At 40.4% G+C, this 70842-nt stretch overlaps 6 protein-coding genes across 9 annotated transcripts; 3 read left to right on the top strand and 3 right to left on the bottom strand.

The window, feature by feature from the left end:
* Positions 1-14112: 14112 nt before the first annotated feature.
* On the top strand, positions 14113-19207 carry LOC145160147 (beta-galactosidase 3-like). The gene is made up of 17 exons (XM_079079256.1): positions 14113-14422; positions 14512-14607; positions 15259-15371; positions 15470-15536; positions 15622-15714; positions 15909-16052; positions 16128-16216; positions 16296-16401; positions 16490-16577; positions 16652-16770; positions 16865-17029; positions 17182-17360; positions 17462-17681; positions 17764-17991; positions 18073-18275; positions 18410-18746; positions 18847-19207. The coding sequence occupies exons 1-17, from the start codon at positions 14252-14254 to the stop codon at positions 18976-18978; spliced, it is 2550 nt and encodes an 849-aa protein (XP_078935382.1). The 5' UTR covers positions 14113-14251; the 3' UTR covers positions 18979-19207.
* A 10-nt stretch (positions 19208-19217) lies between these two features.
* Positions 19218-20827, bottom strand: LOC145160148 (protein RTE1-HOMOLOG-like). 2 transcript variants are annotated; one of them, XM_079079258.1, is made up of 3 exons: positions 20637-20827; positions 19861-20434; positions 19218-19765 (listed from the first exon to the last, which is right to left on the bottom strand). In XM_079079258.1, exons 2-3 carry the CDS (start codon positions 20143-20145, stop codon positions 19325-19327), a joined length of 726 nt encoding a protein of 241 aa, XP_078935384.1. In that variant the 5' UTR covers positions 20146-20434; positions 20637-20827; the 3' UTR covers positions 19218-19324. The 2 variants fall into 2 exon arrangements, with proteins under 2 accessions (XP_078935384.1, XP_078935383.1); XM_079079257.1 differs by having other exon boundaries at positions 19861-20153; positions 20637-20826.
* A 20375-nt stretch (positions 20828-41202) lies between these two features.
* Positions 41203-48469, bottom strand: LOC145158197 (uncharacterized). The gene is made up of 2 exons (XM_079077129.1): positions 47573-48469; positions 41203-41220 (listed from the first exon to the last, which is right to left on the bottom strand). The coding sequence occupies exons 1-2, from the start codon at positions 48467-48469 to the stop codon at positions 41203-41205; spliced, it is 915 nt and encodes a 304-aa protein (XP_078933255.1).
* Positions 48470-49970: 1501 nt separating this feature from the next.
* On the top strand, positions 49971-52677 carry LOC145158196 (purple acid phosphatase 5-like). The gene is made up of 8 exons (XM_079077128.1): positions 49971-50170; positions 50257-50466; positions 50580-50691; positions 50804-51030; positions 51557-51695; positions 51891-52111; positions 52251-52372; positions 52467-52677. Exons 1-8 carry the CDS (start codon positions 50021-50023, stop codon positions 52675-52677), a joined length of 1392 nt encoding a protein of 463 aa, XP_078933254.1. The 5' UTR covers positions 49971-50020.
* A 5318-nt stretch (positions 52678-57995) lies between these two features.
* Positions 57996-65402, top strand: LOC145160145 (FG-GAP repeat-containing protein). 3 transcript variants are annotated; one of them, XM_079079254.1, is made up of 13 exons: positions 57996-58218; positions 58363-58521; positions 58894-59145; positions 59227-59346; positions 59440-59520; positions 59601-59696; positions 59776-59871; positions 59962-60015; positions 60100-60429; positions 60509-60574; positions 60664-60963; positions 61049-61576; positions 64879-65402. In XM_079079254.1, the coding sequence occupies exons 1-12, from the start codon at positions 58156-58158 to the stop codon at positions 61544-61546; spliced, it is 2115 nt and encodes a 704-aa protein (XP_078935380.1). In that variant the 5' UTR covers positions 57996-58155; the 3' UTR covers positions 61547-61576; positions 64879-65402. The 3 variants fall into 3 exon arrangements, with proteins under 3 accessions (XP_078935380.1, XP_078935379.1, XP_078935378.1); XM_079079253.1 differs by lacking the exon at positions 64879-65402 and adding an exon at positions 61675-61819 and having other exon boundaries at positions 57997-58218; XM_079079252.1 differs by lacking the exon at positions 64879-65402 and having other exon boundaries at positions 57997-58218; positions 61049-61819.
* A 16-nt stretch (positions 65403-65418) lies between these two features.
* On the bottom strand, positions 65419-66698 carry LOC145160146 (Glutaredoxin family protein). The gene is made up of 4 exons (XM_079079255.1): positions 66356-66698; positions 66014-66087; positions 65801-65899; positions 65419-65709 (listed from the first exon to the last, which is right to left on the bottom strand). The coding sequence occupies exons 1-4, from the start codon at positions 66544-66546 to the stop codon at positions 65654-65656; spliced, it is 420 nt and encodes a 139-aa protein (XP_078935381.1). The 5' UTR covers positions 66547-66698; the 3' UTR covers positions 65419-65653.
* Positions 66699-70842: the final 4144 nt, after the last annotated feature.

The following is a 70842-nucleotide window of genomic DNA, read 5'->3' as shown; positions in this document are numbered from 1 at the left end:
CTTCTCTTAAGGCCCAACTGTTCAGTCCAGTCCAACATGTCTCATTCTAAGGGCCCAATATCATACAACCATCTAGGCCCAAACTATGGCCCATCTATGGCCCAATTTTCCAAATTGGGCCCACACCCTCTTATGGACCTTACCCTAAAGCCCATTAAATTATTATAGTCCATTTGCTTGTTCTTGGATGGCCCAACACAAAGCCCAAGTGAAATTAGGGTTTCACATAAAATGATAACTAAGGTTAAGTGTTTCTTACTTAACCCATTAAGGACTTAATCCATTAAGTCCATCTCTCTACTAGATAAATCATATGGTGTAGTTGGGCTTGATACACCATCCAATCCCCAAGGCCCAAAGTGGGTCCAAATAAGTCTAAGGCCCAATTACTCACAATTAGGGTTTTCTAAACCCTAATTAGGGTTTTTCACCCCAAACATGGCCCAATAGGCCCAAAACTAATCCTTAAGCCCATTAGGGTTTTGCTAGGTCGATTAGGGTTTGCTTGTGGGGCACCACCCACTACCACCTCGGGTAGTGGTGGTCAATGGCGGCTCACGGCGGCGGTCACCACCTTACGGTGGTGGTTTTGATTATTTTCATTATTAACTAACGCTAATTACAATTACAATGTTTAACCCAAACATAAACACACACACAGCCACACCATGGTGGTCGGCGGCGATGCTTGGCGGCAGCGGCTCATCGTCTTCAACAGCCCCCAACAGTGGGGGTGGCGGCTAGGGTTCGCGATCTTCGACTGGAGAACGACAACACTGCAACAGCGGGTCGTCCGAGTGGACTTGGGAGCCGGTGGAAGAAATGATGGAGCATTACCCCGAGCTGTTTCAGGACCGAGCAGCAGACTTCGAGGACGAAGTCTAAAATAAGTGGGGGAGATTTGTAGCACCTGGTTCCTGGTATGTAAATTTATCTAAGTATTTTGAATTTTTAGCCTTGGACTCGGCTAGGGTTCAGAGTGGACTTGGGAGCCGGTGGAAGAAATGATGGAGCATTACCCCGAGCTGTTTCAGGACCGAGCAGCAGACTTCGAGGACGAAGTCTAAAATAAGTGGGGGAGATTTGTAGCACCTGGTTCCTGGTATGTAAATTTATCTAAGTATTTTGCATTTTTAGCCTTGGACTCGGCGAGTTGTAGGCCCGACTCGCCGAGTAGAGCCGGGACATGGAACACGTTTAAGTTGGCGACTCGGCGAGTCCATATTCTGGACTCGGCGAGTCCCCGCTGTCTGGTGAAACCCTAATTCCAAGGGTTTGCACCCTATTTAAACCAACCTTATGCGCCCCAAGCTCGCCCCCATTCACCCTCAGAGCCCCCTATATCGTTCTAACATCGTTCCTTGTGAAATTGAAGTGCTTGGTGTGATTTCTTGAAGACTTTGAGAGAGAAAGGAGAGTAGATCAAGAGGAGAGGAAGGAGGCCAGGCATCTTGGTGTTATTTCAGAGATTTCCTTGAGGTATAACTCAGTTTCCCTCTGTTCTCATGCTTATAGTCCCTTAGAGCTCCATTAAAGTCCTTCTTGAGCCATTTCCAAGCTTGGGTATGAACTAGGGTCTGTGATAAGCCGATCAAACTTTAGATCTAGGCATGATTGAGCTCTAGGAGCTCGGATCCACTGCCTTTATGAAGCCATATTGCATGAAAGCCCTAGATCTACTCTTTTAATGCATTTTGAGCCCTAAAACCTTCATTGGTGTTTATTTACACGTAAAGTTGGAAACTTTACGTGTTAATCAAGCCCTAGGAACCTAGATCTACGTATGGAATGAGCTGGATCCAAGCAAAATCGAGTATATATTAGTGGCATGTGGCCGACTCGGCGAGTCGTTCATCGGACTCGGCGAGTCGAGTCGCGAGTCCTCGAGTTTTCCCCTTTTCGTGTTGCTGAGTGGAGTCGTGAGTCATGGGGGGAGGGGTGACTCAGTGAGTCGGAAGCCAGACTCACTCATGGAGGAACTCGGCGGGTCAATGCCCTGACTCGGCGAGCCTCAAGAACAGACTCGGCGAGTTGTTCATACAACTCGGCGAGTAGGATGAAGGACTAGTGGTCATCGGTTTAGAAGGGAACTCGTCGAGTCAATGCCTAACTCGACGAGTAGAGACGAGATTATGGTCAATCGAGTGGATAGGGACTCGGCGAGTTGGCAAGCCAACTCGGCGAGTCGGGTCAACTGGAAGTTGACTTTGATTTTGACTCTTGGTTTAGTTAGGGGTAAATGGTCATTTTACCCTGAGGGCGGTTAGCAGTATTTGACTGAGTGTTTTTGTGGGAATTATAGCCGGAGGATTTCCGGAGCAGCAGCAGCAGAAGTCAGTCAGTTCCCACACAGATTAGCAGCCACTTTGAGGTGAGTTACCTTCCAGTAGCGGTGGGTCTACGGCCACAATGCCGGCCCACCAGTAGGAGTTGCATGATAGATGATTGTCTCTGTGATATTTATCTAGGGTTGTTACTACCTGTGATATGTTTATGTGCTAAAATGGCATGATGCTATGTACTAGTGACTGTAGGGGGAGATAGTCCCCAGATTACCGGCCAATAGGGTCGAAGGGGCGGTCGTGCCCAGCCATGCTAGATAGATTATGTGATAAATGTGTTATGTGGTAGTAGTAAGGGGGTGAAATAGTCCCCAGTACCCGGTCGAGAGGACCGAAGGGGAGACCAGCACCCAGATATGCTAGTCAGTACCCGGTCGAGAGGACCGAAGGGGAGGCCAGCTCCCAGATATGTTAGACAGTACCCGGTCGAGAGGACCGAAGGGGAGACCAGCACCCAGATATGCTAGTCAGAACCCGGTCGAGAGGACCGAAGGGGGGGGGGGGCAGCTCCCAGATATGCTAGACAATATCCGGTCGGGAGGACCGAAGGGGTAGGTCGGGCACCCAGATATGCCGGACAATATATGTATGTTATGTAACTGTATGGTAGGTGGTATGATGGGGGAACTCACTAAGCTTTGTGCTTACAGTTTATAGTTTTGTTTTCAGGTACCTCTTCGTCGAAGGGAAAGAGTTGGCGCGGTAGCGGCACATCATACACACACATTGATTTCCGCATCATGAGTTATTCTGGGATTTGTACTCTGACATTATTATGTTTTTATAAAATGGTTTCCGGACACGCGACATTTTTATGAAATGATATGATCAGTGAATGTTTTATTTCTAATGTTTGCTAAGTATATGTTTCAAAAATGAAATTTTTTTTGGCTCGTATTTTGGGATGTTACAAGTTGGTATCAGAGCCCTGGTTTGAGGGATTCGAACACACCTTCAGGGGATGTCTGGACTCAAATCGAGGGATTAAAAGATTTTTATAAAGAAACGATTTTCTAAAGACTGGGTAAAAGAGTTTCGAGAAAGAACGAGGTGTGTGATGTGCGCGACCGGCCGAGCTCAAGTAAGTTTTCCCCAAAGTACCCATACAAGTTTATGTTATGATTATCAGTTTCAGTTTCAGTAGAACAGCATGCTAGAATAGGACTAAGGATCTAGGAATGATGCCTTATGTGCCTGCTTTATGTGTTCCGGCTTTATGAGAATTGCATGCTAGTACCGAGTAGACAGTAGTAGGATAGCCTGTTTAGGTTATGCCTGATAGTATGAGCTTAGCAGTGTATGCTAGTACAGATCAGTCGATATGATAGCCAGAGTAGTACATACTTGATTATGTGTACTCAATGTCCGAATGCTGCTTGCTATGTGCTTTTAGGAGTTCTAGTTGTCTTTCACTAACTAGTAAACGAATATGTTAATATACATATTGCAAGGACTAAATAATTTCAGAGGGTTGGGTCTAGCCCTATTTCGCAGCTCTTGTTTGAGTCCAACCGTTGTAGGGTAGGATCCCTCATTCGAAGAATTATCTAGTCTGAGTAATATGTAATAGTATTCGCAAGCTAGTTAGGGGAAGAAAGCAGGGACTTCTTATGCAGCTGAGGGCGGAGAGTGGGTTGGCGACTTCCTAGGGCGAGCCTAGGATGAGATTAGCATGAGATCAACAGTAGTAGTAGGGACTTGGTGGAGTCGAGGCAGTTCTTGAGGAAAGTACGGATAGATGTGGAAGGTAGTATGGGCCCGTACTACTGAAAGCAGAGGATCCGTACTTGAATTAAGGGAGGCTGAGGCGAGACCAGGAACCTTGCAGTAGACGTGATCCCTTTAGATGTATCAGTACCACTGACAGTTGTCGTTATGTATTGCAGAATGGTGGTACTACACTCGAGGCCAGCAGTTGGCAGTTCAGGAGAGGGATCGGGTTCGGGATCAGGTTCCGAGCCAATAGACGAGAGGCTACGCGAGTTCATCGCGTCAGAGATCACCAGAGGCATCCTTGATTCGACTCCCATTATCTTCGGGTCGATCAAGGAATGGATAGTGGAGTTGATGGAGGATCGCCTCAGGGCATTCAAGAGCGACATGGCATCTCGCCAGTCAGGATCTCGCACACTGTCCTTCAAGGACTTTCGGGCCAGTGGTGCGCCGGATTTTCACGGGGCGAAGGACCCCATAGCTGCCAGACGATGGATTGCAGACATTGAGTCTGCACAGTTGACTAGCTTCTGCCCCGAGGGGTCGAAGGTGAGATTTACAGCAGGATGTTTGAGAGATCGAGCTAGGGATTGGTGGGAATCCGTTGGTGACTCGTTGGGAGCCTCGGCTGTCGAGGCTATGACCTGGTCGGACTTCGTGACCAGGTTCAGGGCAGAGTTTGCGCCGGCTGTCGAGCTTCAGCAGCTGGCCAGGGAGTTCCTAGATATGAGACAGACGACGGAGACTGTGGCGGAGATCACCGCCAAGTTCCGGGAGAGAGCGTTACTGGTGCCCCAGTACGCGGGTGATAAGGATATGAGGAGGACCCGCTATCATGACATGCTACGAGCTGACATTCGGGAGCATGTCAGTTTTTCAGCTTGCCCTACCCTAGACTCTATGGTTGCTAGGGCAAGGGAGAGGGAGATAGACCTGGAGCACATTCGGAAGAGAAAGACGGAAGAGGGGCATGTTATGGGGGCTTCGGGGAAGAAGCCCAAGGGACCAGATGCGGGGCCGAAAGGCCAACAGGGACGGGGCCGCTGCAGGAAATGCGGCAAGACGCACGAGGGAGCGTGCAAGTTGGGATCGTCAGGCTGCTACAAGTGCGGCAAGTTAGGGCACTTCAGCAGGGATTGTACCGCCCCTGCACCTGTGTTACAGACGTCAGAGTTGCTGTGTTTCCACTGCAACCAGAGGGGCCACAAGAAGGCCAATTGCCCCCAGTTGATAGCAGCAGCGCCAGTAAAGGCGCCAGCTCCAGCGACCCTGCGGATTACCGATGGCCGGCAGGGCAAGGCAGAGGCTCCAGTGGTGAGGAGTCGGGCATTTCAGCTGACTACCGAGGAGGCACGCGCTGCACCCGATGTAGTGACGGGTATGATTCTTTCCCTCTGGTTTATTTTTATGACGTTTATGTTATTGATATGTGCTCTGTTTAGGATCGTTCCATGTGAACGGTATCCCAGTACAGGTACTATTTGATTCGGGCGCTACCCGATCATTCGTTTCTCTTGCGCTTAGCAAGAAGTTTTCTGAGTCGTCGGGTATGTTGGATTGCCCTCTAGAGGTCGAGATTGCGGACAACCGATCAGTGCGAGCATCTGAGGTCTTCCGAGATTGTGTGCTGAGGTTATTTGATGAGCGCTACTTGGTAGACTTGGTTCCCATTCCATTGCGTGGGAACAAGGTGATTATAGGCATGGATTGGCTCAGACCTAATGGGGCAGTGATCGACTGCGCGCAGCAGTTGGTGCGGATCAGGACCCCAAGTGGGGGAGAGCTGGTGATTCAGGGCGAGAGGCCACAGCGAGGACCGGCCTTATGTTCAGCAGCGAGAGCTAGGCGTTACCTTCAGCAGGGTTGCGCAGGTTATGTCGCGTATGTTATGGATACCCGGGAGGCGGGTAGGGCGACGGTGAGCGATGTGCCCGTAGTACGAGAATTCGCGGATGTATTCCCCGAGAAGTTGCCAGGGATACCTCCGGAGCGACAGGTGGAGTTCAGGATCGACCTAGTCCCTAGTGCGGCTCCGATAGCCAAGGCACCGTATCGGTTGGCTCCTCCTGAGATGCAGGAGTTGTCTACACAAATTCAGGAGTTGTTAGATAAGGGTTTCATTCGACCGAGCAGTTCACCCTGGGGAGCCCCGATTCTGTTTGTGAAGAAGAAGGATGGGTCGCATCGTATGTGTATAGACTATAGGGAGCTGAACAAGGTAACGGTGAAGAACCGTTACCCACTCCCGAGGATTGACGACCTCTTTAACCAGCTTCAGGGAGCATCTTGGTTCTCCAAGATAGATTTGCGTTCAGGGTATCATCAGATGAGGGTTAGGGAGGAGGATGTGCAGAAGACGGCGTTTCGGACGCGTTATGGCCACTATGAGTTTGTGGTGATGCCTTTCGGGCTCACCAATGCTCCTGACGCGTTCATGGACCTCATGAACCGCGTGTGCAGATTGATGTTAGACCGGTCTGTGATAGTGTTTATTGATGATATCTTGGTTTACTCCAAGACGCAGGAGGAGCATGAGGAGCATCTGCGAGAGGTTCTAGAGACCTTGAGGAGGGAGAACTTGTACGCCAAGTTCTCCAAGTGTGATTTCTGGTTGCGCGAGGTGCAGTTTCTTGGGCACCTTGTCAACCAGAACGGGATTTCGGTAGATCCGGCCAAGGTAGAGGCCGTGATGAGATGGGAGGTTCCGAAGTCTCCATCTGAGATTCGGAGTTTCCTGGGATTAGCTGGCTACTATCGGAGATTCATCCAGGATTTCTCCAAGATAGCATTACCCCTGACCAGGCTAACGAGGAAGGCTGTGGTCTTTCGTTGGGGCCCTGAGCAGCAGGCAGCGTTCGAGACACTGAGGCAGAGATTGTGCGAGGCACCAATCTTAGCCCTGCCAGAGGGCATGGAGGATTTTGTTGTGTACTGCGATGCGTCCATCTCAGGTTTGGGCGCAGTATTGATGCAGAGAGGGCACGTCATCGCCTACGCGTCGAGGCAGCTGAAGCCTCACGAGGCGAACTACCCGACGCATGATTTGGAGTTGGGGGCTGTTGTGTTCGCCCTCAAGATATGGCGACATTACCTCTATGGGGTTCGATGTACGATTTACACGGACCACAAGAGCTTGAGGTACCTCATGGATCAGCCGAATCTGAACATGAGGCAGCGTCGGTGGTTGGACGTGGTAAAGGATTACGACTGCGAGATCCTTTACCATCCGGGAAAGGCCAACGTGGTGGCCGATGCACTTAGCCGCAAGGCGGCACCGATCAGGGATATCTGTCTGAGGATGACAGTGGTGACTCCGCTTTTGGAGCGGATCCGGGAGGCTCAGCAGGAGGCTATGAAGGAGGAACATCGGAAGAGCGAGCGGATTGTGGGACAGGTTTCCTCCTTCGACTATGATAGTCGAGGGTTATTGACACTACACCGTAGGGTGTGGGTACCGTATCACGGGGGTGTGCGTCAGGTTCTGATGGAGGAGGCGCACAAATCCCGATTCTCCATTCATCCCGGGGCAACGAAGATGTATAGAGAACTTCGTCTAGACTATTGGTGGCCCTGCATGAAGCGGGATGTAGCATGGTATGTTGAGCGGTGCTTGACCTGTAGGAAGGTCAAGGCCGAGCACCAGAGGCCACACGGCAAGATGCAGCCGTTGGATATCCCGCTATGGAAATGGGAAGACATCACGATGGATTTTATCACCAAGCTTCCCAGGACCGCACGGGGAGTGGATTCTATATGGGTCATCATGGATCGGTTGACCAAGAGCGCTCACTTCATACAGATCCAGGAGAGTATCTCGGCAGAGAAGTTGGCCAAAATCTACATCCGAGAGGTGGTGGCGCGGCACGGAGTGCCAGTCTCCGTGATTTCAGACAGAGATGTACGGTTTACTTCCAGGTTTTGGAAGAAGTTCCATGACGAGCTGGGTACTCGTCTACATTTTAGCACCGCTTTTCACCCGCAGACCGATGGTCAGAGTGAGCGGACCATCCAGACTCTGGAGGATATGTTGTGGGCGTGCGTACTAGACTTCGGTGGTAGCTGGGATACCTATCTTCCTCTAGCTGAGTTTTCGTACAACAACAGCTACCACGTGAGTATCGACCGACCTCCCTTCGAGATGTTGTACGGGAGGAGGTGCAGGACCCCGATATGCTGGGGTGAGGTAGGCCAGAGGGTCATGGGGAGCACCGAAGTGGTGCTCAAGACGACCGAGAGGATCCAGCAGGTTCGGAGCAGGCTTCAGACTGCACAGAGTCGGCAGAAAAGTTATGCTGACAAGCGCCGATCAGACCAGGAGTTCCAGGTCGGGGATATGGTCCTCCTGAAGGTGTCACCATGGAAGGGTGTCATCCGATTCAGGAAACGGGGCAAATTGGGCCCCAGGTACATTGGACCCTTCAGGGTTCTGGCCCGGGTGGGCAAGGTGGCATATAGGTTGGATCTGCCAGCCGAGCTCAGTCAGATCCACAACACCTTCCATGTCTCCCAGCTGCGGAAGTGCCTAGTGGATGATTCAGCGGTGGTGCCGTTAGAGGATATCCAGGTTGACGACAGCCTGAATTACATTGAGCGCCCAGTCGCAATCCTCGACCGGAAGTCGAAGGATCTGAGGAACAAGAGGGTGGAATTAGTGAAGGTGCAATGGCAGCACCGAAAGGGTTCAGAGTGGACTTGGGAGCCGGTGGAAGAAATGATAGAGCATTACCCCGAGCTGTTTCAGGACCGAGCAGCAGACTTCGAGGACGAAGTCTAAAATAAGTGGGGGAGATTTGTAGCACCTGGTTCCTGGTATGTAAATTTATCTAAGTATTTTGCATTTTTAGCCTTGGACTCGGCGAGTTGTAGGCCCGACTCGCCGAGTAGAGCCGGGACATGGAACACGTTTAAGTTGGCGACTCGGCGAGTCCATATTCTGGACTCGGCGAGTCCCCGCTGTCTGGTGAAACCCTAATTCCAAGGGTTTGCACCCTATTTAAACCAACCTTATGCGCCCCAAGCTCGCCCCCATTCACCCTCAGAGCCCCCTATATCGTTCTAACATCGTTCCTTGTGAAATTGAAGTGCTTGGTGTGATTTCTTGAAGACTTTGAGAGAGAAAGGAGAGTAGATCAAGAGGAGAGGAAGGAGGCCAGGCATCTTGGTGTTATTTCAGAGATTTCCTTGAGGTATAACTCAGTTTCCCTCTGTTCTCATGCTTATAGTCCCTTAGAGCTCCATTAAAGTCCTTCTTGAGCCATTTCCAAGCTTGGGTATGAACTAGGGTCTGTGATAAGCCGATCAACCTTTAGATCTAGGCATGATTGAGCTCTAGGAGCTCGGATCCACTGCCTTTATGAAGCCATATTGCATGAAAGCCCTAGATCTACTCTTTTAGTGCATTTTGAGCCCTAAAACCTTCATTGGTGTTTATTTACACGTAAAGTTGGAAACTTTACGTGTTAATCAAGCCCTAGGAACCTAGATCTACGTATGGAATGAGCTGGATCCAAGCAAAATCGAGTATATATTAGTGGCATGTGGCCGACTCGGCGAGTCGTTCATCGGACTCGGCGAGTCGAGTCGCGAGTCCTCGAGTTTTCCCCTTTTCGTGTTGCTGAGTGGAGTCGTGAGTCATGGGGGGGGGTGACTCAGTGAGTCGGAAGCCAGACTCACTCATGGAGGAACTCGGCGAGTCAATGCCCTGACTCGGCGAGCCTCAAGAACAGACTCGGCGAGTTGTTCATACAACTCGACGAGTAGGATGAAGGACTAGTGGTCATCGGTTTAGAAGGGAACTCGTCGAGTCAATGCCTAACTCGACGAGTAGAGACGAGATTATGGTCAATCGAGTGGATAGGGACTCGGCGAGTTGGCAAGCCAACTCGGCGAGTCGGGTCAACTGGAAGTTGACTTTGATTTTGACTCTTGGTTTAGTTAGGGGTAAATGGTCATTTTACCCTGAGGGCGGTTAGCAGTATTTGACTGAGTGTTTTTGTGGGAATTATAGCCGGAGGATTTCCGGAGCAGCAGCAGCAGAAGTCAGTCAGTTCCCACGCAGATTAGCAGTCACTTTGAGGTGAGTTACCTTCCAGTAGCGGTGGGTCTACGGCCACAATGCCGGCCCACCAGTAGGAGTTGCATGATAGATGATTGTCTCTGTGATATTCATCTAGGGTTGTTACTACCTGTGATATGTTTATGTGCTAAAATGACATGATGCTATGTACTAGTGACTGTAGGGGGAGATAGTCCCCAGATTACCGGCCAATAGGGTGGAAGGGGCGGTCGTGCCCAGCCATGCTAGATAGATTATGTGATAAATGTGTTATGTGGTAGTAGTAAGGGGGTGAAATAGTCCCCAGTACCCGGTCGAGAGGACCGAAGGGGAGACCAGCACCCAGATATGCTAGTCAGTACCCGGTCGAGAGGACCGAAGGGGAGGCCAGCTCCCAGATATGTTAGACAGTACCCGGTCGAGAGGACCGAAGGGGAGACCAGCACCCAGATATGCTAGTCAGAACCCGGTCGAGAGGACCGAAGGGGGGGGCCAGCTCCCACATATGCTAGACAGTATCCGGTCGGGAGGACCGAAGGGGTAGGTCGGGCACCCAGATATGCCGGACAATATATGTATGTTATGTAACTGTATGGTAGGTGGTATGATGGGGGAACTCACTAAACTTTGTGCTTACAGTTTATAGTTTTGTTTTCAAGTACCTCTTCGTCGAAGGGGAAAGAGCTGGCGCGGTAGCGGCACATCATACACACACATTGATTTCCGCATCATGAGTTATTCTGGGATTTGTACTCTGACATTATTATGTTTTTATAAAATGGTTTCCGGACACACGACATTTTTATGAAATGATATGATCAGTGAATGTTTTATTTCTAATGTTTGCTAAGTATATGTTTCAAAAATGAAATTTTTTTTTGGCTCGTATTTTGGGATGTTACAATGGATGCGTTCTTGTGGTTGTTCGGCGCAGATTCAAGGTGAGATTATTTGTGTCGGAGTGAGGGTCTTATCGATATGGTCCACTACTAGTATTAGTGATTTTTAATAAAATGTCTTTGTTTATTATATTATTATTTCTTTAAGGAAAATATAAGAACATTTTACATTGTCTTATCTAAAATCTTAGCAAATTTTGTTAGAAAAATAAGGTACGAAATCAACAGAATACAAATATTTTGCTTAATTGTGTAAAGTTACTCTTCTTGATTAATATTTCGTCTATTTACTACCCCAATATCACAAAATTCAATTTAAGAAATGCAATCAAATTCATTATCATTTTTCGCATAAGTCGAAAGTCTAGATACTGAGAGGTATGAGAATTGTTTAATTTTACTGGAGTCCAAAATATGATATATGACTTCTACGTATACCCACAAAGTAGATAAGAACAACAAAAATCAGTTTTTGGAAGTTATTAATGGCTATATGGAAGTTATAACCATTTTTGGAAGTAGTCCGTCGTGTTTGGGAGTCTTATTTGAAGTGGTCATTGATTTATTGGAGTTTGTGACCTGTAATATGGAGGGAATTAGGGGTGAGCGTGGTGCGGTTCGGTACGATTATTGGAAAAAGCATCACCACTAACCGCAAATGCGGTTAATCCATTTTCAAAACCGCTTGGTGCAGTTATTTTTGCGGTGCGGTTAGGCTGTTATTTTTTGCGGTGCGGTTTTTTTTTTGTGCTTCGGTTATTAACCGCATAGATTTGGTACAATTATTTTGTGTGATTTTTAACCGCACTTTAGAGTTCAAACAGTTTTAAGAGTTTAAACATATTAATTGTAATAATAAAAAACCATTAGGTATAAGACAATTAACTTAAATTACCAACTAATATGTTAAAAACATTAAATCACTAGTAATTAACAATAAATATCTTAAAATTGTCAAATTTCACCATTTTCCAAAGTTAAACATAAGAAAAAACCAACACTTTTGTCTTCTAGAATTTTATCATTCTTTCATCTATGAAACTTGTCTTATTTTTAATATTCAATATATTAATAATTAATAAAAAATTTGTATATAATATATGCAGTGCGGTGCGATTTTTTTGCGGTTTTTGAAAACTAATAACCGCACCGCACCACAAATTTTAGGTTTTTGAAAAACAAAAAACCTCACCGTCGGTTTTTATTGCGGTTGCGGTTAATCGGTTGCGGTTTATGCGGTTAATTTTAGTTGCGGTGCGGTTTTTGCTCACCCCTAGTTTAAATGTTTGGAAATGAATATTTATAAGCTTGACTTAAATAAAGGGGTTTCAATAAGTTACTTTTTACTTACATATTGATATATTTAAGAATTTTTTTATAGATTATTTCATTATTATACATACAAGCATAATTTGCCAAACACTAAAAACAATTTATTAGCTTATTACATTTACGTACTGGATAATTTAATCAAAATATTTTTTTGAAACATCGATTTGACATCAAATAAGCTAATAAACAATTTATTAAAAAACATGAGTTGTTTTAAATAAGTAATCCTAAACATAGAAGCATCGGCTACGGATTGGTGAACATTCTATGACTCGACATCCTTGACAATAACCTTGGAAATTGGAAAGTGCGGACTGTTGAAGCAAGGAAAGAGCCTCGTTAGTAGCTTCAGCTGCAGATTCAGTCTCTCAGTAGCAACAATTTGCCTTAGCAGAACTACCACTAGGGGCTCTGTCACTTGGAGCCCGCAAGAGGTACTGCCCCTTAACCCCTATATTTTATCGTTTCAGGTTTAATCTCGCTTTATATATAAGTATGCATTTCACGCCTTCTAACTTGTAATACCTCATAGTATTAGTTTCTATTAACAATTTATTTCCGTTATACCAAATGATTCAAGACACTAAAATTACCAAGAAGATTAAACGTCAAGTTGTTTAATAATATTCAGTTACTCAAATAGTTTTTGGTTGTGAAGGAGAAAAAGAGAAAAGGAAAACGAGGAGCAGAGGAAATCACGTGGCATAAGGTTGACTGAAGTTAAAGACAGCTGCAAAACCTCTAACAGTACAACCAGTTATCACATGCTCTTTTCACAACTAAAAAATGTAACCAAGATTCGCATCATCAACAAGTTTTTAAAACCCTGTTCAATGTACAAGGTTTTATGCACATGTTGTAGCTTGCAAGCTTTAATGAGATGAGAAAAATGTTGTTGGTATGTTGTATTTCGTATCTACATTACATAATCACATGATTGGTTTAATTACACAGTTGTTTAACTTCTGCATCTTTACTCATTAATAGTTATCATTGAGAGTGATGGTGGTTGATTATTAATAAACTTCTAATGGTTTTTTTAACCATCTATGACCACTTAATATACTAATAACCAAATTAATTATAGAAGTTTGAGGTAAAGTGTAGTTTTAAAACTGTTTCAAGTAGGTTATTTAGTGACTTGTTTATAATAACAGTTAATTAACATGATTATAAACTAGTAAAGGCACAAATGAATATTTTTGAACATTTTCAGCTTTTTCTTTACTTAATAAATAGAAAACATTTAAGATTTCGTCATCAAAATAACTACAATAATATTATTTTCTTCAAAGGCCTTCAATTTAATTTTGTAGTTTGATCGATCCATCAGTAGCATTACATGATTCTAGTAATAAATTTTAGACTAAATTACACTTTTGGTCCATGATTTACAGTTTTGGTCCCAAATAGTTTCTTTTGCAGTTTTGGTGCCTATTTCGAGTGTTGTAACAATTTTGGTCCCTGTAGTCACAAAAACTGCAGTTTTTGAACAAACTCATGGACCATATTGTTACAACAACTGGAAACAGTCATCAAATTGCAAGATGAAACTATTTAGGATCAAAATTTCAATTTTGAACAAACTCAGAGACCAAAAATATAAATTTAGTCGATAGTTTGTTACTTTATCTACAACAAACAAAACTACAAATAATCCGATTATTATAAAATAAAAACACGTACACATTCACGCTTACTATGTGTGAGTGTGATTATATATATAGTATATATAAGTAAACGTCTCAGCAGCAAGAAGATTGCTCCCCATCCAATATTTATTTCCCCCCCTTTTCTGCTTCCATTCTCATCCCCACTCACTCTTGCACTCCCCCAACCACTCCACTCTCCATTTCATTTTCATATACACAATTCTGCTTTCAATTTCACTCTAAAATCAAAATCATAACATGGAAACCTCATCGATTTCGAGAAGTATTTTATTGTTTCTGATTGCTGTTCAATTAAGTTGCCAATGCATCCAGTGCGTCGTGACGTATGATGGAAAAGCCATTGTTATCAATGGTCGAAGAAGAATATTGATATCTGGTTCGATACATTATCCCAGAAGTACTCCTGAGGTGTTGTAATCTCAAATTAGTCCTAATTTTGATTCGATTTCGTTGTGAATTTTGATGAGATTGGATTTGTTTGTGTTTTTGAATCGCAGATGTGGGAAGATATTATAATGAAGGCTAAAGAAGGAGGATTGGATGTAATCGAAACTTACGTGTTTTGGAACGTTCATGAGCCTGCTCCTGGCGTTGTAATCATAATTTCTCTCTTCCTTTCCTTTCCTTTCCTTTCCCTCTTAAAAAAAATTATACCAAATTCAAATTATTTGTAGTCCAATAGCATTGATTTGAAATTTTAAATGCATGTATTTTAGGAATCAAAATCGGATACATTGTTTTTTTTTTAGATTTTTCCAATTAAAATAATTCTTTTAAAGCTAGAATCCAATAAAAATACAATTTGAGTTTCTTTTTTAGTTAATACAACTATTTTAATAATAGTTTAAAGATACCAAGTTTGAATAATTAAAAACGCATATTTCGTGTATGAATGAAAGGGACCCATCCCCATCTAACTTACCCCATGCATTTTGTCACACAACTACCATACTTTCCAACTGTGATTATATCATGTGATATATCTGATATAACTTGGTGCTTAATTAGTCTTTAAATCTTCTACTTATATGTTTACCATTCAATGCTAATAAAGTTTATGCATTATTATAATTATGTTTGTCGTTTAAAAAGTAATTTCTATTTCAATAAAATTTGTAGCGTTTATAGTGATAATCTTCGAATGTGATTTACTTATGTATTCTTAGAAGATGATTGGTGACTGATACTTATTTACCGTTTGTGATGTGATTTATATTTTATTTTGTGATGAAAAAAAAACTCAGTATGATTTCGAAGGAAGATACGATTTAGTGAGGTTCTTAAAGACAGTGCAAAATGCAGGCCTTTATGCTCATCTCAGAATTGGGCCTTACGTTTGTGCTGAATGGAATTTTGGGTATTTTTCGATTATTTTTCTTTAACAAAATGATATTCATAATTCACAATAATTTTCTTTTATTTTTTCTTAACCAAAACAAGTCATAATTTGTGCAGAGGACTCCCCGTTTGGCTCAAGTATATTCCTGGTATTAGTTTCAGAACAGATAACGAGCCATTTAAGGTAAAATGGTAAATGAATATTTCATATCTTTTTATTATGTTATGATATATAAATATAAATTTTAATTTTATTTGAATATTTGCAGTGGGCAATGAAGAGGTTCACTGAGAAAATTGTGAAGTTGATGAAAAGTGAAAACTTGTATGAATCTCAAGGAGGCCCAATTATACTCTCACAGGTAAATTCGTAATTTTAAATCATTTTTGTTTTTAGTTATTTCTCGACTCCAATATACACACGTTGTATTATTTTATGTAGTAAAAGTTGTAGATTTGAGGTTTTGTGTTGTGGTACACTTTTTGCAACACAATGTACAAGCAAGTAAAGGAAAGCATGACCATGGATTTCCATTGATTATTTATTACATTACAGATTGAGAATGAGTACGGGTCTCTAGACACGAGATATGGTGCATTTGGACATAACTACATAACTTGGGCTGCAGAAATGGCCGTTGGATTACGTACAGGTGTCCCTTGGACCATGTGTAAACAAGATGATGCTCCAGATTCTATTGTAAGCTCCATCCGACCCGACCCGTATACACTAATCTTTTTTAAAAAAACTTAGTAATTTTAACTATTTGGATAGATAAACACATGTAATGGTTTCTATTGCGACGCTTTTACCCCCAACAAGCCTTACAAACCCAAAATTTGGACAGAGGCATGGACCGGATGGTATGTGGTAACTTACCCAATCATTCAATTAATCCGATTTTTATCTTTTATAAAATAAAACGTAAACATTTTGTTACAGGTTTACAGAATTTGGTGGGCCAAGTTATAGGAGGCCTGTTCAAGATATCGCATTTGCTGTTGCACGATTCATACAAAAGGGAGGATCGTTTGTCAATTACTACATGGTTTGTCTTTTCTTATAATTTCAGAGTTTGAGTTTGACCATTCTTTAAATTTGAAATCTTTTGTCTAAAATAAAATACCTGAATACAGTACCATGGAGGTACCAACTTTGGTCGCACTGCTGGAGGTCCTTTTGTCACTACTAGTTACGATTACGATGCTCCCATTGATGAATATGGTATTATATCAATACTTTTTTTTTTTTTGACTCTTGTCATTTTTGACCTTAAAAGAATGAATCTTTGTTTATAGGATTGATTAGACAACCGAAATACGGGCATTTGGCGGAGCTTCACAAAGCAATCAAGCAATGTGAACCGGGTTTGGTTGCTTCCGATCCTATTATCGTCTCTTTAGGACCCCGTCAACAGGTAGGTTCTTATCTTATCTCGAGCTTAAATTTTAGACAAAAATACAAGGGAATCGAAAAATTTTGTACTAAATTAATGATTTACCAATTTTCAGGCACATGTATTCTATTCGAAATTAGGACACTGTTCGGCTTTTCTCTCAAACTATGACACAAATAATGGTTCACGAGTAATGTTCAATCAGAGGCATCATAACCTACCAGCATGGTCCATCAGCATTCTTCCTGATTGTCTCAATATGGTCTTCAATACCGCCAAAGTAAGTATGTTGCTCATTTACTGTTTCACTAATCTTGGCATGTTTTTAACATGAAACCTCTCCTATATTCTTATCACTAGGCCACTTATGCAGGAGGACATCTTCATCTTGGCATGTTTTGTTTTTAATGTAATGTGTATGGAATTTTGCAGATTGGAGTTCAATCAACACGATTAACGATGTTACGTGCGAATTCCCAAATGTTTTCATGGGAGACATTTAGTGAAGATTTAACGACTAGTGATGTGGACTCTGCTTTCACTTCGTTTAGTCTTTTGGACCAAGTAAATGTCACTAGAGATTCTAGTGATTATCTCTGGTATACAACCACGTAAGACTTCTGTCCTTGTATTTTTTTTTTTTTAAATATAAATATTTTGCAAAGAGACAGTAGAGTGTTGATGACTTAAACTTGTGATCTTACACTTACAGTATCGATGTTGCGCCTACTGAGTCATTCTTGTATAACGGGGAGCATCCGAGACTGTTGGTAGAGTCAAGCGGGCATGCTCTTCATGTTTTCATAAACGGAAAACTTTCTGGTTCGATTTTTGGAACACGTGAAGATAGGAGAATCAGTTACAGGGAGAAGATCAGACTCCTTTCTGGAAGGAACAAAATCGCGTTGCTTAGTGTAGCCATGGGACTATCGGTTTGTTTCTTCTTGTGTCTCTTTATCGTGATAATTCCAAACTCTAACCTAACATGAATATTTTGTTTTTGAAATTTGAAAGAATATCGGGGGACATTATGAAAGTTGGGAGACTGGAGTCCTAGGTCCGGTGGTTCTATACGGTCTTGACCACGGGAAACTGGACTTGACCCATACAAAATGGTCTTACCGGATTGGTTTGAAGGGTGAAGCCATGAATGTTGTCTCCACCAACCGTATGCCTTCTTCGGTTGAATGGGTGCAGGGTTCACTCATCACCCAAAACAATCAACCGCTGACGTGGCACAAGGTACGATGAAAATGAACCCGAACCAGTGAGATGTGGTGACAACCCTACCCTAACACAATTAACTGTATTGAATGTTTTCAGGCTTACTTCAATGAGCCAGATGGCGAAGAGCCATTGGCCCTGGATATGAGTAGCATGGGAAAAGGTCAAGTGTGGGTCAATGGTCAAAGCATTGGACGATATTGGACCGCTTATGCCACTGGTAATTGCCAACAGTGTCATTATACCGGATCTTATCGCCCTTCTAAGTGTCAAGTTGGCTGTGGTCGACCAACCCAACGATGGTACATACATACTGATACAGACTCATAGATCATCATCTAATTCGCTTAAGTTTATGCTTTGATATCAAACTTCAATAACATAAGTTTAAAGATATTAAAGTTGGTATTGTATTTGCACTTGTGTAATGATGCAGGTACCATGTGCCTAGGTCATGGTTAAAACCAACAGGCAATCTGTTGGTGCTTTTTGAAGAACTTGGGGGCGATCCCACAGGGATTTTACTGGCAAAAAGATCAATGACAAGTGTGTGTGCTGACGTGGTCGAATATCACACCAACATAAAAAATTGGCGTAATGAAACCTATGGGCAAACACAAGTATTTCATAGTCCAAAGATTCATCTTCAGTGTAGTCCTGGCTTGTTAATCTCTTCCATTAAATTTGCAAGCTTTGGAACTCCTGTTGGAGCGTGTGGCTCATTCCAACAAGGAACTTGCCATGCTCCTACATCGTATGATGTCATTAGCAAGGTACATACTACTAATCTATTTTGTTGGCTTGTACTACATGCATAGATGGTTGTACTTGTACAGGGACTAATGGAATTTATTTATGTTCTACACTCTACAGAGGTGCATAGGAGAAGATAGATGTGCAGTTGCAATATCAAACACCAACTTTGGTCAAGACCCGTGTCCAAACACATTGAAACGCTTGTCAGTTGAAGCTGTTTGTACTCCAACTTCAACGGGTCAAGGTTAACATGGTATAACCTAAACGCCCAAAACAAATGGGTAAAAACTAATTAACACTAATTGTTATTTAGGCAAGGAAGGCGATTTAGACTAGTTTCAGTTTCTTTACAGGGTTTTTACTTTTTATTCAAATTAAATCATAGATTAGAAATTCTGATTCCAATAAGTTAGTAAAGATCATGGGGTTTTAAAGTTGTAAACATTCATTTCAAGTTTCTGTGCAGTTGAGTTGATGGTGATATATAATTGAATGAAAATTGTGTGATCAAAGCCAATTGTTATATACAAGAATCATGGATACCAAAAATGTAACAAATACTAAGATGTGTAAAAAGATCCACATGAAAGAGTCACTAGAGCTGTATGAAGCTTTTGAAACAGTAACTACCACAAAGAAACCATCCAACAACAAGAAATGCAAAACAAGACAAAAATGTTAGAAAACTTACGCCTCCAAAGGTGATTCCAATGAAGAAAAAGAACACGAATGGAAGACAAGATCGAACCATAGATTTTGTATCCACCCATTGACCTTTCAACAGGATCAATACAGCCAAGTTTACCACATTCCACCTGCCACCCTGGAACTCCAACCGATTTAGATTATTGGCCACGAATGAGTGACAGTTGCAAGTAAAGATGTTGTAGGTTTTATGTTGGTATTCTTGTGTGCTTTTTCTCAAGGCATCATCCCATCCACATGTGTTGTATTGGTTTCTTCCTGATTCCACTAGTCTATACTCTTCTTCACTTCTGAACATGGTTGATGTTGAAGGATTGGGAGTGATGGAGCACTGTTAGTTACAAGGGGATGATTGTAAATTAGTAACTAAGATGAATGAAATCATGAATGACTTGGAAAGAATCAAAGCTGAAGAATATGGTTTACCTTTTCTTTGTTGATTTGGACATATCGAGACACAGCTCCAAATGCAAAGTTATCTACACAGATGAAATTTGGACCTGCAAAATCAAGGATGACTCCATCCTCTTTGCCTATCCCAACATGACCAACAAAAGGAAGGAGCCATGAAATAACAGGGAGTGGTGTCCATACTATGCAGTATGGAAAGCGAGCTTTTGATGGATCAATCTGCTTGCTATGTGGAAGTGGAACATCCTGCTCGATCATCATGCTACTGCCATTATGATTATGTTCTGTATCTGATTCCATTTCCAAATCTGTATATGGCAGAAATCATACATTTCGTATCTCCCAAATCACCATTAACAGACCATGAAATCCCCATTTTAGCATGAATTAATTAGTTTATCAATTGAAATACTTAACTCGATGATTTCAACAATATTAATGAATAGCGGTTGATTTGAAATTATGTATCATGGATTCACAATATTTCATGCGCGAATTTAGCGCCAATTTGTTATTGTGAATCAACAAATCATGGAATTAAGCTTTTATCCCATTAATCAAACGCCTGGACTCAACCGTTGCAACAACACTGGCAGTTACAGAATAAATGATATCAACAATTACGAACAGATCTAAAAGACTACAAATGCAATTCGTTTTCGATATAGTTATTATTTTTTATACGACGAAGAAACAAAACCCTAACTTATATTCCCCTTATCATATCCAAATCCATGGTTTTGAGCATGAAGAAACAAAATGAATCATTTAGATATAGAGGATGAGAGTACCTGCGTAACGATCTGCAAGCGCTCGATCAACGGGTTATCGATTATGAAGAAGATCCAGCGACTGAGAGCCAAAACCAAAAGGCGGGTTTTCTTTTCTATAATCCTTCCTTCTCTTTGTTTTGGTTAAAAAGTCAATGCCATGTTTTGACCAACAGTTGGACATGTGACGTGCAGTCGTTTACCCTACCTTGTCGAGTTTGAAAACACAAATGAATCTAAATTACAAAACCTTATAAATGGTCCTTTTCGATATCTGAGATATAATCTTTAGAAAAAATTGCAAAAATGGTCCCTGTTGTATTTTTTCTTTTTGGGTTTTAGTCCAAACTCTGACAATTTTAGATTAGTAGTCTTTTTGAGAGCTAGTTTCGTTGCGGATTTGGACCATCGGTAAACTGAAATGACGTTAATACCTTTGGGGTATTTATTTTCTATTTTTCTTTCATTTTTCTTATATCTAATAATTATTTATTTATTTAAACAATAAAAAAATAAGAGGGCCCACCTCTCTCTCTCTCTCTCTCTCTCTCTCTCTCCCTCTCTCTCTCTCTCTCTCTCCAATGGCCCATTTGCAAATAAACCGATAATCCCCATCCACCATCAATATCCGGCAAGAACAAAATGGTATAATATAGGATCTGCGACATTTGTTTAGAGACTCAGTTGACCACCACAACTCCCCATCTCTCTGTCTAAAAGCCCCTTCGGCACCCCCAAGCATCTTCCATCGATGGAGATTTAGATCCGTCGTTTCCTTTTGAAATCGTCAACAGATTCACCTGCATCTCGGTGTCATACATCTTCTGGCGGTGTTTTGATGTTCATCTCCTACAACCCCACCGTCGCCGGAGAAGACAGTAGAGAAGGTGATGTCGACAGAGTCCCGTAATGCACACCTTCGAAAAAGGAAAATAGCAAGTCGCTCGTGCCAGTAAGGTGGGTTTGAACCAGATTGTATGGAAACTCTGATGGAGGTGTTCGTTTTGCAAATGCATGACCGACAAGAAGGTGGGTGGTGGTCACTAATTGGGGGAGGGTATCGTCTACCTCATCGCTTCAGATTCAGATCCCAGTTCCTTAACACATCAATGTGTACTTAGGTTTAGCAAATTCATCTGCTTTACACGCCTGTTTCACAATCGAGTTTGATACTAATTTAAATATATTGCATCGATTAAGTTAATGTTGGAAGTGATCGATCTGAAAATTGGGAAAATGATTAGAGTTTGGATCAAGTGCAAATACTTATAAAAGATTATCTGGGTTTTGGGACGGGTACACTGATACTAAGCATGGATATTTGGTTCTTGCAATTTCGAATGATCTTTTGAACACATATACTGAAAAAAAATGGTTTTGTGATTTTTTTGAGTTTTTGTTTAGGTTTGTAGTGATTATTGTTCAAATTGGAATTGGATGCAGCAAGGAATAGACGAGAGCGAGAATAGAAGTGTAACACCCCGTTTATTTAATAAATAAATAAACAAATTAATGAATGTATAATAGCCCTAAAATCAATAATTATATGGCAAGGTGTTGATTTCGAGGAGTTAACTGGCATAATTTAGAAGTTGGGGTTAAAAGTGTAAGTTCCGGGATTTATTTTGTAAAGATTGTTGGAAGACAGGGGGTGTGTGGTATCATTGGACCTAATATGAAAGGATTTATGGAAGCAAGGGCTAAAGGGTAAATTCTGGACCTAAGTTGAAAAGGTTTTGTTGAGGGAGGGGCTGCATAGTAATTACTTGGACTGAATTTGAAGGGTTTTTGGATGGCTGGGGCTAAAAGGTAAATTTCGGACTTAATTTGTAAGGGTTTTCTAAAGGAGGGGTTAAAAGGGTAAATTATGGGATCTATTTCGAAACTATTTCTGAAGGGAAGGATTGTTTATGTCATTATGGGATTAATTTTTGTGGTACACGGGTATATATGGTTTCATTGTCTAACCCTAACCTTAATAGAAGCAATCAGCCGTCACCCTTCTTATGCCTCCCTCATCGGCCGCCACTCCCACTTCTTCACCTCCGATCGCCACCCCTCTTCTCTCTTTCTTGCTGCCGGCGACAACGAGAACCACCCGCTTCTGAGACCGTTCCACAGCAGCTAGCCACCACCACCACTTGTACAACCGACGAAGGAGGATGTTCCATAGTTTTTTTTCCTCCGACTGTCATGAGCCACCGCAAGGGTGGCTGTGATTGGGTGCGTTCCTTTGCTCAGTTCGCCGTCGCTCAGCCTTCTCCTTTCTCCATTTCTTTCCAATGGTTACATCATTTTTGCCACCTTGTTCCGCTGTACATCTCCGCCGCTGTTAGCCACCGCTATGGCAGCTAGGATTTGCTGCTGCCATCGTCACGCACCACCAAGTGGTGATTGCGTCCAGATTTCCAAGCAAGGGCTTACCGGTGTAGTTGCTGCTTGACTGGGAAGCAAAAGATACCACCGCCACCACCGTGAGGTGGTGGATGCCATCATAAAATCATTGTTGTCGCCCCCATGAGCCACCAGGTGGGTGGGTGGAGTGTATAGTGCAACCTGAAGTGTATGAATGTGTGTTTTGTGTGGCTGGAAGACCAAGAAAGCCACTGCCACCACCGTGAGGTGGTGACTGCTGCCATGCGCCACCGCCGCCCACCACAAGGTGGTTATGTGTGTGTGTGTGTGTGTGTGTTTAGCTTAGTTGTGTGTGTGTGTACTTTTGGTATTTTCATTGTAGATTGTAACAAAAAATGGAATAAGGGAAAGAAAGTCAAAACCACCACCGTGAGGTGGTGGCTGCCGCCACCGGCCGCCGTGTCGGGTGGCGATGTGCCTTGTTTGGTTTGTGACTCGTTTGGATGTTTGGACAAAGGGACTAATAAACCCTAATGGGCCCAATGACAGCCTAATTGGCCCAATAAAGCCTTAAATGACCTAAAAGCCCAAACATGTGACTATTGGGCCTATTGGGCTAAGATGAGGTTGGAAACCCTAATTAGGGTTTAGAAAACCCTAATATTGGATTTATGGGCTTAGTCTTATCGGGACCTACATTTGGGCCATTGGAATGGAATTGTGTATTAAGCCCAATCACACCATATGATTTATTTAGAAGAGTGATGGACTTAATGGATTAAGTCATTAATGGGTTAAGTGTTTCACACTTAACCCTAATTGTCATTTTATGTGAAACCCTAATTTCACTTGGGTTTATTGTTGGGCCTTTCTATTAGGCCTTGATGATTGTGTTATGAATGGGCCATCCAAGATCAAGCAAATGGACTAGAATAATTAATGGGCTTTAAGGTAAGGCCCATGTGAGGAGTTGGGCCCAATTTGGAAAATTGGGCCATAGATGGGCTGTAGTTTGGGCCTTTATGATTAAGAGACATTGGGCCATTAGAAATGTCGAATGTTTGGACTGGACTAGAAGGTTGGGCATTGTGGTAAGACCTTGTAAAGGTTTGGGCCCAATTTGGATAGTGGGCCATATGTTGGGCTTTGACTCATAGTTGACTTTTGGACCTTTGGATTGGGCCTTGGGATTGAATCAAGCTAAGATAGGGGTAAAGCAGTCTTTTACTCCAAGCATGGATTTATGATTTTTGTGTTGGAACCCAATTATTAATTGGGTGTTATTTTGATGATTGACAGTTCGAGAACTTGTCATCCGGCAGCTAGAGTTTCATCTGCGGGACTTCAGTAGTGTAAGGTGAGTTACCTTCCAGTAGGGGTAGGTCTAAGACACCAATGTCGGCCCACCAGTAGGTGATTATGTTTGAGATGATTATATTTGTGATAATTATCTGGTTGCCACTATTTGATATGCTTTATGTGCTGGAATGCTATGAGATATGTGTTAGTACTAGTAGGGGTGAAATAGTCCCCATTTACCAGTTGAAAGATACTGAAGGGGAGCCCAGCTCCCAGTTATGCCAGACAGATACCGGTTGAAACATACCGAGGGATAGGCATTATGTGGTATGTGGTATGATGGGGGGACTCACTAAGCTTCGTGCTTACAGGTTTTCAGTTTTGGTTTCAGGTACTACGTTTTCAAAGGAAAGGAGCCGGCTCGATCGCAGCGCATCACACTATGGTCTTGCGCACATGAGATCTTTGGCATTACACTCTGATATTGTCTTATGATAACATGTTTTGATGAATTCTACTTTGGTCTGGGCATGATGTGTTATTATGGATGTTTTCTTATACTGTCGGTTTTGTAATAACTTAATTAAAACGAAATTTTTGGTCTTGAATTTTGGGATGTTACAAGTTGGTATCAGAGCCTTGGTTTGACGGATTCGGGACTCAAACTAAGGACTTGGAATGAAAATTTTCACAAAAAAAATCATTTATTAAAAAGGAGTTTGAAAAGAATTTGAAAAGAGAAAAGAACTTTGAGAAGAACAAGGTGTGTGATGCGTGAAATCAGTCGAGCTCAAGTAAGTTTTCCCCAAGATACCTATACATGTTATGATATGATATGATGATGAGAACTGAATGCTAGATTAGGGCTAAGGATCTAGGAAGATGCCTTATATGCCTGTTGTATGTGCTTAATGAGCTGCATGATAGTATTGATCAGTCAGTGATACGATAGCCTGTTTAGGTTATGCCTGATTGTATGAGCCTTTGATTTGCATGTATAGATTCCTGAGTAGAGGATATAATAGTTTGATTGGAATATGACGGTTAGATTTTCCATTGTCTGAATGCTGCTTGCTTTGTGCTTTGTGGGACTCTTAGTAATGTGAGCTAGTTAGTTCATATTACTGGGAATCTTTCAGCAGCTGAGGATTGGGTGAGTACGGGAACCTAGGAAAACCTAGGATATGTTTCAGTGGGTTAATAATGAGACTCAGTGAGACTTGGGTGTACCAGTTTGAGGAAGTGACTTGGAGGATTCGGGAGGATTGCTGAGGAAAGTATGGATAGGTGTGGAAGGTAGTATTGGGTTCGTACTACTGAAAGCATAGGATCTATACTCGAATTGGTGAGAGTCTTGGAGAATCTGAGAAGCTTCTGGGAGGAGTTTGTGACCCGGTTTGGGGACAGAGGATGTTCCAGTTGTTGCAGCTTAGCCATTGGCAAGTGAGCTAGTGAGCATGACAGGGTGTCAGACCCTGAAGGATATGGTTTCCAAGAGTTGCAGATGCGAGATCGATTTGGAGCACCATGGGAAGAGAGGGTCGTGCCAGGTGCGTGTAGTAGAGGGTCCTGGGGAGAGACCCAAGACTTCTGATCATCGGGTGCAAGGCCAACAGGGATGGGGTCGGTGTAGCACGTACGGGAAAGTGCACAATGGAGTTTGCCACTCCAAGGGTTTGTTGGATATAGTGTCTAAGTCCATAACTATATTTGGTATGTACTTGACCCGACCCGGCATGGTCCATTTGGGTTGCACTTCACCCGAACAATTTACGGATAATCTTTTGAGAATAGTATAAGTTATGATTTATTAATATATTATAAGTTCTAATATATTAATATAAAATCATATTATTTAATTAGTGTTGATCTATAATTAATTTAGAATTAATTTAGAGATCAAAAGTATGACTAATTAAATATGGGCTCTTGTATTTATATAGTGTGGGCTAATGCTTATTTGGAATGGGCTAGGCTTGCATGGAAAGTCCATGGATACTCCATGGAGCTTTAACCCATGGATCTCATGGAAATGAAAAGACATGGATATTAGGTTTTACATGGATGTAACCCTAATCCACCACACTATATAAAGGAGGCTTTGGTTCTTGAAATTGCACTAGTTGATGTGTGTAAACTAAGAGGGCCGATTTCAAGAAGTTTGTGACTATTCTCTCAAGTTTCCAAGTTTGTGGTGATTTGTGATTTCCATTTGAGGCATCCACACTATTGGTGCTAGGATCTAAAACTCCAAGCAATCAACTACAACTACAAGGTAAGTAATTCTACTAGTTTTATTTGATTCAAGTTCCCCATGCCATGCTAGATAGGATAAGAACCTTGGAAAAATAATTATTTGCATGTATCATAGTCAAACATAGATCCAAGGTTTCTAGGGTTGCATGTACACCATAGGAGTGTTAGAATGCTCAAAACCCATCAGTGGTATCAGAGCCTGGTTTGTTTATTTGATACTTGATGCAAAAAAAAAAAAAAAAAAAAAAAAAAAAAAAAAAAAAAACTTGAAAATCGAAGTTTTGTTCAAAAGCTCGTATCAAAATTTCAAGTTTTGTATATGTACTTACGATTCTTGAAATTTTTGATATGAACATTCATAAACATATGAGTTTAGAAGATCATAGAAATTATGTGCTAATAATTGATTAGATTAATTCTTGATCTTTATGTGTTTTAATGGAGTCCATAACTAGTTCTTAAGTTATGGATAACCAAAAGTCACATTTATAAATAACCATTAAAAGAACACATAGGTTACAAAAAATGAAGAGTCTTCATTTTTAATAACCATTAACTCATAAGTTATGAGAAATGAAAAGTTTTGAAAGTTTACAAAACTTGCCCTCAAGTTTTGGAACATGTAAAGTCATATTAAAAACTTTAGTTCCAACCCCTAGAATTTTAAAAGTTAAAATTCAACCCTTATACTTTATAATATTATAAGTTTAATAATATTTATATATGTATAAGATCAAGTCGTCTTACCGCTAGTACGCCTCATTCACGAAGCCGGTCTATAAGGGGGGTATAAGGTTGTTGCCTATAAAATGGCAACTTAATGGGTGTCCACTCTCACCCACCGCTTCCTTGATCGGTGGAGGGTCGTTAGCCGAACGGGTAGGACAAGGACTTATAAATTCTCATTAAAAGTATAATGATAATACTAAAGTAACTAAACTTTATTGAATTCCCAATCTTAGTTATTTTAGGAAAATGTGAATAAGGTGCTAATCCATGAAATTACACTTTACACTTTGTTTAAGTCGTTAGTGGAGCGTGTGTGGTTAACCGGCACACTAACTTGAACTTAACAAGGTAGGTAAAGGGTGACTTAATGTTTATCATAGTATCGATGGAGCGTGTGTGGTTAACCGGCACATCGATTGAGGGGTAATACATTAAGGGTACCAAGTAATTTGCATGGTTACTTCACACCTTGTTTTGTGATCCTCGGCATCCCAGTCACAAAACTTGAAGGGCACACTCGAGATTGAAACATGTCATTGAAGAAAGTTCAATGAATCTCAAAGAATCTAGGAGTTTCTAAACCAATGAAAACCTAATTAAATATTTCGTTTTTCATGGTGGAAATTGGTGAATCGTCATTCACCTACCTTCAAATATCTTATAGCTTAGATTACGGCATCCCTCTTCTAAGTTATAAAATATTGTGTTGGGTCCTAGCCTTAATATTACATTTAGGTGTTTTGTTAAGGACTATCTCTATATCTAATCTAATCTATTCCCTCTTCTTTTCAGATGTCTTCCAATAACAATGCTTCTGGCTCAAACCCTACTATCTCCTTCTCTCTTATGAATCTTTGTGGGAGAGTCATCTTTGATGGGTCCAACTTTTCAGATTGGATCAGAAACATCAGGATGGTCACTCGGTATGAGAACAAAGAGTATGTTCTCGACAAGGAGCTGAAGGTACCCGAGCCAACTGCTACTCCTGAAGAGCTTGCTGAATATGAGGTACATGAAAGAGATGCTACAAAAGTGGCATGCATCATGATGGCCACCATGACAGCCGAGCTCCAAAAGTCCTATGAGGACTATTATCCTTTTGAGATGCACCAGGACTTGATGGACCGCTACCATCAAAGTGCTCGTCAAGAGCGATATGAAATAATCTCCTCCATGATAACAACCCGAATGAAGGATGGTGAACCCATCACGGGCCACATGCAGAAAATGCAAAGGTATGTGGACCGTTTACTGAAGCTGAATGTGAACTTCCCTGAGGAGTTAGCAATAGACATCATTTTGCACTCCTTGCCATCGTGTTATGATCAATTCCGCATGACATATCACATGAACAAGGAAGAAGTCACCCTCAGCAAACTTCAAGGACTCTTGAAGACCGCCGAAAGTGGTCTAAAGGGTAAGTCGGTTGTTAATACTCCTACTCCTACTCCAACTGCGGCCAATGTCTTGGCAATCGGGCATGGCAAAGGGAAGAAGAGAAAGAACCCTTCTAAGGGTACCAAGGGTAAGACCCTTGAAGGCTCCTCTTCAAGCAAAACCAAGAAAGGTTTTGTCACTCCTTCTGCTAACCCTAATGAGGCTGAATGCTTCTATTGCCATGAAAAGTCGCACTGGAAGCGAAACTGCCCAAAGTACCAGCAAGATTTGAAGGATGGGAAAGTAAAACCCAACCATGCAGGTATATACACTATATTGTCTAATAACTCACCTCATTCTAAGTCTTGGGTCCTTGATACAGGTTATGGTATTCACATATGTTGTGATTTGTAGGGACTAAAAAGAAGTGAGAATGTGGAGCAGGGAAAGATAAACTTGATCATGGGAAACAGGAAAGCTTCACCTGTCACCAAGATAGGAGTTTATTCCTTAGTTCTAAATAGTGGATTTACATTAGATTTGAATAAATGTTATTATTCGCCAGAAATGACAAGAAATGTTATTTCCTTTCATGCATTGTATAAACAAGGTTTTACCTTTTATTTTGATAATAATAATGGTAGTATTGATGCTTTCTTCAATAATGTTCTTTATTTTAAAGCATTACCTTGTGATGGCGTGTATGAAACTGTATCTGTTGTAGATAATCTAGGAAATAATGTATTGTGTATTAACTCTTCCACTAGCTTAGATAAAGCATCCTTATGGCATTGTCGTCTTGGACATGTAAGCAAGAAACACATAGGCCAACTCCAAAAGGATGGAGTCTTGGAGTCATTTGACCTAAAGTCAGATGATAGTTGTGAATCTTGTTTGCTTGGTAAAATGACAAAGTCACCTTTTACTGGCACTTGTGCTAGGGGTGAAGGTTTGTTGGACCTCATACACACGGATGTGTGTGGACCCTTCAGAACCGCCACAAGAGATGCTAATCGGTTCTATGTGACTTTTACTGATGATTTTAGTAGATATGGATATGTCTACCTAATCAAGCATAAGTCAGAAACCTTTGAGAAATTCAAAGAGTTTAAGCAAGAAGTGGAGAATCAGTTGGGCAGGAACATTGAGATGCTTCGATCCGATCGTGGTGGTGAGTATCTTAGTACTGAGTTCCTTGACTATCTTAAGGAATGTGGGATTGTCTCATAATTGACACCTCCTAGGACACCACAGTTGAATGGTGTAGCTGAGAGGCGCAATCGGACCTTGTTGGACATGGTTCGTTCCATGATGAGTCGAGCTTCGCTACCAATCTCATTTTGGGGGTATGCCTTAGAGACTGCCGCCCATATCCTTAATGTAGTCCCTACAAAGAAGGTTGCCAAAACACCTCACGAGGTGTGGACTGGAAAAGTTCCCATTCTAGACCACATCAAGATTTGGGGTTGCGAGGCTTTTGTGAGACGCGAGACTCACGATAAGCTCGAACCCCGAAGCGAAAGGTGTATTTTCATCGGCTACCCACAAAAATCCTTTGGTTACATCTTCTACAGACCCAGTGATAATGTGGTCTGTGTAGCAAGAAGAGGATTCTTTCGAGAGAGAGAATTCATGAGCCAAGGAGACAGTGGGAGGCAAATTGACCTTGAGGAAATTCAAGAGTCAAGTGGTGAACGAACCTCAAACCCTAGCCCTCAACCTGAGGAGGAAACTCTTGTTGAGCCGACTGAAGAATCTATACCTCTGAGGCGTTCCACCAGAGTTAGGAATGCACCTGAGCATTATTATGGTTTTCATATTACTGCAGAAGGTGAGACACTTATCAGTGATAACACACTGGTAAATTTGGATGAGCCTAACAGCTACACGGAAGCCATGGCAGGCCCTGAGGCTGCTAAATGGAAAGAGGCTATGGATAGCGAGATACAGTCCATGTATGACAATCAAGTTTGGAACTTGGTTGACAATGTACCTGATCGTAAGATAGTTGGGTGCAAATGGATCTTCAAGAAGAAGACCGACATGGATGGTAATGTACACACTTATAAGGCACGACTGGTTGCAAAGGGTTATTCTCAAACTTCGGGAGTTGATTATGATGAGACCTTTTCACCAGTGGCCAAGATTAAGTCTATTAGGGTTCTGTTAGCCATTGCTGCATTTCATGATTATGAAATATGGCAAATGGATGTCAAAACCGCTTTCCTTAATGGAAAGTTGGCTGAAGATGTTTACATGGTTCAGCCAGAGGGTTTTGTCAGTATAGAGTACCCCAGTAGAGTGTGTAAGCTCGAGAAATCCATTTATGGATTAAAACAGGCACCTCGCAGATGGAATCTTTGCTTTGATGAGAAAATCAAAGAATTTGGCTTTTCAAGGAGTGAAGATGAATCTTGTGTCTATATCAAGGCTAGTGGGAGTATAGTCAGCTTTTTGGTACTGTATGTGGATGACATACTACTTATAGGAAATGACATCCCAACCCTGCAGGAAGTAAAGTCCTGGCTTGGGAAGTATTTCGCTATGAAGGACCTTGGAGAAGCTGCCTATATCCTAGGGATAAGGATTTTGAGAAACAGGAGTAAAAGACTAATTGGACTTAGTCAAAGCACCTATGTGGACAAAGTGTTGAAAAGCTTCAACATGCATAACTCCAAGAAAGGAGAGTTACCCATCCAGAGTAACGCCAGATTGAGTAAGACACAAAGCCATAGTACTGAGGCTGAGATAGTAGAAATGAGTCGAATACCTTATGCTTCAGCTGTAGGATCGATCATGTATGGTATGACGTGTACTCGACCTGATGTAGCCTTTGCTTTGAGCATGGTTAGCAGGTATCAGGGGAACCCTGGCAAGGCACACTGGACTGCGGTAAAGAATATCCTAAAGTACCTACGGAGGACTAAGGACTGGGTCCTTACCCTCGGTGGCAGTGAGGACTTGAGAGTTGTAGGGTACAGTGATGCTAGCTTTCAGACTGACATGGATAATTTCCGCTCTCAGTCGGGCTGGGTCTTTACTCTAAACGGAGGGGCAATTACTTGGAAAAGTTCCAAGAAGGAGACAGTGGCTGATTCCACTTGTGAATCAGAGTATATAGCAGCAAGCGAGGCAGCAAAGGAGGCTATATGGCTAAAGAACTTCATCGGAGACCTTGGAGTTGTACCAGCTATAAAGGAGCCAATGGAGATTTTCTGTGACAGCAATAGTGCGGTTGCCTTAGCCAAGGAACCAAGAGATCATGGGAGATCCAGCCACATTGACAGAAAATATCACTTCATTAGACATCGAATAGAAGAAGGAATCCTCGTGGCAAAGAGGGTATCATCGGATGAGAACCCAGCAGATCCCCTCACGAAGGGACTGACTCGGGCTAAGCATCTCCAGCATGCTCGGAGCATAGGGCTGAATGATGATATTAGTTTTAGTAGTTAGATAATCTTGAAATTTGTAAAATGTAATTGACATTTGATGATAAATAAAAGCTGTTATTTATGAGTAAAGTGTTGCTATCTCTTGTCAATCGTTTACTATTATTTCTTTTTGCATGTTTTGACTTCCAGAATAATTATGTTATGGTTTATATCATATTATTCAAACTCTCCACAGTCGGTCATATGTTGGAAGTAGATATGAATCAAGACTGTCATGGGTTGGCTTGTAGAGGTCTAAGATGTTAGACAAAGCGGGGCTACAACACTCATGAGTGCTCATAAGTTCTGAGTATTGGATTCAACCCACGCTCACTTGTATCACTTCATGGAATTTATCTCGAGTGATCGTGAGACGGTAATATCATATAAGTCTTCAAACCTAGAGATATGATTTGTTGCCTATGAGTTGGTTATGCATTGATTGCACGAAAACGCATTGGTAACTCGATGTTATAAACCGTGCTTTTGTGTGTAATTCAACAAGTAGTAGAGCAAACATATGAGTCGAAGTTTATCTGTTCCTTCTAGGATTAGAAGCGATATTTGGGCCCCTCAATGATTTTGTTTTGACCTATGTACCGGGCCCGGTCAGAACTAAATTGATGTGTTCAGTTAAGTTCTATGTCAAACAAATCGGAAATCGGGAAACAAATGCTGGACAATAAGCAAGACCATGTTCCATGTATTTGTCCGGCTAATGTAGAACAAAGGATTATATGATCACTTATCTAAAATGGCGCTTCATAGTTCAACAGAGTTTAAAGAGCTACGATTGCTGATCGGTTCCTGAAGTCATACTTGCAACTATAGTTATTAGACTTATCCAAGTGGGAGACTGTTGGATATAGTGTCTAAGTCCATAACTATATTTGGTATGTACTTGACCCGACCCGACATGGTCAATTTGGGTTGCACTTCACCCGAACAATTTATGGATAATCGTTTTAGAATAGTATAAGTTATGATTTATTAATATATTATAAGTCCTAATATATTAATATAAAATCATATTATTTAATTAGTATTGATCTATAATTAATCTAAAATTAATTTAGAGATCAAAAGTATGACTAATTAAATATGGGCTCTTGTATTTATATAGTGTGGGCTAATGCTTATTTGGAATGGGCTAGGCTTGCATGGAAAGTCCATGGATACTCCATGGAGCTTTAACCCATGGATCTCATGGAAATGAAAAGACATGGGTATTAGGGTTTACATGGATGTAACCCTAATCCACCACACTATATAAAGGAGGCTTTGGTTCTTGAAATTGCACAAGTTGATGTGTGAAAACTAAGAGGGCCGATTTCAAGAAGTTTGTGACTATTCTCTCAAGTTTCCAAGTTTGTGGTGATTTGTGACTTCCATTTGAGGCATCCACATTATTGGTGCTAGGCTCTCAAACTCCAAGCAATCAACTACTACTACAAGGTAAGTAATTCTACTAGTTTTATTTGATTCAAGTACCCCATGCCATGCTAGTTAGGATAAGAACCTTGGAAAAATAATTATTTGCATGTATCTTAGTCAAACATAGATCCAAGGTTTCTAGGGTTGCATGTACACCACAGGAGTGTTAGAATGCTCAAAAACCCATCAGGGTTTAGGCTGCTACAGGTGTGGCAGGGTTGATCATGTCAGATGGAGGTGATTAGGATTCCTCCAGATATCGCGGGTATGTCATCTTTTACTGCTACTAGATGGATGTTGGGAATGCGTATCGCTTTGGAATTGTGAGTGAGTTTGGATAAGTCAAATCCCGAGTCGGTTTTCTGCCAGTGTTGGGGTTATCAAGGATCATATATGCCATCCTGCATGCTGAAAGGTCCTTGATGAACCCACAGAGGGACGCATCTTGCGGAATGGGTTCCGCGTGTACCATTACCATTTCAGATCTTTTTTGGGATTTGTGCAGGAGTATTATTTAGAGGATACTCGGTCAGGGTTAGAACGATAGTTCACCAGTGAAGTCAGCGTTCAGTGGTTCTATCATGGTTCATGTATGGTTGACAATTGTCTATGGATGAACTTTGGAGTTCAAGGCACTACTGTTGCAAGGAAAGGACTGGTAGCATGAAGATGGAGATATCAGTTGTGGTAGTTAGATGCATAAGTATTGGGGCATTGGATGTTCAAGAGAATTATATTTTCACATGGGTTGTGTTCGGTTAGAGTTCAGTGGGGATGCAAGATTGGAAGTGGGAATGAGGATTCGTCAGCCAGAGTGAAGATTAGGGCCTTCAGTTGACAACATGGGAGATGGATTGACATGTAAGACTAGACCAGATTTCAGGAGTACTCAACAAGATTTCCGAGGATGGGCAATCTCAAAGCGTAATCGGTAATTAATCGCTAGAATTTGTAAGCACAGGTTGACATCAGTGGGGTATTAGCAAGCGCGAAGGATTGAGAATCCTTCAATTCTCTCGTGCCGTGAAGACTTAGTCGAATCTAAGTGGGGGAGAGACTTTTTATAAAGTTCTCCAAATGTGAGTTCTGGTTGCGCGGAGTGCAATCTCTTGGGCACCTTGTCAACCGGAAGGGTATTCTGGTCGATCCGGCCAAGATAGAGTTCGTGATGCATTGGGAGATTCCGAGGTCTCCAATTGAGATTCGGAGTTTCTTGGGTCTAGCAGATTATTATCGGAGATTTATACGGGACTTCTCCGAGATTGCAGTTCCTTTGGCCGACTGACCAGGAAGTCGGTGGCCTGAGCAGCAGGCAGCCTTCGAGACTCTCAGACAGTAGGTTTCGGGAACCAGGGTAGAGCTCCAGTTAGGACTCAATTTCAGTTGTATGTTAGGTCGAGTGCGTGTTCGACCCAGTATGGAAAGTGTTGTAAGACTACGGGGGTAGCCGTAGCATTCACTAACAGTCGGATGGTATGGAAAGTGTTGTAAGACTACGGGGGTAGCCGTAACATTCACTAGCAGTCAGATGGTATGGAAAGTGTTGTAAGACTACGGGGGTAGCCGTAGCATTCACTAGCAGTCAGATGGTATGGGAACTGTTGTAAGACTACGGGGGTAGTCGTAGCATTCACTAGCAGTCAGATAGTATGGAAAGTGTTGTAAGACTACAGGGGTAGCCGTAGCATTCACTAACACACAGATAGTGCTAGGATGTTGTAAGTCTACGAGTGTAGCCGTAGCATCCATGAGGTCGGCAGATAGTGATAAAGTGTTGTAAGGCTGTGAGTGTAGCTGTAGCATTCACTAGGTTGGTAGATAGCATGAATGCGTTGGTAGAACGCGGAAGGAACAGTAGTACCCACCAGTTCGGGTGCAGCAGTGAGGATATGGAAATCCACGGATTGGATTTCAGATTTACCCAAATGGATTGGATCTGGTTAAGCCAGTGATAAGACTGTAGGAACACCACTACAGTTATGGAAACAGGGAAGCAATGGGCCGTATAAGGCCGTTTGTGATATAAGTCTACCATTGGTCAGGTAGCAATCACTTTTAGTCTTGGATTTGATGATGACAGGATTCGATGCATGGACCCGATCGGTTAGATCAGGAGGTTGTTAGAGCCATAGTGGTAAGATAACTAATGACAACCATTGACAGACAAGGATATCGTTCAGAAGTCGCGTGGAGCGACTGCGTGTGGGTCTTCTGACTCCGCAATTAGGCTGGGGCCCGATATTTCAGATGATTGGTGAACGAATTAAGGCCAGGGAGGTCTCGGTAGATTTTGGCAAGCAACCATGTGGTAGCATACTGCTTCAGCCAGTTCAATGTTCGGACAGTTTTAGCGATTGGCAGTATTAGTATTTGTGTTTTAGGTTGCAAGTTCGGACGAAATAACAGGTTGCTTCGGTTATGCTGAATGACCCGCAGGGATAATTGGGTCTGTTATTTCGGTTTTTCTAGTGGGAGCCTCAGGTTATCAGAGGTTGAGTAGTCAGTTGAGGGATAAACAAACTAGACTCAATGATAATGATTCAGTATGAACGGTCTGTCAGGAATTCAGACCATCTCGAGACAGCAGATTTCAGACAGAGTAGATGTGATCTTGTTGCGAGGAATTCGTTCACCTGCGGATTTAGGGCTTTGCGAAGACTGGTCAGGACTACTCTGGGAAGACTAGGGTGTGGCCAGGATGGTGACCATGTCACTTTAGTGGTTTGGAGGGTAAGGAATGATTTCGAGGACGAAATCTAATTTAAGTGGGGGAGAGTTGTAACACCCAGTTTATTTAATAAATAAATAAACAAATTAATGAATGTATAATAGCCCTAAAATCAATAATTATATGGCAAGGTGTTGATTTCGAGGAGTTAACTGGCATAATTTAGAAGTTGGGGGTTAAAAATGTAAGTTTCGGGATTTATTTTGTAAAGATTGTTGGAAGACAGGGGGTGTGTGGTATCATTGGACCTAATATGAAAGGATTTATGGAAGCAAGGGCTAAAGAGTAAATTCTGGACCTAAGTTGAAAAGGTTTTGTTGAGGGAGGGGCTGCATAGTAATTACTGGGACTGAATTTGAAGGGTTTTTGGATGGCTGGGGATAAAAGGTAAATTTCGGACTTAATTTGTAAGGGTTTTCTAAAGGAGGGGTTAAAAGGGTAAATTATGGGATCTATTTCGAAACTATTTCTGAAGGGAAGGACTGTTTATGTCATTATGGGATTATTTTTTGTGGTACACGGGTATATATGGTTTCATTGTCTAACCCTAACCTTAATAGAAGCAATCAGCCGTCACCCTTCTTATGCCTCCCTCATCGGCCGCCACTCCCACTTCTTCACCTCCGATCGCCACCCCTCTTCTCTCTTTCTTGCTGCCGGCGACAACGAGAACCACCCGCTTCTGAGACCGTTCCACAGCAGCTAGCCACCACCACCGCTTGTACAACCGACGAAGGAGGATGTTCCATTGTTTTTTTCCTCCGATTGCCATGAGCCACCGCGAGGGTGGCTGTGATTGGGTGCGTTCCCTTGCTCAGTTCGCCGTCGCTCAGCCTTCTCCTTTCTCCATTTCTTTCCAATGGTTACATCATTTTTGCCACCTTGTTCCGCTGTACATCTCCGCCGCTGTTAGCCACCGCTGTGGCAGCTAGGATTTGCTGTTGCCATCGTCACGCACCACCAAGTGGTGGTTGCGTCCAGATTTCCAAGCAAGGGCTTACCGGTGTAGTTGCTGCTTGACTGGGAAGCAAAAGATACCACCGCCACCACCGTGAGGTGGTGGATGCCATCATAAAATCATTGTTGTCGCCCCCATGAGCCACCAGGTGGGTGGGTGGAGTGTATAGTGCAACCTGAAGTATATGAATGTGTGTTTTGTGTGGCTGGAAGACCAAGAAAGCCACTGCCACCACCGTGAGGTAGTGGCTGCCGCCATGCGCCACTGCCGCCCACCACAAGGTGATTATGTGTGTGTGTGTGTGTTTAGCTTAGTTGTGTGTGTGTGTACTTTTGGTATTTTCATTGTAGATTGTAACAAAAAATGGAATAAGGGAAAGAAAGTCAAAACCACCACCGTGAGGTGGTGGCTGCCGCCACCGGCCGCCGTGTCGGGTGGCGGTGTGCCTTGTTTGGTTTGTGACTCGTTTGGATGTTTGGACAAAGGGACTAATAAACCCTAATGGGCCCAATGACAGCCTAATTGGCCCAATAAAGCCTTAAATGACCTAAAAGCCCAAACATGTGACTATTGGGCCTATTGGGCTAAGATGGGGTTGGAAACCCTAATTAGGGTTTAGAAAACCCTAATATTGGATTTATGGGCTTGGTCTTATCGGGACCCACATTTGGGCCATTGGAATGGAATTGTGTATTAAGCCCAATCACACCATATGATTTATTTAGAAGAGTGATGGACTTAATGGATTAAGTCATTAATGGGTTAAGTGTTTCACACTTAACCCTAATTGTCATTTTATGTGAATCCCTAATTTCACTTGGGTTTATTGTTGGGCCTTTCTATTGGGCCTTGATGATTGTGTTATGAATGGGCCATCCAAGATCAAGCAAATGGACTAGAATAATTAATGGGCTTTAAGGTAAGGCCCATGTGAGGAGTTGGGCCCAATTTGGAAAATTGGGCCATAGATGGGCTGTAGTTTGGGCCTTTATGATTAAGAGACATTGGGCCATTAGAAATGTCGAATGTTTGGACTGGACTAGAAGGTTGGGCATTGTGGTAAGACCTTGTAAAGGTTTGGGCCCAATTTGGATAGTTGGGCCATATGTTGGGCTTTGACTCATAGTTGACTTTTGGACCTTTGGATTGGGCCTTAGGATTGAATCAAGCTAAGATAGGGGTAAAGCAGTCTTTTACCCCAAGCATGGATTTATGATTTTTGTGTTGGAACCCAATTATTAATTGGGTGTTATTTTGATGATTGACAGTTCGAGAACTTGTCATCCGGCAGCTAGAGTTTCATCTGCGGGACTTCAGTAGTGTGAGGTGAGTTACCTTCCAGTAGGGGTGGGTCTAAGGCACCAATGCCGGCCCACCAGTAGGTGATTATGTTTGAGATGATTATCTTTGTGATAATTATCTGGTTGCCACTATTTGATATGCTTTATGTGCTGGAATGCTATGAGATATGTGTTAGTACTAGTAGGGGTGAAATAGTCCCCATTTACCGTTTGAAAGATACCGAAGGGGAGCCCAGCTCCCAGTTATGCCAGACAGATACCGGTTGAAAGATACCGAGGGATAGGCATTATGTGGTATGTGGTATGATGGGGGGAGTCACTAAGCTTCGTGCTTACAGGTTTCCAGTTTTGGTTTCAGGTACTACGTTTTCAAAGGAAAGGAGCCCGTTCGATCGCAGCGCATCACACTATGGTCTTCCGCACATGAGATCTTTGGGATTACACTCTGATATTGTCTTATGATAACTTGTTTTGATGAATTCTACTTTGGTCTGGGCATGATGTGTTATTATGGATGTGTTATTATGGATGTTTTCTTATACAGTTGGTGAGGGTCCGCACTCCTAGTGGGGGATAGTTAGTGATTCAGGGCGAGAGGCCACAACGCGGACCAATTCTTTGTACAACAGCGAGAGCGAGACGCTATTTCCAGTAGGGTTGCGCGGGGTACGTCGCCTATGTTATGGATACTCGGGATAAGGGTAAGGCGACGGTTGATGATATACCGGTGGTACGAGAGTACTCGGACGTATTCCCGGAGGATTTGTCTGGGATACCTCCTGAGAGACAGGTGGAGTTTAGGATTGACTTGGTCCCTGGTGCGGCTCCGATAGCCAAGGCACCATATCGGTTGGCTCCTCCTGAGATGCAGGAGTTTTCTACGCACCTGCAAGAGCTGCTAGACAAGGGTTTTATCAGGCCGAGCAGTTCACCATGGGGAGTCCCGATCCTGTTTGTGAAGAAGAAGGACGGGTTGCACCGTATGTGCATTGATTACCGGGAGCTAAATAAGGTAACGGTGAAGAACCGTTACCCACTCCCGAGGATAGATGATTTGTTCGATCAGCTTCAGGGAGCGTCTTGGTTTTCCAAGATTGATCTACGATCCGGATATCACCAGATGCGGGTCAGAGATGATGATGTGCAGAAGACCGCTTTTAGGACCCGCTACGGTCATTATGAGTTTGTGGTGATGTCGTTTGGGCTCACCAATGCTCCAGCCGCGTTCATGGATCTCATGAACCGCATATGCAGACCGATGTTGGATCGGTCTGTGATAGTATTCATTGATCATATCTTGGTTTATTCAAAGACTGAGGAGCAGCACGAGGAACACCTGAGGGAGGTACTTGAGACCTTGAGGAAGGAGAGACTTTTCGCAAAGTTCTCCAAGTGCGAGCTCTGGTTGCGCGAGGTGCAGTTTCTGGGGCACCTTGTCAACCAGAAGGGTATATTAGTAGATCCGGCCAAGTTTGAGGTCGTGATGCAGTGGGAGGTCCCGAGATCTCCATCCGAGATTCGGAGCTTCCTGGGTTTGGCAGGGTACTACAGGAGATTCATCCAGGATTTCTCCAAGATAGCAGTTCCGCTGACCCGACTGACCAAGAAGTCGGTGGTGTTTCGCTGGGGTCCTGAGCAGCAGACAACCTTTGAGACGCTCAGGCAGCGACTGTGCGAGGCGCCGATTCTTACCCTGCCAGAGGGAGTAGATGACTTTGTAGTCTACTGTGACGCTTCGATCACAGGTATGGGAGCAGTGTTGATGCAGCGGGGGCATGTGATAGCTTATGCCTCGAGACAGTTGAAGCCTCACGAGGCTAACTATCCGACGCATGATTTGGAGTTGGGGGTTGTAGTGTTCGCCCTCAAGATTTGACGACATTACCTCTAGGCATGAGAAAACGGATCGAACCGGCCGGAACCGGCCCGACCCGGACCGGGAACCGACTTCGGCCAAAATCAAGAACCGAACCGGCCCGGCGGTTGTACCGGTTCCGGTTTTTGCCGGTTTTCGGTTTTGGAACCGGTATGATTTGACACGCTTTCTTGCGGGGCTTGTAACTCATTCAATTTTTAATCAAATCAAGCGTTTTTATAGTCTAAACTTAACTACAAAACCTAAACTACGTGTAAGAAAAAGATTCAGGTTAAAAAAACTTAAATTGAGTGAGTTATGAACATTTGAACAACAAAGTCAGATTACGTTTAATTGTTGTAACATAAAAAATTTCTGATTTGACACCCTTCCTTGCGGGGCTTGTAACTCATTCAATTTCTAACCAAATCAAACTTTTTTATAGTCTAAACTTAACTACAAATCCTAATATACATGTAGGAAAAAAGAGTCAGGTCAAAACAAGTTAAATTGATTGAGTTATGCACATTTGAACAACAAAGTCGGATTACATTTAATTGCTGAAACATAAAAAAAAATTCTGGTTTGACACCCTTCTTTGCGGGGCTTGTAACTCATTCAATTTTTAACAAAATCAAGCGTTTTTATAGTCTAAACTTAACTAGAAATCCTAATATACATGTAGAAAAAAGATTCAGATCAAAAAAAAGATAAATTGAGTGAGTTATGTACATTTGAACAACAAAGTCAGATTACATTTAATTGCTGAAACATAAAAAAAAATATGATTTGACATCCTTTTTTGCGGGGCTTGTAACTCATTCAATTTTTAACCAAATCAAGCATTTTTATAGTCTAAACTTAACCACAAATCATAATCTACATGTAGGAAAAAAATTCAGGTCAAAAAAAGTTAAATTGAGTGAGTTATGCAACTTTCAAAATTTGAGTGAGTTATCCGGTCCGGTTCCCGGTTTTGGGTTGGTTCCAACGACCAGTTCTTACCGGGTCCCGGTTCCAAAAATTTACGAAATTATAGTACCGGTCCCGGCCCGACCGGTTCCATCGGGTTCCGGTTCCGGTTCCGGGACCGGTTCTGGCTGGTTCCCCGGTCCATATGCTCACCCCTAATTACCTCTATGGGGTCCGGTGTACTATTTACACGGACCACAAGAGTTTGAGATACCTCATGGATCAGCCGAACCTGAACATGAGGCAGCGTCGGTGGTTAGACGTGGTAAAGGATTACGATTGTAAGATCCTCTACCACCTGGGCAAGGCCAACGTAGTGGCCGATGCCCTGAGCCGCAAGGCAGTAGCGGCTCCGATTCGAGATATCTGCTTGAGGATGACAGTAGTTACTCCCCTGTTAGAGAAGATTAGGGAGGCTCAGGTTGAGGGCCTGAAGGAGGAGCGCCAGAAGTGCGAGAGGATAATTGGCCGAGTGGCTTCGTTTGATTACGACAGTCGAGGATTGTTGACCCTGCATGGGAGGGTATGGGTACCGTACTGGGGAGGAGTACGACAGGTGTTGATGGATGAGGCCCACAAGTCTCGGTTCTCCATCCATCCAGGGGCGACGAAGATGTACAAGGATCTTCGACCCGACTACAGGTGGCCCTGCATGAAGCGGGACGTAGTTTGGTACGTGGAGAGGTGCCTGACCTGTAGGAAGGTTAAGGCAGAGCACCAGAGGCCACACGGAAAGATGCAGCCGTTAGACATTCCCGTGTGGAAATGGGAGGATATCACGATGGACTTCATTACTAAGCTTCCCAGGACCGCACGTGGGGTTGATTCGATATGGGTCATCGTGGATCAGTTGACCAAGAGCGCCCATTTCATACCGATCCAGGAGAGCATCTCGGCCGAAAAGTTGGCCGAGATTTATGTGCGAGAGGTAGTGGCACGTCATGGAGTGCCTGTATCAATGGTGTCAGACCGAGATGTCCGGTTTACTTCCAGGTTTTGGAAGCGATTTCACGACGAGATGGGTACTCGTCTCCATTTCAGCACCGCTTTCCACCCTCAGACGGACGGACAGAGCGAGATGACGATTCAGACTCTCGAGGACATGCTTCGAGCATGTGTGCTAGACTTCGGTGGCAGTTGGGATACATATCTTCCGTTAGCAGAATTTTCGTATAACAACAGCTATCACTCCAATATAGACCGACCTCCCTTCGAGATGTTGTACGGGAGGAAGTGCAGGACCCCAATCTGTTGGGGTGAGGTCGGTCAGAGAGTCATGGAGAGTACGGAGGTAGTACTCAAGACCACAGAGCGAATTCAGTCCGGAGCAGGCTCCAGGCTGCTCAGATTCGGCAAAAGAGTTACGCCGACAAGCGGCGTTCGGACTTGGAGTTTCAGGTGGGCGATATGGTCCTCCTGAAAGTGTCACCCTGGAAGGGTGTTATCAGATTTCGGAAGCGGGCAAGCTGGGCCCAAGGTTCATTGGTCCATTTAGGGTTTTGGCCCGGGTGGGTCGGGTTGGTTATCGGTTACATCTTCCAGCAGAGCTCAGCCAGATCCACATCACGTTCCATGTTTCTCAGTTGCGGAAGTGATTAGTAGATGATTCAGCAGTGGTACCCCTGGAGGACATTCAGGTTGACGATAGCCTGAACTATATCCAGAGACCAGTGGCGATTTTAGATCGCAAGGTGAAGGAGCTGAGGAACAAGAGAGTAGAGTTAGTGAAGGTGCAGTGGCAGCACCGGAAGGGTTCAGAGTGGACATGGGAGCCCGAGGAGGAGATGAGGGAGCACTATCCGGAGTTGTTTCCAGATTCAGCAGACTTTGAGGACGAAGTCTAAGACAAGTGGGGGAGAATTGTAACGCCCCATTCCTGGTACGAAAATAATTCTCTAAATGTTCAATTTATAAGAGCTACTCGACGAGTTGGTAGCCCTAACTCGTCGAGTAGATGCGAGCTGGACCGCGGGGTTTAAGTGGACTACTCGACGAGTCGGGAATGGACTCGGCGAGTAGGTCCGTTAGGAGGAAACCCTAACCCTTAGGGTTTGCACCCTATTTAAGCAACATTATGGACCTCCACCCCAGCCTCCATCACCTCCACAGTCCATTCTCGAAACCCTAGCAACCATTGAGTGTCTTAAAGCCTTTCTTGCTATTTTTGTGTGATTTGAAGTTAGGAGAAGGAAGGGATCTATTGGTGGTTCAAGAAGAGGCAGGAGATTCAGAGTTTTTGTTGCATTTTAGAGCTCTTGAAGGTATAAAGTTTATACCTTGGCTTATTTTCACTTAGATCTTCATGAAAGCTTGTTTGTTGCCACTTTTGAGTCCTTTCCAAGCTATTCTTGGGTAGGAAGCTTTTGGGACTGTAAGGACTCTAGATCTAGGCACTCTTGAGCTCCAGAAGCTCAAAGTTGCCACCTTTATTCAGCCAAGATCCCATTCTATTCCCTAGACTCTCATTTCTAGCTTGTTTTGGGTGTTTTAGCTTCATAGCATCATGCATGCACGTAAAGTTAGCAACTTTACGTGTTATTCTAGCCTAAGGAGTCCAGATCTATGAATTAGAAGCAGTGGGAATCACCAGGATCAACTGTATAATCTGAGCATGCAATAGACTCGCCGAGTTGTTCTTGGGACTCGACGAGTCGGATCGATGTCCCCAAACCCTTCTTTGATTATGAGTGAAACCACTGAGTTAAGGAGATGACTCAGCGAGTTGGACATGAGTAAGACTCGGAAGCAAAAGAACTCGACGAGTAGAATCGAGATGTCCCGATGATATGACCGTTTGAACTCGACGAGTCGGTAGAAGGACTCGGCGAGTTGGGTTGACTGAGAGTTGACTTTGACTTTGGCGTTGACTTTGACCAGAAGGGTAAAATGGTCATTTTACCCTAAGAAGGATTATCAGTTTTTGATTGAGTGTTGTTATGGAATTATAGCCGGAGAGTCGCCGGAGCAGCAGATAGGGATCCCTCACCCAGTCTTTCAGCAGTCAGCCATACGAGGTGAGTTTCCTTCCAGTAGGAATGGGTCTACGGCCACAATGCCGGCCCGTTTAGATGTTAGTAGTTCCGGACTTTGGTCCGATGTCGGGGTTAGCCCGATGTAGTTTATATGTTTCCGGACTTCGGTCCGATGCCGGGGTGGTCCCGAGAAGTAGTATGTATGCTTGATGTCTTTGTGATTCATGCATGTTTATGTTATGTGCCTTGTGTTCCGGACTTCGGTCCGATGCAGTAGTTATATGTTTATGTTACATGTTTATGTATATGATATGTTCAATTATGTCGGACTTCGGTCCGATGCAGTGGGCAAGGCCCAAGTTAGTCCGGACTTCGGTCCGATGCAGTAGGCAAGGCCCAAGTTATTCTGGGTTGCGGTCCGATGCAGTGGGCAAGGGCCAAGTTATTCCGGGTTGCGGTTCGATGCAGTGGGCAAGGCCCAGTATGTGTTTTACGTGTTATTGTATGGTATGTGGTAGTATGGGGGAGCTCACTAAGCTTCGTGCTTACGGTTTTCAGTTTTGGTTTCAGGTACTTCCACTAGCAAAGGGAAGGGCTCGGGATGATCGCATGGCACACTCCACAGTCTTCAGCCTAGGAGTTTCACTCTGATATTTTGTCATGAGACTTATATATGAGACAGATTTTATGATGTGTTATGATACATGACTTACGATTTCACTTATGATACTGGATGGTTTATGATTTTTATTATGATTGAAAAACAAAATTTTTGGGCCGTATTTTTGGGATGTTTCAACGGACGTCGTGGTTGCTGCCGTGAGCGACCGCTGCCGCCATGCTCCTTGCTGCACCGAACCGCCGAAACCTAACCGCTTCCACAACCATTGAAGATGAAGGTCGTCGATGGAAGCTGTGACAGCGAGCGATCGGAAGAAGCAAGCTTATGGCTGTCGTTTTCGCTGACCTCGGTGACGTATTGTGTCGCATTTCCTCCCCCGTTCTCCTGTTACCACTTTTCAGTCCCACCACTGCCGCCGTATGGCTCGTTTCAACTGCTTCAGTCAACATCCATCACCCCGAGGGTGGTTGCAGTAGGCATTCCAGCTTCAGGGTCACATGTATGCGTATTTTATGATGTTATTGATTCGTTGTGTGGTCGTTTGTTGGCCGGAAACTGTGAAGATAACCACCATGGCCGCCAACCATGGTGGCTGCCGCTTTCTGCCGCCACCATCCACCGAGAGAGGTGGTTGTGTGTGTGTGTGTGAAATGGTGTTGTGCATGTCTTTTTCAGTTGAAGTGATGTTTGGATGTTGCTTGGTCGGATTTCACGAGAAAGGCCACCACCACCATGAGGAGGTGGCTGCCACCTCTAACCTCCGCCTGCCGCCACAAGGGTGGCTGGGTGTGTGTGTATGTATTATTTGTGTGTGTGCATTTATTTGGATATTGCTTTGTAACATTGTATTTCGATCGGAATAATTAAGGAAAATCCGTCACCATCACCGTGAGGTGGTGGCCGCCGCCGTGAGCCGCCATTGACCACCACTACCCGAGGTGGTAGTGGGTGGTGCCCAACTTAATTAATAATTAATTAACCTAAAAACTTAACAAATGGGCTAATTGGATGGAAACCCTAATTAGGGTTTAGAAAACCCTAATTTTGGATTTATTGGTTTGGACTTATCGGGACCCACGTTTTGGGCCATTGGAATTGAATTGTGAATTACACCCGATCACACCATATGATTTATCTAGTAGAGTGATGGACTTAATGGATTAAGTCCTTAATGGGTTAAGTGAGAAACACTTAACCCTAATCGTCATTTTATGTGAAAACCCTAATTTTGCTTGGGCCTTGATTTGGGCCTTCCTATTGGGCTTTGGTGATTGGGCTATTGATGGGTCATCCAAGAACAAGCATATGGACTAGAATATTTGGATGGGCTTTAGGGTAAGGCCCATGTGAGGGTTTAGGCCCAATTTGGAAAATTGGGCCATAGATGGGCCATAACTGGGCCTTAAGGATCATGAGAGGTTGGACCATTGGAATGCCAAATGTTTGGACTGGAAGAAATGGTTGGGCCTTAGGGTAAGACCATGTAAAGGTTTGGGCCCAATTTGGAAAATTGGGCCATATGTTGGGTTTTGAATCATAGTTTGACTTTTGGGCCTTGGATTGGGCCTTGAGCTTGAATCAAGCTAAGATGGGGGTAAAGTAGTCTTTTACCCCAAGCATGGACTTATGGATATATGTTGGAACCCAATTACTTATTAGGTGTTATTTTGATGATTGACGGTTCGGGAATCTGTCATCCAGCAGCTAGAATTTTGTCTGCGGGACTTCAGCAGTGCGAGGTGAGTTACCTTCCAGTAGAAGTGGGTCGAAGGCACCAATGCTGGCCCACTAGTAGTTGATTATGTTGGGTTTTAGTATACTACAACATCCTATGGTGCACATACAACCCTAAATACCTTGGATCTATGTTTTCACTAATTATACATGCAAATGGTTTCCAAGGTATTAATCTTACAACTAGCATGTATTTAACATAAACCATATAAGATACTAGTTAGCATAACATACCTTTCATGGAACTTGAAGTCTTGGTGTATTTGGCCTCAAAGAGCTTAGCCCCAATAGTGTGGAAGCCTCAAGTGGAATCACAACACATCATGGACAAAGGATGAACTTGAGAGAGAATTCCATGCACACAAAAACCACCATGAACTCCAAGAAGATACAAGTGGCGATTTTGGGCAATGAAGTATCTATTTATATGTGGGATTTCTAGGGTCATGAATATAACCCAAATCCATACCCATGGGTTTTATGATCCATGGTTCATGTGGCCCAACTCTTTATGTATCCATACATAAACTTGGTCCAACATGGATCATAAGCCCAACACATATAAATATAACTAATTATCATAATTATTCCCCATAGATTTAATTAGTCTCTTTTGATCACTAAATTAATTCCAAATTAATTCTTGATCAATACTAATTAAAACATATGATTTCATATTAATATATTATAACTTATAATATATTAATAAATCATATATAACCTCTTCTCTTAAAAGTACATCCAAACAAATTGTCCTGATGATATGCAACCCAAATGGACCATGCTACTCCCGGGTCGAATACATACCAATAATAGTTATGGGCTTAGACACCTAATCCAACAGTCTCCCACTTGGATAAGTCTAAAACTATTATTGCGTATGACTCCAAAACCCGACTAGCAATCGTAGCTCATAAAGCCGCTGTCGAACTCTGAACAAATCAATGACAACAGATTGTGACTCATCTTTCTTTCCTTTAGTGAACTTGAAAGTAGAAGGAAAACCAACAAGCCTGTAACATTGAGACTCTGTGTGACCTGATTTCTTGCAATGTGTGCATGTAAGAGATTTCTTTGATGAAGAAAAAGAATGATTATGAGAAACATTCATGGCAATAGTATCATTGTTGAAAACTGGGACATAATTAACTTCCCTCTGTTGTTCTTCTTGAATAATAAGAGCATAAGCAGTGGAGAGAGAAGGTAAGGGTTTCATCATGAGAATCTGACCTCGAATGATTTTATAAGAATCATTGAGGCCCATGAGAAGTTGAATTAGTTTCTGATCATCAAGAAACTTGTTGATAGCAGTTGCAGCAGTACAAGAACAAGCAGGTAAATCCTGAACAACTCGTAACTCATCCCAGATCTTCATGAGTTTAGTGTAGTAAGTAGAAAAATCATCTGAACCTTGTGAAATAGAGTAAAGTTTCTGCTGAATCTGGTAAATCAATGCACCACTTGATTGTTCATAGCGTTGATTCAATTCAGTCCAGATTTGTGATGCAGATTGAAGAAAAAGCACACTATCGGCAATATTTTTATGGAGAGAATTCAATAACCAGCTTATCACCATGGAATTAACTCGATACCATCCAGGATATTCAGAGGAATTAAGAGCAGGTTGAGTGATCGAACCATCTACAAAACCCAATTTATTTTTGGCAGACAGTGCAATGATCATTGCACGTTTCCAGGCGTTGAATCCAACACCATTAAAGACATTGGTAACAAGAACAGAGCTTGGATTATCAGACGATCCAAGATAATAGGGATTCGATGGAGAATTGAGAGTTGAATTGTTGGAATTTATTTCCGAATCAGACATGACGAATTGAAAAATTGAAGATGAAGAAGAAGATTGAAAGTGAAATTGAATGTGAAATTGCGGAAGGTGAGGATCAATTCAATCTGATACCATGTTAACTTGTATGAAAATGAACGCAATATTGAGAGAATTCAAGAAATCTTTCATTGATTAAGCTTTACAACTTTACAAAAGAACTAATATATACAGCTTATGAACTAAGCTAACTACCTGTACATTAAATTACAGAAATACCCTTGTCACTAACAAACTTAACTGAATGAAGTAAATTGACAGTCTCAGTGTATTCGATTTTATGGTTCATGATAACTTATGTGTTTGGAACTAATCGAGTTAGATTTTTATATATACAGAAGAATAGAAGATAATTTTTTTTAACTTTCTTGATTATATTCCTTAATACCCTCGTTTTGTAATTTGATGGACAGTTTAATCTTATTTTTTGGAAACTTTGTATGTTGAATTATCTTTACACTTCATATATTACGAATATTAATTTGCAATTTGTATATTGCCAAAGTAGAGTACTAACTTGATAATTTTGTATGGGTTACTAGTATGTTGGAATTGTTTTAAATTTGATGAAGAATGTGGAAAAAAAAAAACGGCCCCCACATCCCATTAAGCTTAAAAGATTTGTTAAGACATGTAGTTTTACATGAACTTCCTAATTAATCAATCATGTTTTTAAAGAAACATATAAGTTGTGAGTACTTTTAAGTAATTTAAGTATTCTTAGACTACATGCTAGAAATACACACTATAATTTCAATTTTTTCCTTATCATAGCATTGTACTTAAATGGATAAGTAGATAGTCTTAATAGAATATGGAGACCTCGTTGCATGTGAATCAATGTTTGTGTCAAAAAACATACCAAACCAACTCTTGTGATTAACCAACTACAATGAATTGGAAATAACATGCTTGTTAAAGAACCAGTTTTATAACTCTTCTGCAACTGAGGATGTTGAAGGGCATCGAGCATAAAACATGATTATATTTAAAAAAAGAACGGGTCATTTAGCATTATGGAGAAAAGACCCAGTTTATAGATACAAACCGGTTCCGGTCGTTAGCTGTAAACCGGGTCATATAACTATCTCCTTTATAAAACCCGGCCCCTGTGTAATATAATCCGGTTTTTCTAAAAATTGTGTCCTATATGGCAGGTCTTTTGTGCTTTTTTTCTAGTAGTGATTCTTGGCTTGTATCACACACATGTTTACCACAAAGGTTATAATCAACTAAACGTATGATGAACAAATCATGTAGTCAAATGTTGGAATCCATAAAATGGGGTGTGATTTTATTTCAACTTTAGAACATTCAAATGTAATATCGCTTAAGATTAGGAGACTTGAACAAATCCTACAAGAAGAATATTGTAATATTCTAACCGAATCAACCTTTTTAGGAGTGAGATCTATATATGGTTTGCAAGGCATTATAAATTTCAAATCAACGTAGAAAAATTCTCTCATTGATCCATATATGATCCTTCTCTTTCCATCGTAATAATTCACCAAGAAACTCCACATTGCCGTAAAAATGTGGTGGTTGATAACTGTATTATCGTTCTTACTAGGTAGAGTATGCGATGGAGGTATCACAAGTAGCTACATTAGAGAGGCTGCACCTTCCACTGAGATCCCGAAAAAAGATTTCCCCCCACCTTCTGGTTACAATGCTCCTGAACAGGTTTTCATTTGAATATCAATTAGGGATTCATTATCGTACTCAAATACTTCATTTTCACTAAAGAAAACATTGATCGATATGTGTAGGTTCATATAACACAAGGTGATCAAATTGGGAGGAGTGTGATAGTTTCATGGGTGACACCGGTAAACAAACACCCCAAATATATGACTTATTGGGAAGCCAACGATAAAGATGGTATCAAGAGAAACCGTGTTCGTTCAAAAACCACCACTTATCGATACTATAACTATTCTTCGGGCTACATTCATCATGCTACAATCAATAAATTGGAGGTATCCATATATGTTTCATATTCATAATGCAGTTCCTACCTATTGTTGTTATTCTTATATACTTAATTATGAATTTTCTTGAATATTGTTGTTTTTATTAATGTTTGTATTAGTATAACACAAAGTACATGTATGAGCTTGGAAAAGGCAACAGTACACGCAAATTTTGGTTCACTACTCCTCCTGAAGTTGGCCCTGATGTTCCATACACATTTGGGATCATTGGTGAGTAGTATTATGAGTTCATTAATTACTAAAAATATGATGAGAATATATTCACAAGAATGTTAATATATATTTAATAATATACAAATGTATGCATTTATATATATGCTAGGTGATTTGGGACAAACCCATGCATCGAATCAAACATTGGAACATTACTTGGGTAGCAGAAAAGGTCAGACTGTATTGTACCTTGGTGACTTCTCGTATGCTGATGTTCATCCGTATCATGATAACGAGAAGTGGGACACATTTGGACGGTTTGTTGAGAAGAGTAATGCTTACGAGCCATGGATATATATTGCTGGGAATCATGAATTGGACTTTGCTCCTGAAATCGTAAGGGAGTAAACCATATAATTCTTCTTTTTGCATTCTAATGTGGTAAAATAAATTATACAAATAACTTTAGAAGAAGATGAAATAAAAAAATTACCATTTTGGATAGAGTTTTCTAACAAAAATGAGCATATTTTCTACTCTTTTTTTTACCAATTAAGATGAGACTATATTTAATGAGAAAGTACTTAGAAAGAAAGAAAAATCATTTTCGATGAATGATAATGTATTTTCACTATATATGAACAATTTAACAATATATTTAAAACAATTAGAAACCATTTCAGCATAATTAAAATGATTTTGCCGTATGGCTTTATTTGTGAAATCCATGGTTATCTGATAGAAAATATATAATCATTGTTTTAAAAGCGTCCATCCAAACATTCATTTCTTGTGATTTTTCTTTTCATAGATGATAATAGACAAATCATGATTCGGTTTTATTAATAATTTAATCCATTTTGCATACAAAATACTTGTGTTAACTAAAATATATATTGTGGTAAATAAAATAACTTTTCAGGACGAACACTCCCTTTTCAAGCCATACAAGCACCGATATCACGTCCCTTTCCGAGCTTCTCAAAGTACATCGCCACTTTGGTATTCCATTAAGCGTGCATCAGCACACATCATTGTGCTTTCTTCTTACTCGGCCTTTGGTAATTAATATTCAAATTAATTTTCTTTTATTACACACACACACACACACACATATATATATATATATATATATATATATATATATATATATATATATATATATATATATATATATATATATATATATATAAGTTATCCATTTTTTTACGTTGATCTAACATGAATAATGTTTTTTTTTTGGACTTGCATTATAGCGAAATACACTCCCCAATATAACTGGCTAGAACAAGAGTTTGCAAAAGTTAACAGAAGCGAAACCCCATGGTTGATTATTCTCTTGCATTCACCAATGTACAACAGTAATAACTATCATTTCATGGAAGGAGAAGGCATGAGAGTTGTGTTCGAGCCATGGTTTGTTAAGTACAAAGTTGATCTTGTGTTTTCCGGACATGTTCATTCATATGAACGCTCGGTAGGTTTTATAAATCACGTCTTGATCATTATGCATGATTATCTAATCATACATATATCGACTTAAGCCATATATATATATATATATATATATATATATATATATATATATATATATATATGTTTCATTAATTATATAGGAGAGAGTCTCAAATGTTCAATATAACATAACCGATGGACTAAGTACTCCAGTGAAAGACCCATCTGCTCCCGTTTACATTACTGTTGGTGATGGTGGAAACATAGAGGGTATCGCTGATAGGTAATATATATTATGCTCGATTGACATATATAATTGATTAATGGATTATTTGGAAATAAGCTCACCGTTAATTAAATGGTTTTTATTTTTGTAGTTTTACAGAACATCAACCAGATTACTCGGCATTTAGGGAAGCGAGCTTTGGGCATGCATTACTAGAGATACAGAACAGGACACACGCCTTTTACAATTGGCACCGTAACCAAGACAATGTGTCTGTCTCCGGCGATTCTATTTGGTTCTATAATCGCTACTGGTTTCCTAAAGAAGAGAGTACGTATAGCTCCAGCACCAAAACGGCCTAATATTTTTAACCTTGGCTCGTTGAGTAGTATTCATGCATGGTCAATAATAGTGTTAGTTTATTCATGCATGTTTCGGTTAGCTAGATGGTAATTTCTTAAAGTTTTGATGGTTTAGTTTTTGGTGGCTTCGTTCAATATTAACTTGAAAAACTTAGTTTAAAAGTTTAGTACTTTATTATTAATTAAGTATTTTAGGGTATTTATATATGAAGATCTTTGACAACCGGCCATACTCTATTCGACTTACTCAAAGTTTATGTTAGTTGTCAATGTGAAGATATGTTTTTGGTGAGTCTCCCCTTCGATCCGGAAGTACCTGAAACATAAACTGAAAACCGTTAGCACAAAGCTTAGTGAGTTTCCCAAAATACCTCATACCATACAATGGGCCATGCCCCACTCCTATTGGGCCTCGCCCGACATCGAGCCCCGCTCGAAACAGATCTGACAATAACATGAGATGGGCCCCGCCTTATCACATTCATCAGGCCCCGCCCGACATTCATACATACATATAAAACACATGTAAGAATCACAAAGATAAATAGCATGCAATACACTCATCGGGCCCCGCCTGACATCAGACTCCACCCGATATACATATCACATACCATACACACTAGAGTCACATAGACAACTAGCATCGTACTCATAATAAATCATGGTTCGACATTGGTGCCTTCGACCCGCCAAACACAGTGAGGAGACTCACCTCAAACTGCTGAATATATCATATAAAAGCTCGGTTGCTGATCCAGGAAATCTCCACACTAAACATCATCAAATAATACCCAATTAATAATTGGGCCACAAACCATAACTGAGATCCTAGTTCATTTGTCCAACATCCAGGGTAAAATACCATTTTACCCCTTCGTTACTTGGCCCAATATCCGAGGCCCAACCCAATGGCACCAAAAAGCCCAATACGACCCAAATCCCTAAATGATACCCAAAACCCAATATGGTCCCAAATCCAAGGAGGCCCAGAGCCTAGTATTGCCCAAAGTCAGAAAGGCTAATGGCCCAATAAGGCCCAAAACCCCAGTAGTCCAAATATGGCCCAAAGTCGCAAAAAGCCCAAGACCAGGCCTGGTACGCTGCGCATACCAGGCGCACACCCTACGTACTAGGATGCATGTATGATCGCGGACACGAGCACATACACGCATTGTACTTTTGAGTACGCCCAATGTACGCGCCTATTAAGCACTTTCTTCTTAAGTGCTTAATACTTGCATTCCAACATCCAAATTACAGATCCAGGTATTGGGGAACGTCTTAATCCATAAAGTTCTTAACTTGGAGCCTTTGCATGGCTCAAAAGGACCCAATACTCGCTTTTGACCATTAAGACTCACAATAAGAGTCCTACTTCATGCATGGTCCAAAATAAGACATCAATGTAGCATTTTTTTATGCATAAGGAACATTAGAGAGGCTAAGATCTAGCATTTCCAACTCCTGGAGTTACTTATACTCATAAGGATGACTTATGGGGCCAAAACATACCAAAACAAATCCCTAAACTAGATCTAGCAATTGGAGTTACCAAGGTAGAAGCTTTATACCTTATAAAGCTTGCAAAGTTGATGAAGATTCTGGATCTTCAAGCTCCAATTCCACCAAAGCTTCACCATTAAGCTTCATCTTCTTCTAAGTAACCAAAAACACAACAATATCACAACAATGGCTCATAAACACTCAAAGGGAGGCTAGGGTTTCATTCTCAGGGTTTAGAGAGGTGGAGGCTAGTCCTAAGAAACTCCCAATGCAACTTAAGGTGTTTAAATAGGGCACAAACCCTAAAAATTAGGGTTTGTCCCTAATGAGCGTACACCCAACGTACTACCATGTACGCCCAGTGTATGTGAGTTCCTCCACGTCTAAGCCATCGAGCCAGTACGCCCAGTGTAGGGGTGAGCAAAAACTGAACCGCAAACCAAAAAAAACGCATAAACCGACACCGAAAAATCGAAACCGAAACAAAAACCTATGGTTCGGTTTTTAGTTTTGTAAAAACCGAAAAATTTCGGTGCAGTGCGGTTTTTAGTTTTGCAAAAACCACAAAAAACCAAACCGAACTATATATATATATATATATATATATATATATATATATATATATATATATATATATATATATATATAATAAAAATGACGTAGTTTCATTTACAAAATGTGTTATCTTTATTAATTCCTTATCAATTTGTTTTATGGGTTGTCAAAAAATTTCCATTGAGTTTTTTCCATTTGGATTGATTTAGATTGAGTTTAAAAAATTTTGGACTTTTTTTTGCCAAATTGGTTGAACTTGCCTCGTGGTACCCGGTTTATATGATGACTAGACTGTCGCTTTGTTTTTTTGTTACAAACAGGTTTTTAGGCTTTAAAATATTGGTGGTGGTTTTAAACTGCATCCAAACAATATGCATCAAATTTATGCGGTTAAAAACCGCACCATAATCACAAAAAACCGAAATTGCATAAAAAATCGGAAAACCCCCCTCTAAAATAACCGCACCATTCGGATTTACGGTTGGAATAACCGTAATTGCGGTTTGCGGTTCGGTTTTGTTCAATAACCACACCGAACCGCACTATGCTCACCCCTAACTCAGTGTACTCGGCTAGAGACCAAAATGTAAGAAATTTTACTATAAAGGGCTAAAAGAAACATACCTAAAATTGCAAGTGTTACATTGTACTCCTTGGAACAATACTTGTTACGAAAAACATGTATTACGATAAATATATTAATACTTCATAGAAACTTAATAATTTAATTTATAAAATATAAATCTCAAGTCAAAGTTAAAGGTTTGGAGTTTATTTAACTAGATTATAAAATTTTATGTGCAACTATTATCTAACCTACTTAAGTACATTATGACTAATAATGTTAAGTGATTAAGTGAATAAGGTTAAGTTGATAACGTTAGAGTCAGTTGGTAAGTTTGATACCAATTTGGGGTCAAATGAGAAAAAATAGAACTTATGTGATCAAATAAGTCAAATTAACAAACAGTAGGCGTAAACCCCTAAACCTCTTCCATCTCCTTCATTCAAACAATTTTGAAGAAAATGAGAATGTGGGAAGACGATTTTGAGAGCTTGGAAGGAGCTGAGAGCTTTAATTGATGTCGCATTAAAGATTAGAAGCCTGATTCTTTAAAGAAGCTAGGAGTCAGGTGACCATTAGTCATCCAAATATCACTAGAAGAGTAGTAAAGTACCGACAATAAGTTGATGTGAGTTCATTATAAAAAAATACATGTCTTTTATTTATCTTATACTACGACTTTTCCTATAGTTACTTAAATTTGCATTTATATTATGAGATATTATAAGTATATATGTACATTAACGAAAACAGTTTTACAATGAGTTTTAAAGTGTTGGTTTTGAAAAAAGTTTTGATTGTTATCATCAAATATGAAATGTACCATGTATCAAATAAAACAAAATCAAAATGTTCACTTCGTACAACTAGTGTGAAATGTCATACTCAAAATGCTTTATCTCATATATGAAAAGAGTTTGTGACACTTCAAAATGCAAGTGCTTTACAATTGCAATGTAATTTTTCGAATATGGTTGTCAATTTGATTACTACCAAAAATTTGGATCATTTTTGTGATTATCCTATTGGGAAAATACTACCGTACAAAAACGAAGTTTGGTCGTTTTACTTATTTGGTCGCTAAACTATTTTTTTACGCAACAGATCATTAAAATTAAGTTTTACATGTCAATTACACCATTATGTGACCTGATAAAGAAATAAACAGTTGCTTTGTTGATGTCGGCATTTTTTAAATTAGATTTCTATATATTTTTAGGGGCTAACTAATCTCTCACTTCTCTGTCTAAAAATAGCAAAACTTATCTCCATGTTACTTGCTTTCATCTTCATCTCCAACTCAGTTCTGCTGCTAAACCTGTAAATCCAATGGAAGGTATCTTACTATCTTTCACTTCATATTTTGATTTCATTAACACCCCATATGATTAACACTATTGACGCCATTATTACTCGTCTTTTGTGAAGTTGATCAAGAGTTGAAGTTCACCTTCCCCTTCCCACCACCAACCACCTTCGTCTACCACCGCCCACCACCACCACTAACTATAATCAACGTTAATGAAATCATCATCACAATATGAATCTATCCATGATTGTTAGTCAAAAATTGTATCCTCCTTATTGCCTGCAAGTCAAAATAACAAGATTAAAAGATAGAAATTAATCACAACCACCACCACCATACAGTCCACCACCACCAAATCTAGAGACTCGAATACATTACCTTCAAGGAAAACACAAATCGATTACATTCAAGAAAAACGAAGATCGATTAGCTTCAAGAACTTCACTATCATTATGAACGTAATCGCTCTCAAAGAAACTCATATTCATATTGATACTAATGAAGAAGATTAGCTATCACCATCGCTCTCAGGGGCGGAGCATACTAAGGGCAGCCCCCCCTGTTTTTTGGCTTATAATTAGGTTTTCCTACTAATTTTTATATATATCAGACATAAAATTATAAGATATACGCTTTGGCCCCTGCTGTTTTTTTTTAAAGAAACTATAGTTTTAGTTTTGGCCCCCCCAAATAATTTGGTCAAGCTCCGCCACTGATCACTCTCAAACAAGGCAGAAGATTACACCTTTCCGCACCATATAATCGAACCAAAAACTCAAAATCTAACTCAAAAATTATAAGAATTGAACCAAAAACTCAAAATCCACTTTAGCTCATGTGAGAATCAAATCCAAACTTGCAAGAAAAATCTTTTCACAGATCTAGAATCAAGATTCGCCGATGAAGAATGGGTTTTTCAGATTTTTCGTCATTCACGATTACAAAAAACCCATCGTCGACGAAGATAAAGATTTACAAACTCTCATGGGAATGTTACTTTCCGGTACACCTAGTAGGATGAAAGACGTCACCGTCATTGTCGGATATTGTCGTTTCCAGAGAGAGAGGAAGGATAATGAGTTCAATGATTTTTATTTTTCCTTTTTTCTAAGTGATAAATATTATGTGGCATTGTGTTTCCACCTTATTTGCCCTAAAACCTGATAAACGGTTAGTAAATTTGTGGTTTCCAATTTCATTAGTAAAATATGACTTTAATGATTTGTTGTGAAAAAAAAATTAAATTAAATGGGAAAATTCATCAAACTTCCTTGTGCAATAATAAGATTTTCCTATCCTATTATTTTAAGTCTAAGGGGTATTCATGTAGATTTTGCAAACATTAGGGGCAATGATGGCAAAATAAATGAGTCGGAGGAAGTTCAGTCGCAGCTTTCAACTACACCGCCCCAACCCGCTCGAGACCGTCGTTACACTTACACCCTGCAATTTATCGTCGCTCTCAGTATCGATCTTCTATTTCTATTTTTCAGAAATCGATCAATTAAATTAAGGAATATTAGTAGACGATTGCATCGTCATCAACATGAGGAAGCGAGATTTAGCAATCCTTATGCTCGCCGCTTTCGCCATTTTCTTTTCCCTTCAGGTATATCAGATTATCTCAAGTCACAGTGTTGATCGACCTCAAAACCCTAGAGCTGTTTAAGTTGTTGATTTCTTTTTTAGAAATTTGTACTTGTAGATGAAATTACATGAGTACTACGTCTAATTTATCTCTATTTGACAATAGCACGAAGGCGATTTTTCGTTTAAGGAGGCGTGGTACCACCTATCGGATGAATATCCAATTAAATACGAGGGGGAACGGCTTCCGCCACCTATTGTGTCCGATCTTAATGGCGATGGAAAGAAAGAGGTTCTTGTGGCTACCCATGACGCTAAAATTCAGGTATTGTTTATCTAGTTCGTAGAATGGAATTTGGGGTTTCAATTGAAGGATAGCTCATAGGGATTGGTTCGGACTTCAATAGTTTCAAAGTATGAACTAATTGGGATTATATTCAAATTCCCAAACCTCTATTCTTCTTCCAAGCAATACTCTCAAATACTTGTCATTTTTAACTCAGTGTTGCTCCAAACATACATTGCGGCTATTATTTGCTATATAACCTTGTGTTATCTCTTATATAGCAGATAAACTTTTAGCATTTGTAAATTATGAATCGAAGGGTACTACACTACTAGTGTTTATAGTTACATTTATCACCACCTATCTTGGGATTGGAGTCCTGAACATGTTCTTTATCTCACACTGATCCAGGTTTTAGAACCTCACTCTAGGCGTGTGGATGAAGGATTTAGTGAGGCTCGTGTTCTTGCAGAAGTAAACTTGTTACCTGACAAAATCCGTGTTGCTTCGGGCAGACGGGCAGTAGCCATGGCAACAGGGGTAGTTGACCGAACTTTCAAACGTGGTCAAGTGCAAAAACAAGTCTTGGTTGTTGTGACATCAGGTTGGTCTATAATGTGCTTTGATCATAACCTTCAAAAGCTATGGGAAACAAATGTTCAGGTGACCTTTTTTTTCATATAAATTTTGCATAAACCTCAGTTTCTATGGTCAAACTCTAATACATTCTGTTTTTTTTTTCAGGAGGATTTCCCACACAATGCTCACCATAGAGAGATATCAATTTCTGTAAGTAATTATACGTTAAAACATGGAGATGCTGGGCTTGTGATTGTTGGAGGAAGGATGGAAATGCAGCCACATGTATGTCTCTTCAACTCTTCTGTTTTTGTATTTCCATCATTATAATTTATAACATTGTATCAAAATTGAATAATCATTTGTACACTATTTCAGATGCACCTTGATCCTTTTGAAGAGATTAAAATGGCTGAGGAAAGTGCAGATCAGCATAGAAGAAGCGCAAGCGAAAAAGAAGTAAAGTTATTTCTTTATCAACATTTTGTTTCTGATGTTTTTTTAAGTCAAATTTTTTATATATATATTTTTTCATGTAGTCTGCAGATGCATCTGCAGCTGTTGATTTACGCCATTTTGCATTTTATGCTTTTGCTGGGCGAACTGGTTCACTTCGCTGGAGTAGAAAGAATGAGGTAATAATTTTATAAACCATTTATTATTTATAGATTATATCTTAATTCTGTTTACTAACAATTATTCTGTTATTAAAAGAACGTGGAAGCTGCTCCATCAGATGAATCTCCACTAATTCCACAACATAATTATAAACTCGATGTTCATGCTCTTAATAGGCGTCAACCAGGAGAGGTACACTACACTATACAAATATATATAATTTTTATATTTTATATCTTAATGAGTCAATGCTAGTAAATGATGTGAATTTTTCAATTGTAGTTTGAATGCAGGGAGTTCAGGGAATCAGTTCTAGGAACCATGCCACATCACTGGGTGAGTACATCATACTTGACTTCTTTTTTTTGTGCTCTTTTTTCATCATCTTTAATTCTTTTTTTTTTTAATAAAATAAATCAGGATAGGAGGGAGGATACAATGCTAAAGCTGGCCCACTTTAGGCGGCATAAAAGAAAGTCGGTGAAAAAAACACCTGGAAAATCTTCAACTTACCCATTCAACAAACCAGAAGAAAACCATCCTCCTGGGAAAGACTCTAGTAAAAAGATTTCAAATTTAATTGGAAAAGCTGCAGATTTTGCTAATTCAGCAAAAACTAAAAAAGCATCACCTTATGTTCCCACTATTACAAATTACACACAGCTCTGGTGGGTCCCCAATGTTTTGGTGGCCCACGAAAAGGAAGGAATTGAAGTTCTACATTTAGCATCTGGTCGTACCTTATGCAAGGTAACATAAAACATATCATCAATCCATTTATACATACATACTAAAACTAATACTAATAAATATATTTTAAATTTTTTAGCTTCATCTTCATGAGGGTGGATTGCATGCCGATGTTAACGGAGATGGAGTTCTAGATCATGTCCAGGTTATAATTATTTAATATAAGTTTTAAATTATTAATTTTTTTTTTTTTAATAAATAAAAAAATAAAAGTTATTATGTGGTGCATTGCAGGCTGTTGGGGGGAATGGAGCTGAGCAAACGGTTGTTAGTGGGTCAATGGAAGTTTTGAGACCTTGTTGGGCAGTTGCAACATCGGGTGTACCAGTGAAAGAACAACTTTTCAATGTTTCGATTTGTCATCATTCTCCTTTTAATTTGTTTCCTCATGGGGAATATTCTAGAAGCTTTGGAAGGGGTCTTGATGTAACTTCACTTGAGGTAGCAACACCTATTCTCATTCCTACAAATGATGGCCATAAGCATCGCAAGGGTAGCCATGGAGACATTGTATTTCTAACAAATCGCGGAGAGGTAAATAATAATAATAAGGAGAATATTGTAATTTATAATTTACTCATATAATAAGAAAGTAATATTAGAGTTTGGTGTGTGGCAGGTAACGGCTTACTCCCCGGGGTTGCATGGGCAGGAAGCTGTGTGGCAATGGCAGCTGTTGACTGGTGCGATATGGTCAAACCTTGGGTCGCCAGCTGGCATGATGGATGCGGGTTATGTGGTCCCGACTTTAAAAGCGTTTAACCTGCGGATGATGCATGATGATAATAATAATCAGCAGCAGCATTTGATATTGGCAGCGGGTGAGCAGGAAGCGGTAGTGGTGTCGCCTAGAGGAAGTCTACTGGCGAGCATTGAGCTTCCTGCACCGCCAAGTCATGCGTTGGTGGATGCAGATTTTTCAAATGATGGGCTGACGGATATTATTGTTGTGACTTCGAATGGGGTTTATGGGTTTGTTCAAACCAGGCAACCGGGTGCCTTGTTTTTTAGCACACTTGTTGGGTGTCTCATAGTTGTGATGGGGGTTATATTTGTCACACAGCATTTGAATTCCATCAAGGGGAAACCTCGACTTCCACCTGGAGGACACATTTAGAACCACATACAGTCTACAGACAAATGTCAGGTGAGGTCTTGAATCATGACTTAAGTGTTTTTATTGATAGTAGTGAACCTTTACATAGACTTAGAGTGCTCCTTTTTTTGATTTGTTTCAACAATCAGGTGTTTTTATGTGATATTATAGTATTAAGAGGGTTTTTGTATACCAACTCCTGGACTCCTGCTCAGTCTTGTCTCTAAAATGCATTTAGCCATCATGTATTTTACTCGTGCACCATATACAAAAATCCACTTTTAATTTTGTAAATTCAAAGCTTATTATTTCAGTTTACAACACTTGTCGATTTTGCTATTTGGAAGTCAAAACATGGACTATGATTTTGACGACCATGTATGATGTCCTTTTCCCGATATTTGGAATAACGGCCTAAAAAGTTAAATCATCAACAACAATATCCCATCACATTAAACAGCTACTAGTTTAATCATCAACTGGATATAATTATAGATATGCAAGACCTATCTAAAGTTCATTATAGAGATTGCTTATTGTTATCTTTTGGTTTGGCTACTAGTACACCAATAATGATTCTTTCTATTTAGGGGTTCCATTTGATTTTTAATTATAACTTAAACTTTTGGTTTTAACTTCAGAAAAACCAAACCGTCATTTTTTATTTTTTATTTTTTTTGATTTTCAGATTTTTCCGGTTAATTGTTTCTACTTTCTTCAGCTAAATATTAACAAAAACAAGCATACTTGCTATTAATTTTCATTGCTATTAATTTTCAATAGAACCGGAAATGCATAATAATTGTTTGGGATAATGACTTACAAGGTAACATAGTTTTAGTTTTGTTCACGTTTAGTCTTTTAATTTATTTTTTGTCCACATATTACAATTGAATTTGTTTGGATTGTTCATATTACATCCTTATGAACGGTTGGTGTAGATTTTAGCGAGTCATAAGAATGTAATGTGAACAGTCCAAACAAGTTCAATGGTAGTATATAGACAAAAAAACATAAGGGACCAAATGCAAATAAAACCTAAACTATGTTACCATTATAAGTCATTAACCCTTTCTACAATAGTTTATTCACATCACTAGAGAAATGGTTTGATCTTTTTAGAACCGATCCCGCTATTTGATGAGCCTGCATGATATTAGGTAGTTGGTCAAATAAAGGCTAACTAAGTCAATGGTGCTTAGTTGGAACTAAGATGAGCAACCAGTGTCAACCGGACTGAACCCGATTTGGAATTGAAACCGGTTTAAACTAATAACGAGAATCGATAAGTGGACCATATGCCAGATGTTGGTGTCAGTGCCAGTTTTCGGTTAAATACCCGGTTTGAATCGACACATGTTCTTATGCAGTTGGTGCATAACTACTTAATGATTTGAGCTCAAATGTTTAGAATAATACCAAATCATCCAACAAAAATTAACCTGATATATAAAGAAATTAGGTGTTTATATAGTCTAAAATGAAGTACAAACAGGAAACTCGATGCTAAAATAACATAAATTCAGCTTTGATAACCTATGTTTCGGGACCCATAACTCAATCAACATGTAACCAAATAAGGTGTTTATATAGTCTAAAATGAATTACACATAGCAGCAAACTACGTGTTGAAAAAAATTCATGACATTCCGACTTCAAACGAAGGAGTTATAATAGTTTAAAGAATGTGAAAGATTGAGTAGGTACGAGCTCAAACTAAAACACCTCTCATACGGAGCTAGTTGAAATGCAGTTCAATGGTAACATAGAAGACAACTAGAGCTGTCGAGTTATAAGGATGTAATATCAACGGTCCAAACAAGTTTATAAGGATGTAACGTGAACAATCCAAATGAGTTCAATGGTAATAATATGTGGACAAAAAGGGACTACATGTGAACAAAACCTAAACTATGTTACCTACACCAACCGTCCAAACAAGTTCAATAGTAATATGCAAACAAAAAATAAATTAAAATGACTAAACGTGAACAAAACCTAAACTATGTTATCCTTATAAGTCATTATCCCTAATTGTTTTACTTTTGAACATACTTAATTAACTCTGTAATCAACTGAATATATACATAAAATAACATAATATTGGGTATTTTGGTTCAGTTTTGGTTTTTTTTTTCTTCCTTCCAGCTACCGTCATTCTTCTTTAGATGCTCAAATATATGTCGACAAGAAAACAAGCATTAACGAGTACAAGATCAATATTTCAAATATAACAATTTACACAACTTGATGCAATTCATTAAAAATAGTTGGTGGAACACAATATATTTGCAATTGTTCTGAAATATGTATCACCCAATTCCAAAGATCACTTGAAACCTCTAATCAACATCTCACCGCAAGGAAAACAATATATGGGACGACTCACAACCACCAACTTGGTGAAAGTGGCTGGGGAACTTGTTAGTTTTCCGGCTGGTGGGGCCCAGTTTCTCGATGGTGGTCTAGACTACATATGTTACAACAAGTAAACAAAAGGTAACTATATTAGTAACAAGGTTTAATTTGTAGGCTAAATGCAAGAAATAGCAACGTATTTCCATCTTGCCTTATCATATATAGCCTTTTTTTTTTCTTATTACCCTACTTTTCAAATTATTTTTTATTACTGCATTCTCTTTTAGAAAATTCACCCTTTTTATAGCAATGGTAATCTAATAACCTATGACATGACACAAGCTGACGAATTCTTATGTCATGTCATTCAGTCATTCTCCACATAGGATGTCCATGTACAATATATTGCTGAAATGACAATATAATTAATACCTATCCTGATTACATTCGAATTTTTTGTTTTTTTGTAACTTTTATATAAAAAATCATTAACCATGCTGATAAAATCTAACAAAAATAAGTAATTTACTAAAAACAAAATAGAAGATGACTGATTGTAAATATATTTTCATTATTTTCACTTATACTGAATCCGATAAATCGTGTTAAACATTTCAATCATACTTAATCAATCAAACTTGTATATAGAACTTATTTCTATAGAACAGAACAAAACTGTGGGTTTTTCAACAGGTCGATTCTTCGGGTTTCTTTTTCAATTCTTGGTTCGGTTATTTTGAGCATCCCTATTTGATGCTATAACTTTCTTAAAAATTGGTACAAGATTTGAAGTTTGAAAGTGTTTTGTTAAAAAAAAAATGCCACGTCAACAATATATTACAGGTGAACAAGGGAGAATTTACATAGCCAAAACATGTGATGGACACACCTAATGTTGAACTTTTTTAGAGATTATACCAACATTTTTAAATGAATAAATTTTGCTTTGATGCTTCCACTTGTAGTTGTAACTATTAAGTATTTTGTGATTTCAGATTTTAGAATTAAGAATGGGTGTCTAAGAGGATGAGCTGATGACTTATGAGACTTGAAGCTTTTTTATGTATTTTTGAAGGGTACCTTTTTGACAGAAACGCCCTTGCAATGTTGTTCGCCCCTAAAGATGAACATGAAGCTCAAATTGAGTTTGCTCTTCTCAGAGACTGCAATTTCAGCTGTCATGAGTTTGTATTAAGTTTTGAAGGGTACCCTGAGACATACAATCTTCTCCATCAGACCTTCTCTTCTCCATGCTAAAAAAGAGATAATTCCAGTGCACACAAAAGCTACATGAGTTTGTATTAAGATCATTGATTATAATGTTATATAACTTTTATAACCTGCATGCAAGTGTAAAATCACACCTGTGATTGTAAAAGTTGATAGAATTGTAAGGGAAGGAGGGAAATTGATTGTTGGTGATGAATCCAGTACAATAGGGGAAGTTGAAAACCTGTTGAAGCCACTACATTGCAATGTAAATTTTAATGTTTTTATAAGAATCAAGAAGAATTACTCAGTGCCAAGAAGTCAACTTTGAGGCCCAACACATATGCAATGGCTTCATGATCTTATTCACTCAGAGACTAGATATACAAATTGAGAAATTCTAATTTTTGGAAAGTAATATGATTTGGTAAAACACATCCAATAGACATCACTTTTCTGTGTTTTCACTAGTAAACGATTTACATTTTGCATGCATCAGAGGAAGAAAAGTCAACACTACATCGAAAGGAGGTCAACAGCTTTCAGAATTCTCCTTCTTTTTCACTTACTATCCAGGAGATCTTGCAACTCGCCATTCCTAACAGCTGCTTCAAGATCTACAAGAATAAATTACATATATATATAAGAAGAAGAAACCTTGTAAATTTATGAAGAGAATATAATAAGTAAAAAGAGAAGAAAGCTAACCACTAGCACCACCAATATGCTTTCCATTAACAAATATTTGAGGAACAGTGCGACGGCCAACAAGATCTAAAAGCACATCCTGAATTTGGGATCCATCATCTGAAAATGGCATCTTAACATTTTTAGTGTTACACATTATATCATTTATCATTCCAAGTAAAATTGAAGAAAATGCTAAACTTAGTGAACAATGGAAGATTAGGTGACAAATACCTCGATGATCAAGCTCCACAACATAAGGATTCTCTTGTAGTTCATTAAAGATGCGTTTGGCACGACGACAATACCTAAATTCGTGACAAATAACACCGAGTGTTCTCAATATTGATGCCGATAATCAATTGTATCTTCAATATAATTACGCAACAAAACTCATCCTGGTGTATTCCAATCGTATAAAAAACAAACTACTAATCACAAACTTCGCAAAGTAACGAGAAAAAATGAATGATTTCAAGCAGTTCTGTATATTCAACTCAAAAAATTTCACGATTGTTCTAACAATAGGCATGCAGCGTGTTCAAATATATAAATATGAATCGAAAGAAATCTAACGGGCAATAAGATTTGGAGAACACGGCGATCTTGTTAGAGTAGATGACGGTCTGAACAAAAGCCGACGGAGACTTCGAAGCTTCGGCTTTCTTCGGTGCATTGATCAACAACAACAACGACAACACAATTCCAGAAATTAACACTCCGAACTTATAGCGATAATTCGACCGAGACACCGTCATCGTCTTCATCTCGCTTCGCCTCTCTGTCTCTGTGTTTTAGCTTGCGTCTGAATGTCCGATACAGAAAATGGTGAAATTAGGCAGGTTCATGGGCTTCAAGCCCTTTGAATTTACATATATGGTCCGCAATGTATTAGGGTTCCAGCTTATGCGTCTCTTAGTTTTAAATTTTAATTTTTTAGTCCCTATGCGTTCTATGTGATTCTTTTGGAAAGATAAGGTCATAAGGAGCCCGTAAGGGTGACATGACACCCGATTTTTCTTTAACAGCTAAATTTTATTCAAAGACCCAAAAGCAATGGAGCTAGAAATGGAAAATTACAAAGAAATATAAACCATATATGATTTTGTATCCATAAGGACCATAAAAACTAACTTTGCGATTCCTATCGGATAACCAATCAAAAGAAAGAACAACAATATTGTCAAAAATGTTGCTCTTCTTGATATGGTTACTATGAAACACCATGCAATTTCTATATCGCCACAACATCCAAATAATAGTAATAACAATAACTTCAAGAGCCTTCCTCTTCCAACTTGACACGAGGGCAGTGTCAACCCACTTGGCAACGCTATACCAAACATGAGCAACTATCGAACAACTCAAAAATACGTGAGAAGTATCTTCCAAACCAACATCATAGGAAGGACACATAATAGAAGGAGCATCAACCCTTCTATCCATAAGATTTTTTCTCGAGGGAACCCAATTCCAAACACATCGTAGACGTGGTGTGGAGTAAAGCAACTTACGGAGCTTTATAAATAAGAGAGAGGATATTCTCTCTCTCTCTCTCTCTCTCTCTCTCTCTCTCTATGGAGGATCCACGCGTGAACACCGTCCCAAGATGGTGGAGTGGTGTTGTCATGAGGTGGGACGCATCATACACATTACCATATCGGATGGCCTAAAAATGACTTTCAGGAAAAACTCAATGATCCATCAAGTTCGGTGGAATATGGTTCATGATTGTAGATTCCAAAAATTATGGAATGAACGATGTAATCCTCACAATTTATCAAGTTTTTTTTATTCCATATTTATAGAAAATGAGTGAAATCAATGCCATAAATGTAATGAAGGCAAGAAAGTGTTTGAAGAAAGGATCCTAAACCTACTTGGCTTATGTGGTAGATACGATCAAAGAGAAGAAAACAAAGGAAGATATTGATGTTGTGAAAGATTTTCCCAAAGTATTCCTCAACGATCTACCAGAAATTCTAGTAGAATGTCAATTGGAATTTCATATAGATATAGTACTAGGAACCGCACCAATTGCAAAGACACCATATCGCTTGGCACCCTTATAATTAAATGAGCTAATGACACTTTTTCAAGAGTTGTTAATCCAAGGTTTGTGAGACCAAGCACCTCACCTTAGAGGAGGTCCGATCTTTGTTTGTGAATAAGAAAGACACATCGATGAGAATGTGTAGTAATTATCGTGACCTCAACAAAGTGACCATAAAGAATCGATATCCTTTAACCATGATTGATGATCTCTTTGATCGATTGCAAGGAGTGAGTTATTTCTTAAAGATACGATCCGGTTATTACCAACTGAAAGTAATATATGAAAACGTGGAGAAAACAAAGTTTCGAACTAGATATGGGCATTTTGAATTTTCCGTGATGCATTTTGGCCTAACCAACGAGCTCACGACTTTTATGGACCTTATGAATAGGGTTTGTAAACCACATATTGATTAAGTTGTGATAGTTTTCATTGATAATATTTTTATTTACTCGAAGACAACAACAGAGCATAAGGAACATTTAACACATGTGCTCAAATGATTGGAAGAAAATTTGTATGCAAACTTCTCAAAGTATGAGTTTTGGCTTGAAGAAATACAATTTCTTGGTCACGTGGTGAACAAAGATGGAATAAAAATGGATCCAACAAAGATTGAAACTATTATGAAGCGGAAATCCCCAAAGAGTTTACTAGAGATAAAAAAAAATCTTGGATTGACGGGTTACAACCAGCAATTCATTAAGAACTTGTCAAAGATTGCAAACCTCTTAACGGAATATGTTTGAACCGACATTCATGAAAAAACATTTGAAGAACTTAAAAAAGAAGTTGTGTGAGATGCGCGCACACATATATCCTTAGTTCTTTTTTTAAAATAAACATAAATTTCTAATATATTAGTTTACACATTAGGCATGTTTAAAAAAAATGCTTAGTTTAAATTAAATCGTATATAACAATAATAATTGTTGGATTTCTTTTTCTTAAATATATTCTTAAGAAAAAAAATTATAACCATGTAGGATTATTTTTATCATTGTTTATGGCGTTTGTCCATATATCTTATTTTTTGAACCCTTAATATAACTTTATATTATTATATTAACTTAATATATTATTTGAAATGATTTATGCATGTTAAAAGTGTGGGAAAATTCCATAAAAGTTATATATTTTGATTTTATAATCGATTTAATCCTTTATTAATGAAGTCCTAAAAACCAGAAACTGTATTCATGTAACATCCCGTTTTAAAATAGAGTAATTAAATAATAAATCAGGAACCCCGAGAAGCAAGTTTTAGTATTAATATATATAATTATCGTCCAAAATAAAATAATAATTAGTGGGGTGTTGGTTTCGGGAAGCCAAATGACAAGATTTGAATTTCCAGGGGTTAAAGTGTAATTTTGGGATTTAATTTGTAAAGATTTTCCTAAGTAAAGGGGTGTTTGGCAATTACTTGCACTCTATATGTAAGGATTTCATAAGGCAAGGTTTAGATTGTAAATTAAGGGTTTGATTTGAAAAGAATTTGTCATGGAGGGACCATTTAGTAATTTTCGAATCTAATTTGAAAGAAGAAGAAGTAGGAGGGGCTGGAAGTGTGAATTATGGAAAGTTGTCTGTGAGCAGGTATAAGAATCGCTACCCTCGCTCAAACCCTAACCCTACGTTTTTATACTACCAGCCGCCATCACCATGTGTGGCATCTTCAGCCGCCACCTTGGGGAGCTCCAAGACCATCGCATGCTACCTCCTAGCCTTGCCGGAACCGACAACCACCCCCACTCCACCTTCCTCCCTTCGCTCTTCTGTTCCTCCATCTCGTCGAGAAGCTATCTCCGTGCTTCTGTCGCTGTGGTGACCACCGGAAACCCTCGTTGCTGCTCCGTTGTCATCAAGCGGCGGACCGTCGTATCCGTCTTCTTCTTTTTATTCTTCTATGTCGCTGCAAGGTCGCCATTTCGGGCGGCTGTCGCGGCTGATGTTCTTCCCTGATGGCCAGGTGCCACCGTTCATGCTGCTGCCCTCCGTCACTCGTCCCTTCGCTGTTGGATTGGCGTGGCCGTCGCCGCCACGCGACTGTTCCGCTGTGGCCGACATTCTTCGCCGCTGCCGTCGCCGTTTTTCTTTTGCTACTGCCGCCTTCGACACCTACCTCAGTGGGTGTTGGGTTTACTTTCCGGGAAATAGGGGCGTGCGTGTGTGTAGTGGGTGTGTGTTTCAGCGTGTCTCGCAAGCTTGGATGTCTCGGGTTGTTGCTGCCGGAGAAAAGTCAAGGAAAAACCACCATGGTCGCCAGCCATGGTGGCTGCCACCTCAAGACCGCCATGGAGGGTGTGTATGTTGCTTAGTGTGTGTATTTTTTGTGTGTGTGTGTTGAGTATTGCTGTAAAGTTGTAATAGTGTGGGAATAATCAAAAGAAAATTTGTAACCACCACCGTGAGGTGGTGGCTGCCGCCACCGGCCACCGTGTCGGGTGGCGGTGTGCCTTGTTTGGTTTGTGACTCGTTTGGATGTTTGGACAAGGGACTACTAAACCCTAATGGGCCAAAAGAAACCCTAGTGAGCCCAAAGAGACCCCAATGGACCTAATAAAACCCTATTGGGCTCAATAAGGCCCAAAGTGACCTAGATGCTCAACCAATTGACTAATGAGCTAGTATTGGGTAGGAAACCCTAATTTAAGGCAAACCCTAATAGCATAAAACTCTAATTCTTGAGAATTAATCGGCACACACACGAGATTATTTAATAACTTGAAATATTAAATAATAATCATTGGCAAACTAACTTAAGGCAAGAATGGACTTAATGGATTAATTCCTTAATGGATTAAGTCCTTAATGGGTTAAGTAAGAAACACTTAACCCTAATAACCATTTCATGTGAAAACCCTAATTTTAGGATTATAGGCTTGGACTTATCGGGACCCACGTTTGGGCCATTGGAATGGAATTGTGTATTAAGCCCAATCCCACCATATGACTTATTTAGTAAAGTGAGGGACTTAATGGATTAAGTCCTTAATGGGTTAAG

This window comes from Lactuca virosa, chromosome 2 (assembly GCF_052849685.1).
Source record: "Lactuca virosa cultivar CGN04683 chromosome 2, Lactuca_virosa_CGN04683_v6, whole genome shotgun sequence".
Classification (NCBI taxonomy): Eukaryota; Viridiplantae; Streptophyta; class Magnoliopsida; order Asterales; family Asteraceae; genus Lactuca; species Lactuca virosa.
This window is presented reverse-complemented; position numbering and strand designations above follow the sequence as displayed.

Bases quoted from the DNA above. Each gene is read 5' to 3' on its own strand.
- LOC145160145 (XM_079079254.1), top strand. From the start codon at position 58,156: ATGAGGAAGCGAGATTTAGCAATCCTTATGCTCGCCGCTTTCGCCATT. The intron at 58,522-58,893 runs GTATTGTTTATC...ACACTGATCCAG, and splicing joins CCCATGACGCTAAAATTCAG to GTTTTAGAACCTCACTCTAG. The intron at 60,575-60,663 runs GTTATAATTATT...GGTGCATTGCAG, and splicing joins GAGTTCTAGATCATGTCCAG to GCTGTTGGGGGGAATGGAGC.
- LOC145158197 (XM_079077129.1), bottom strand. From the start codon at position 48,469: ATGTCTGATTCGGAAATAAATTCCAACAATTCAACTCTCAATTCTCCA.
- LOC145160146 (XM_079079255.1), bottom strand. From the start codon at position 66,546: ATGAAGACGATGACGGTGTCTCGGTCGAATTATCGCTATAAGTTCGGA. The intron at 65,900-66,013 runs GTATTTGTCACC...TGCCATTTTCAG, and splicing joins TGTGGAGCTTGATCATCGAG to ATGATGGATCCCAAATTCAG. The intron at 65,710-65,800 runs GTTAGCTTTCTT...TTATTCTTGTAG, and splicing joins GCATATTGGTGGTGCTAGTG to ATCTTGAAGCAGCTGTTAGG.
- LOC145158196 (XM_079077128.1), top strand. From the start codon at position 50,021: ATGTGGTGGTTGATAACTGTATTATCGTTCTTACTAGGTAGAGTATGC. The intron at 50,692-50,803 runs GTGAGTAGTATT...TATATATGCTAG, and splicing joins ATACACATTTGGGATCATTG to GTGATTTGGGACAAACCCAT. The intron at 51,031-51,556 runs GTAAGGGAGTAA...ATAACTTTTCAG, and splicing joins TGGACTTTGCTCCTGAAATC to GACGAACACTCCCTTTTCAA.
- LOC145160148 (XM_079079258.1), bottom strand. From the start codon at position 20,145: ATGGAATCAGATACAGAACATAATCATAATGGCAGTAGCATGATGATC. The intron at 19,766-19,860 runs GTAAACCATATT...TGTAACTAACAG, and splicing joins TCCAAATCAACAAAGAAAAG to TGCTCCATCACTCCCAATCC.
- LOC145160147 (XM_079079256.1), top strand. From the start codon at position 14,252: ATGGAAACCTCATCGATTTCGAGAAGTATTTTATTGTTTCTGATTGCT. The intron at 17,992-18,072 runs GTACGATGAAAA...GAATGTTTTCAG, and splicing joins AACCGCTGACGTGGCACAAG to GCTTACTTCAATGAGCCAGA. The intron at 18,747-18,846 runs GTACATACTACT...TACACTCTACAG, and splicing joins CGTATGATGTCATTAGCAAG to AGGTGCATAGGAGAAGATAG.